Source organism: Lagenorhynchus albirostris, chromosome 11 (genome assembly GCF_949774975.1).
Source record: "Lagenorhynchus albirostris chromosome 11, mLagAlb1.1, whole genome shotgun sequence".
Lineage (NCBI taxonomy): Eukaryota > Metazoa > Chordata > Mammalia > Artiodactyla > Delphinidae > Lagenorhynchus > Lagenorhynchus albirostris.
Window position 1 is genome coordinate 96,194,219 of NC_083105.1, and position 71,576 is coordinate 96,265,794.

General features: G+C 40.5%; 4 protein-coding genes across 7 annotated transcripts in view; 2 read left to right on the forward strand and 2 right to left on the reverse strand.

Moving 5' to 3' along the window:
- Positions 1 to 7,734: 7,734 nt before the first annotated feature.
- Positions 7,735 to 16,324, reverse strand: GABARAPL1 (GABA type A receptor associated protein like 1). Its single transcript, XM_060166923.1, has 4 exons — positions 15,949 to 16,324; positions 11,305 to 11,383; positions 9,992 to 10,110; positions 7,735 to 9,089 (listed from the first exon to the last, which is right to left on the reverse strand). The coding sequence occupies exons 1-4, from the start codon at positions 16,036 to 16,038 to the stop codon at positions 9,024 to 9,026; spliced, it is 354 nt and encodes a 117-aa protein (XP_060022906.1). The 5' UTR covers positions 16,039 to 16,324; the 3' UTR covers positions 7,735 to 9,023.
- A 15,970-nt stretch (positions 16,325 to 32,294) lies between these two features.
- Positions 32,295 to 38,415, reverse strand: TMEM52B (transmembrane protein 52B). The gene is made up of 5 exons (XM_060166570.1): positions 38,362 to 38,415; positions 36,196 to 36,239; positions 34,266 to 34,304; positions 33,560 to 33,726; positions 32,295 to 32,539 (listed from the first exon to the last, which is right to left on the reverse strand). The coding sequence occupies exons 1-5, from the start codon at positions 38,413 to 38,415 to the stop codon at positions 32,295 to 32,297; spliced, it is 549 nt and encodes a 182-aa protein (XP_060022553.1).
- Positions 38,416 to 46,357: 7,942 nt separating this feature from the next.
- OLR1 (oxidized low density lipoprotein receptor 1) lies at positions 46,358 to 55,728 on the forward strand. Its single transcript, XM_060165474.1, has 6 exons — positions 46,358 to 46,471; positions 48,640 to 48,741; positions 50,284 to 50,526; positions 53,963 to 54,102; positions 54,398 to 54,513; positions 54,779 to 55,728. Exons 1-6 carry the CDS (start codon positions 46,396 to 46,398, stop codon positions 54,921 to 54,923), a joined length of 822 nt encoding a protein of 273 aa, XP_060021457.1. The 5' UTR covers positions 46,358 to 46,395; the 3' UTR covers positions 54,924 to 55,728.
- A 13,375-nt stretch (positions 55,729 to 69,103) lies between these two features.
- Positions 69,104 to 71,576, forward strand: part of CLEC7A (C-type lectin domain containing 7A) — an 11,386-nt gene continuing 8,913 nt past the window's right edge. For all 4 annotated transcript variants that reach the window (XM_060165475.1, XM_060165477.1, XM_060165476.1 and 1 more), the window contains exons 1-2: positions 69,104 to 69,207; positions 70,975 to 71,073. In XM_060165475.1, the coding sequence (XP_060021458.1) occupies positions 69,108 to 69,207; positions 70,975 to 71,073 (199 nt within the window). In that variant the 5' untranslated portion in view covers positions 69,104 to 69,107. The remainder of the gene's footprint in view (positions 69,208 to 70,974; positions 71,074 to 71,576) is intronic.

Here is a 71,576-nt window from a genome sequence, read left to right on the forward strand (position 1 = left end):
GCCCTGGACACAAACCTTTTGACAGTGTTTTCTCATCTGCAAAACGTGGATAATGACTCCAAGAGTTTGTTGTAAGGATTAAATAAGACAATGGAGTTGGGAAGGATTTGGAAAAGGTAAACACATGTTTTATGTATTATCTTGGCAGTTTGGTGGGTTGCATGGAATCAGCATGCCCAAATCTTCAGCTAAGGGAAACCAACAGCTAAAAAATGTAAAGGAGAAACCAGAGGTTCCTTCCAGGTGGCTCTGTGATTTGATAACTTAAGAGTTCTCCTCGTCTCAGGCTTCCTAGGTAATCTGGGGTGGAGCCAGGTGCAGCTCTGCTGGTCAAAGGGTGAGAGCAGAGGCCTTGCCCATCAAGGAACACAGAGAGACATCTTTTCCTTTTCTTTCTTTCTTTCTTTCTTTTTTTTTTTTAGTTTTTATTGGAGTATAGTTGATTTACGATGTTGTGTTACTTTCATGTGTACAGCAAAGTGAATCAGTTATACGTATACATATATCCACTCTTTAGAGAGATAACCTTTTCTGTTTTTTGCCCTGAAGGATGGGCTTAAGCCATCAATACTTACAAAGACCAGTTTTCAATTTTCAGAAGAGCCTTGCTAATGAGAACCCTGTAACTATTTTCAGGAGCTTAAAAAAAAAAAAGCCATCTCTGCCTGCTGCCCTCTCAGCTGAATATCCTGCCACAGTCTGAAGCAGATGGCTTGGGCCACCAGCCCTGCCTGCAGGAACCACGTCAGCTCTGCCCATCAGGACTGCAGCAGGAGGGACCACTTCCCAGCAAGAAATGCCTGCAGGTATGTCTCACTAGAAAAAGCCAAGCGTCTTCTTCAGTGTTCTCGGAGGAACCACAGCTCAACACAGACCCCTGCCGACAGGGAATGCTACATTTTTTTTTTCTTTTTTCTCCTATTGAATGTTCCCTGATATACTTCTCTTGCCAAATAAGTGGATTTCTAATTGTATGTTTCAAGTAGAAGACAAATGAGTAAAACCTGAAGATAGAACCGTGGTTAGTCGTTTGACTGTTCGTGTTTGTTTGAGGAACAACTTATGAAGGATAAGCGAGAATGAGGTAGGTACTTATATCTTGTAAAAACATATCTCTCTATAATTCTATTGGTTCTGTTTCTCTGGAGAACCTTAACTAATATAGTGAGACAAGTATTCCAGATAAATCTTTGGAAAGTCTTGAGGTTATAAAAATCTTGGTGAGTTTGCGGATCTGAGAGCGCCACTAAAGCTACCGCATGAACAGCAAAGGGCAGAGTGACCCTAGTTGAAGCTGGTTACAGAAGCAAGTAGCAAACAGTGAGGAAGTAACTTACCAATGTATGTTCTCTTCTCGTTGACTTTGAAGGTTTAATTTTGCTCCCAAGGATGCCTCTTCTATCTACATAAATTTGAGATTTGTATTTAATATGCATGATATGGAAAATGCCCCATCTGCTTTAGTCTTTCTTGCTGTATTGTACTGTATGGTAGGTTTTGTTTTGTTTTGTTTTGTTTTGTTTTGCGGTACGCGGGCCTCTCACTGTCGTGGCCTCTCCCGTTGTGGAGCGCAGGCTCAGCAGCCATGGTCACAGGCCCAGCCGCTCTGCGGCATGTGGGATCTTCCCAGACCGGGGCACGAACCCGCGTCCCCTGCATCGGCAGGCGGACCCTCAACCACTGCGCCACAAGGGAAGCCCCAAAGTAATAAAGTTTTGAGCCAGGAGGATGGCCACCTAAGACACAGACTAGATTTCCCCAGCTCCATTTGCAGTAGAAGTGGCCAGGTTACTCAGTTCTGGCCAGTAGAAATCAGTGGCGCTGTCCTTAGCACCTTCAGGGAGCGTTCCTTCAGAGAGAGCGGGGCTGTGTGCTGTCCTCTTCCGGCTCTCTTCCTCCATCGGATTACAGGGAACAGATGGTGCCTCTGACTTTCAGGCTGAAGATTACACCCAATTGATACGGAACAGAGAGGGCAAGAGTAGCCTCAGGAGGCAGAGCCATCATGCCAGACCTGGACATTTTTACACAAGAGCAGAGTAAATGTCCTGTGTAAGCCACTGTTATTTTAGTTTCATGATACTTGTCCTTGTATAATCCGCGCACTGGGGCTACTTCTGGAGAGAGTTCAGTAAACAGGCAGGACAAGAAAGGGGATTCCAGATACAGAGTGACATAAGGAGAGGACCTGGAGTGTAAAAGTATTTGGTATATTTGTAATCAGCGAGCACAAGCAAATCAGGACAGGGCACCATCACAGAGAGAAACTGAAACACTATAGCTTCAGCCTTTAATCTGATCCAAGCTGCACGTGGAATCCCTGAAAGGCCCCAACCTGCTGTGACCGTGGGGAAGACCCGCACGTGAGGTTTGTGATCAGTCAGTCCTGGGTTTGAATCTCGCTCAGAGTTAGCTATTTGATCTTGGAAAAGTTCCCTTCCTTTCTCCTATTTAGCAAATTGAATTAAAACATTCACCTCAGAGTTTATTTTCCAAGATTAAGTGAGAAAACCTTGAGCATCTTGCACAGTGATTTATACTTAATAACTGGGCCGATAAAGGTTTGTTCTCTCCCACCCTTTCTCCTTGAATTTGCCTCCTGGCTCACTTGTGGGTACTTAAGAAGTGTGGGTCCTCAAGGGATCTGTCATTTAGGGGTCATAAAATTGACAAAGAAGGCAAACAAAAAAAGACACCTGATTTGCCATTGCAGGACCAGCCTGCTGGGACCACAGGCAGGAGAAAGTGCTTCTGGGCGCTGCAGTCACATGGAGCTACGGGACACCCCAGCCGAGGGCATCCTCTCCAGAACGCAGTGTTTCATACAGTTCCTTGGGCTTGGGTGGTATAAAAACTAATGGGCCGGGGGCTTCCCTGGTGGCGGCCCAGTGGTTGAGAGTCCGCCTGCCGATGCAGGGGACACGGGTTCGTGCGCCGGTCCGGGAAGATCCCACATGCTGTGGAGTGGCTGGACCCGTGAGCCATGGCCGCTGAGCCTGCGCGTCCGGAGCCTGTGCTCCGCAACGGGAGAGGCCACAGCAGTGAGAGGCCCGCATACCACAAAAAAACAAAACAAAACAACAACAACAAAAAACTAATGGGCAGGAGTTATATTTGTTAATGTGTGTACAGCATGATGAATATTTGGACATTTTATAGTAGTTTAGCAAAAAATAAGCTTAAAAAAAAGATTCATGTTGCTTCTAACCTGATAAGGCTGAAAAATGTTCCAGCTACTCTGTCCCACATCTAGGTGTTTTTTTTTTACCTGCTGCTGTGGAAAAGGGGAACGGCAAGACCATCTTTGATAATAAACAGCAGCTACTGCCAGCCAGAAATCAATCCTCCAGGAGAGTTTATTAACCAAGAGGAAAAGCGCCCTCTTGGCTGTATTTCCCATCAGTCTGAAAACGGCTTTTGGAGACACCCTGCTCAACACACGCCGCTTCATTTTCCCTGACTCACGGGCCACGTGATGCGTTTGCCGATGAACGTCCTGTGGTATTGCCGGAGGATAAAAACATGAAAACCTAGATTATTCCTGCCAGCTAGCCTAAGTCACTGGCATTTTAGTTTTAAATAAGACGTACTAATATGCAATAGTGCTATTTAATGATTTGCAAAGGATTTAGTATTCACAATCTATGATGTAATTATTATATCTGACAGGAAGGAAATTCAGAATTTCCTGTAATACAAAAAATAAATTGGCCCATGTCACCGAGCTGGATAAGTGGCAGAGCTGGGGTTCAAGCCCTATGCCCTGCCTCCAAATCTTCTTTCTAGAAAGCTCCAAGGTGTTCCCAAAGTTCCTTGAATGGCCCTTTTGTAACTTGTGCTTTTATGGATAATTGAGTTCTTAATTACCTTAGTCCCTGAGCTGAAACCTTCAATCCTACCAGAAGCTACTATGCTTTCACTATTTTTTGAGCATCCACTCTAGGCCAGGCACTGTTCTGACCAGTTTGTGTAAACCACTGAACAAAATAAAGCATCCACTCTAGGCCAGGCACTGTTCTGACCAGTTTGTGTAAACCACTGAACAAAATAAAGCTTCTGCCTTTGTGGAGCTTAGTCTAGTGAGAGCAGGCCATGAACTCGAGGAAAAGTCAGAAGGTGATAAGTGCTCAGCTAATAGTAGATCAAGGAGGGAACGAGTGGGAGGGGCGAGTGGGTGGAGTTTGCCGCGAGTGGGTGGAGTCTGTTGAAATATTAGAAGAGGTGCTCTGGGTAGCCTGAGACGGCAGCTAAGCCAAGACTCGAAGGCGGTAGGGAGCCAGTCAGCCAATGTTAGCACCTAAAACGTGGCTTATTTTTCCTTTTCTTTGAATATCAAGCAATCACCAAGCTTTGATTGAGTGATGTTGAGGCAACGCTGAGCCCTCTGAGATGTGTAAAAACAGATGTCTTACTCCCCAAACCCAAGCGCTCAGGATCACTTCATGCAAGTTTTAGGTGCTCAATACCTCTGAACAGAAGTCACGAGGCTCTTAAATCAATCCACTGCTATGTTGAAAGTAGAACTGTCAAAACTGATTGGTCCGCACTGTGGAATACGCACCAGGAGTGACTAGGGTCGTCCGTTACTCACTGTTGAAACATGTATGCAGGGCACAGTGCATGTGGGGACGTCATCTGACTCCTTCTAGGGGTGATCCCTTCCTGTTGCTTCAAACTTTGAAAATAACCTGGTCATCTGTATTTACAAAGTACTAAAGTGCCCTTAACAGTAAGAATGAAATATAGATAGATAGATAGATAGATAGATAGATAGATAGATAGATATGGTCCTATAACACAACAGGGGAAACAGGCTGACATCTTCACAACATCTTACAGCTTTGGGGATGAGGACTCAAATGTTTTTTGTTTAGGCCGTTTGAAGCATGAGAAAAACAAGCTCTGTAGCCCTGAATCGTCCACGGGAGGGTACGCCACAGGCTGGAGCTGACCAAACTGCAGGCCCCACACTGTAACATCCAGGTAAACAAAGGGGCAGGTGAAGAGTAGGGGGGCTAGGAAGGAACTAGTTACTCGGGCGGCAGTAAAGTGACCAACTGGACTCAGAGCCATTCAAGGACAAAGTGGACCAGTTTCTGAAAATAACTGGTGGTTTCGTGCAGCAAAAACAAAACGAGGATGAATGCTTGGAACTTGGTCAAATTTGTCAGAGTAAAAAATATATCCCGAAGAAAACACAGCTAGAAACAGTTGATTCCAAGTTTTGTATCGAGTAAAAGAGAAGTGGATGGAATCAGTTTATCAACTAGTTTATTTTTCAGAAATGACTTGTTATCGCAGTTGACTTGGGGCTGTATCCACGGGCAAGTGTACACGGGCCGTCCCAGCCCACATACAGAATCTCAAAATCACACCACACCCATCACACTGGGTGGTTACCGACATGCGACGTATTGATAGAACTGCGTGCTTAATACACGCAACGGGGTCACAGCAACTTGCAATAACTGACAATAGTGTGTCCAAAGGGTGAACGCACCAGGGCAGAGCCTGGGCACCAGCCAGCTCCGGAGAGTGCTGTTCACACCACCACGGCAGGGCACCCCCTGGAGCTGTGCAAGGCAGTGCCCCTGTCTGCCTAATCACCGCTATTCACGATTTAACCATTTGTTTTGCTCTTCTGCAATCTTAACTTCTGATTTCACAATATGGTCCGTGAACTTTTTTTTTTTAAAGGGACACAGTGCTTTAAAGGAAGAAAACAACTCTGCATTGGGGAAGAAAATAGAATGAAGCAGAGCAATCTACCATTCAGGAATGGCCTTCTTCTTCCGGTCTCTACGCACACTGCGCTGGGGCAGGCTGCACTGGGATGGATGGTGGGACTAAGCTTCCCTTTTTACACTCAGTATAAAGAGTGTGACCATACAACATTGTGTCCACTGGGGGACTTGTGACAGTGCAATAGGGAACCATTAATAAACCAGTCAGGACAGGAAGCACCAATCTAGACTGTCCTTGGCAAACCCAGATGTATACTTATCCTAGAGCTATATCTGAGAGCTTGCTACCAAAATATATAGTAAAAGTTAAGGACTCACTCAACTCTGCCGTTGACGTCATACTGGCCTCCAAGGGAAGAATGGACTTATGTGACACACCATTCAAGACTGGTCCCCAGGAACATGCATCAGGGTGTCAGTCAATCTTACGTGAGACCCAGTTAACGAAAGGACATTTCCTAACCTGCTTTTAGTTCAAGATGACTCACAATGGACTGAGGGTGCTAAGAAGCTTTAAAGCTTGGCCAGCAGGGAACAGGGAAATGATGCTGAGATACTGATGTGCAGGAAAGAGCATCATATCCAACTGAGAACAATGAAATATCCAGCCTGCCTTTGTCTCCGAACTTAGCTGTTTAAACTTTATGCAGGTACCTAGGTCAGAGGGCTGGTCTAATATGGTATGTAATGTCCCATCCAAGGATAAACTTTTTCTACCAGGAAAATATAGAGATAAGTAGGACCAAAATAAGCAAAGGCCTGCTGGGGGAGGCACGGCCTCTAAATTCAAGGCCCTTCTCTGGTTTAGCAACGGCCTACAGTCTCCCGCGCCACTGCTTCCAATGCGTATGGAGGACGGGGGAGCTGCCATGTGTTTTTCTTTTAAACATTTATCCAATCTCATCCCTAGGTAGTGTGGGCAAGTCTTTAGTGTCAAGTTCATTATCTTAATTCCAGTAATAGCTTCCATTTGGCTTTATCAGAAACACCCCAATACCTGCCAGTAGTGACAGGTGTCCATTTCCAATGCCTTGACGTCAACGTGAAAATTCCTTAGAACTTTCTGTACTTCCTGCATGTGGTCTTTGCTGGGCTTGGGCTTCTCCTACCCTTCCTCTCAGTCCTAACTTAACTCTCAGCCAGCACACTGGGCATGATTTGGGCTTGGTGGTGGGTGGAGTCCTGCCATGGATCCCTTATGACCATCTGCTTCTTTTCTGCTGACTCTTATATTTCCATAAAACTCTACAGAGGTAGACAGCACGTGGGGATATAGCCCTGCAAGAGATTAAAGATTAGCAATGGATAGAAGTTCTTTCAGAAAGGAATTTGTGCTAATCTGTTTTTCATTGTCTCTGAACAGGCACCCCACCGCCTACCTACACATCGCTTCCTGAATGAAGACTCCCTAAGGTCGGACGGCATCAAGCTTGTTCTGACCCCAGGAGCCTTAAGGAGGCGCCATTTGTCGCCTTGGGAGATGGTGGCCTCTTGTTGACCAAGACGTGAAAAGCACAGGTTGGGTTAGGACTTACAGCAAAACCAGGTACCAGAGCAACGCCTCTGCAACCTCAGCGTGCAGCAGTCATGAGGAGCCGGTTAAAAATGCAGCTGCCTACGCTGAGGGGCTGAGTCAGCCGAATCTGCGCAAGGCCTAGACATCTGCATCTTAGCAAGCACCCCCCCATCCGCCCCCAATCTTCTAACGCAGGCAGTCTTCCACCTTCAGCTCTGAGGAACACGTAAAGCGGTGACAAGGCATTCATCTGCGGAGGAGAAAATCACCCACGTTGCACCGACACCCTGGGCACGCTGCCCCGCCTCCATTCACCTTTGGACGGTGACTCCTGGGCAGTGACGGGCAGGGTACACGTCTGGCCGCGCGTGGGCACCCAGCCGACAGCCACCCCAACTCTAAGTTTTCTGCTTGGAGTCCACACGCCGTCTACTCTAAGACGTACTAAATAGAAGCGACATTTCTGAACTCACGGCAGGTTTTTACGCAATTCTTTTATTTCCTCGGCCTGACAGCAGAAACTTCATGATACAAGAGCCTGCAGCTGACAGAACTGACACACGGATTTCCACCACGGGACGGACCCTTTTCATTAGCGGAGATGAACTGAAGTGTCCCATCTGAGTGCAATTCCCGCTTCCCACTCCCACCCACATCATAACCCCTAAAGTGAAAACGATCCGAATCAGATAGAATCCCCAGGAACTACTAAAAGTCACCCTCTCAAATGTTTCTAGCAGCTGTGGTACGTGAAAACCCAAGGAGGGAAGCAGCTGGCCCTCACTGGGCATTTCCGTGCGTGTGAGAGTGAAGGGCAGCAGCCCGGGAGCAAGAATTCTGCATGAGCGGGGGCTGTGGACAATCCATCTTACCTCACACCCGCCCCTTCCATATGTAACTCATCTTTGTCCCCATCCATGGAGTGAAGTTTGGGAAATGCCAGACGAGGGGTTTTAGCCTATCACTGGAAATGGCGGAGGCTCATTCAAGTCCAAGGTAGGTGTGGGGAAAAGGGGCACCAAAGAGCAAAGCAGGTTAGACAGAGATGCTCAATACTTTGTCAGTTCCAGTTTAATGCTATCAAGACTCTCTTGGCAATCCTGACATCCCTCACACCTGGCCTCTATTTTCCAGCAGAAGGAGAGCTCCACCTAAATGTCTGGGTCTGACGTCTACTGCCACCACTGGGGTGGGTACTGTGATGCTTGTGAGATGACAATGGGATGCGGGAGGAGATGTGGAGATAGGAGAGGTCAGGGGTCACAATGCTTCAATTACAATGGGTCTCTTTTGGTCCCCAGGAATGGTCCACTACCAGTGATCCTAGAACATTCCCATCCCCTTTCCCTACATGTCTTGTGCAAATGTCAAACATAGAATCTCTGCCCAAAGAGAAGGAGAGCGGAAAGTTACGGGTGGTCCACGATCTCTGGCCCCAACTTGCCCACCCCCCGATTCTTCTATGGAAATCCCACGAAAGTTAATTCGCAGCAGTGTTGTGAGACTAGAGCATCCTCATTTTCCTATGAAGCCAAAAAACAGCTCTGTCCTGACATGCTTTCTCCCTGGGCCGAGAAAGCAGCAAAAAATATCAATTGAGCATGTGAAAATATGGTGATGGTGTGTGCAGTGTAGTGTTTCCAGATGTCTTCACCTTCTGTCTCCTCCACGGGGGGAGCCCTCCCCCCCTCTCTCCCCAAGCCCCACACACGCCCCTCCCCCTGCCCCCAGTCCGGGTGCTCCCATCGGCCGGCTTCCGCCACTCACTTCCCGTAGACACTCTCGTCACTGTAGGCCACGTACAGAAAATAGTCTTCCTCGTGGTTGTCCTAGGGGAAGAGGTAAGACGACGGTTTAGAAAACATCATCACATTCATCATCCCTAGGATTCAGAGCCTCACACAACTCTGTAAGGCAGGCAGAGGAGGTACCATCAGTCCCCATTGAAAAGAGCATTGAAGCAGCAGCAGAAGTGGCTGGGATTCAACTCTGAACTCTGAGTTCACAAAAACCTTCGTGGAGAACACCATACACACCAGGGATACAAACATGACCCCTAAAAGGCTCACGCTGGCAAGGGGAACATAGATCCAATGTAACTATAGATACTGGAATAAAAACTAATAGAGAATGTATGCTGTGGAATAAAAATGAGAGGTTATTAGGAAAGTTTGCACAAGTCACTAATGGGACACAAAAAGAAGGCAGTATTGTGTGAAACCCTTTAAGGAATAATAATGCAGTAACAATCTTAGGTGATATAGCATGATAAAGTCCTTTATTATAGTTTTCTCATCAGATTCTGACAGTTTACCAATTAAACCAAATAAAAACACTCAAGTTATTCCCTCCAACTGAGTTTATCTGTGAAGACAAATGAATCCATTTACAGACTGCCGTAATTTTAAATTTCATTTTATCCGGAATTTTTGCAGTCAGAAACCACTTCCTGCTGTTTCAATAAAGACGATCCAATGTTAAAACACTATAGCAAGGCAAAACTAAAAAGAGAATTCAAAGGGACTGAATCTAGTGGGCTGCTCACTCCGTAAGGGACAAGTGGCATCTGATCTCCCAGAGCCTGACACGGCCTCGTGAAAGGAACCTGATAAACAACACCTCCTGCCCCACTTCCCAGGTATGTTGGTAACACACCTGGGACGTTGATAACACACCTGGGACAAAAGCTAGAGAAGGCCAGACTGCACAGTATTGTCACCAGGACCATTACCTCATACAGCTGGCCCATGGTCGCGCTAGTGGGAGGGATGGTGTTGTTGACAAAGAAGAATAAGGCGTCTTCGGGTCTCAGGTGGATCCTCTTCCGGATTAAGAAGTAGAACTGGCCAACTAGATGAAGGAAGGTTTTAGAAAAGGAAGAAGAAAATGAGAGGTTAGCAGAACGGTAAGATCCAGAAAAAAAATCCTACTGCACCTGTTTCCAAAAGTACCAGACTTACGTATCACCTGAGCAGAGCCCAATACCGTCCTACAGCGTTAGGAATAAAAAGTGACACTCAGAGAAGCCTGCATATTTCTTGACATGCCATCGAGGAGTTTAATTCCTCACTCCTTCCCCACTTTACTCAATTTCAGACCTAATGTTAGCCTATCCACTCAAGGCCTGAGGACGCCTCTGAGGGAATACAACGTGTCTCCAGACTGAAACACTCCCACCATTGTCTAAATCGGACTTGAAACACACTTCCAGGGAATTCCCCGGCGGTCCAGTGGTTAGGACTCTGGCCCTTTCACTGCCAGGGCCCGGGTTTGATCCCTGGTCGGGGAAATAAGATCCTGCAAGCCACGTGGTGCAGCCAAAAAGAAGAAGAAAAAAAGAAAGAAAGAAACACACTTCCCACTCCCACCTAAGACAAACTTGTGCGGGAAGCGGTCTAATAGACTGCAGTAATCTCAGCACAATTAGTCACCCCGATGTTGGGGCAATGAGTGGGGTTCGATGCGTTACCCTTCACTGAGCACACTGAAAGAGTTCTAGAAGGCTGATATGCAAATCGAATAACTCTGGAGCAAACACATCTACAAAATCTTTCCAAGTGTCTCCTGGATGCACTGGTTACTCCATTAAGAATCAACGTGAAGAATGAATGTATCCTATCCAAACAGTATCTACAAGATGTATTAACAAAAAACTGTAGCTTGAGACAAGGTATTCAGCTGAGAATCTCTAAAATGTGATTCTCCCAATAAACTAGTCTGGTTTTCCTTTGGGAGTAAATTGGTATCACAATAACAAAGCTGAATTTTAAGGGGTTTAAATAATGGACGTCGGATCTTTTCTTTCATGCTTTTGTACTTTGCTGCATCTAAATCAAACAAAGCACTATCATGGGAAATGCTTAAGGAAATTGGTGATGGGAAAGAACTATGACATCACCGTTTTTGAATCACCTAACTCTCAGGAGAATCCCACTCACTCTCTTCAATTCTACTTCCTCTCAATCCCACAGTCGCACGCACACAGGAAGGACTGGGAATGCTTTCCCATGGGAGGAAGTTGTCAGGGGAGGGAAGGAGCATTACCAGTGAGGTCAGAGGGCACTAGGTACTTCCTCTTGTCCAGATCAGGCACCCTGGCCTTGGGAGCCTTCTCCACGATCACCTGGGAGGAGAAGTAGAAAGTGGGGATAAAAACTGCAGAATCCAACCTAGTATTTTCCCCTCTACATCCTACAGTTGCCCTATCTGAAGTGAGTTTGTCTAGGGCCGATACAGCTTTTCCGTTTCTTATTCCCCCTTCCCCCTTACAAAATGTATGGGGAAATGGACTTTCGTAATAAGGTTATGGTTTTATTACTGCAATAACAAAAGGATGAGGAGGGCATGTTATGAAAAGTAAAGATTTTAAAACCTTGATTTTAATTACGAATTACCTGTAAGGTATACTATAGGATATATACTTTCTGGTATTTAGTTAAAGCACCAAGAAGATTGTCTGAATTTTCTCAGATGGTCCTGAGTACCTATTAGTTTTATTCTTTCATATAAATGCTATTTATTAAAGGTACAGATAATGTGGTTCAAATTTTATACTTTATCAAAATTTTTGAGAACTGAAAAAAATATATTCAAGACACTATTAACTGAAAAAAAAGTAAGTATTAAAACAGTTCTTATATTCTTTAATATGATGTCAGTACAATAACTAACCCATTAGTCAATACTGATTATCTGTTAGGATTTTAAGAGATTTTTCAATGTCTGCATTAAATATTTCTATAATATTTCAAGTTTTAGAAAGATCATATATGGCTGTAACGAAAAGAAAAGAAGATATGTAAAATTTAAAGACTCTTTATACATGAAGATTTATAAAATAGAAAATATCTTATAAATAAATTTTTAATATTAATTTAAATATACTTAAATGTAAATATTATATAAATATATTTACTATTTATATATTATATAATATTTAATTTCATTTAAAAATATTTAAAATCTATTGTAAAACCATCAGCTTTAGAGTTTTAGTTTAGAAAATATAATCACTCTAGGCAGAAGATATGGGAAGTACAGAAAATTTAAAGAAATAGAACTATACACTGGACAAGTATCCCTAGTAGCTTGTGACCTTCAACAGGTCACTTAACCTCTCTGAGCTTCAGCATTCCAACAAGTAAATGGAAGACGATAACTTTCAAACACATCTTTTACAGAGGCATGGAACTGATACAATGAACTTGAATAATCCATAACATTTTAAGTGAAAAGGCTTTGTAAATTACAAAGATCTAAACATAAGGATTGATTTGGAGAAATCTGAAGCTTTTAAATTTAAGGGGAGAGAATACCAAGTGAAAAACCTACTTATTTTTGCACAGAAAAAGAATCCTGCACCTGGAAGACCAGAAGGACGTGATCACACTTAACAATAAAAATAAATCCAGTTGCAAAATAAATGAGTCACAGGTACAAAATGTCTAGTGTGAGGAATATAATAATAACTAAGTAATATGCTGACATACCATAACTAGACTTATCACGGTGATCATTTTGAAATGTATAGAAAAAAATCACTACGTTGTGTAACAGGAATTAACACAGTGTTGTAGGTCAATTACACTTTGAGAGTAAATCCTAAGAGTTCTCATCACAAAAAACAAGATTTTTTTTCTACTTCTTTAATTTTTTATCTGTGTATGAGATTATGGATATTCACTCAGCTTACTGTGATCATCACTCCATGAGGTATGTAAGTCAAATCATTATGCTGTACACTTTAGACTTATACAGTGCCCTATGTCAATTATATCTCCATAAAACCGGAAGAAAAAATAAATAAATAAAAATCAAAACTGCAGCAGTGATATGTGAGTCAGAAATTAAAAGAAAAAGTAGGAAGAGCACAGGAGGAGACCAGTGATGGCGCAACAATGAGGATGGACAGGAGGCCGCAGGCACATAAAATCAAAGGGAAGGAGGCTGCCCTGTGTCACGCAGGAGCTCTGAGATGACGTGGCAGCTCCAGCCTGGATTAATAAGACACGGAAACCATGTGAAGGGAGCAGAAAAAGAGAGCGACAAAGCCAAGTGCAACTGTGACATCGGGAAGAGAGGGTTGGATGTGGAGGAAAAGGAGGGGAGAAGGAATCATTAAGGCCTTCGCTTACCAGAAAATATTCAAGTTCCCAGGAACCCTTCAGTTACAGTGGGCCCTGGGCCTAGATGCTTTGCCTGTTTGGGTCTCAGTTTTCCTCCTCTGTGAAATGTGACTAATACTCCATAGGGCTGCTCTTGAATTTCAAAAAACAGGCAATCTCTTCCTAACAGTTTCCTGCTATGTTGCAGGTTTCCAATACACTGTAGCTAGAAAGGTAACTTCAAAATCTCATGAAACTCTGTCTCAAGGCCCAAGCACGCCTATTCTTTTGGGTGGCAGCTACAGATGTGCTCAGGCTACACTCAAGTCACGTAAGCAGTCAGGGTACGTGACTGCTTTAATGACACCAATGGTCTAGGGGGAAAGGGCTTTAGAAATCATTTAGTCTAACCCTCTTCTCCATAAACACAACACTTGAGCACAGCAAGATTCAGGGTTCTGCCCAGAACTTGCACCAAATCTCAGGATTCAGAGGGTAGAGATCCTTTTGCATCACAACTAGAAAGAAGGCCACAGGCTGAGCACCTAAGGAGCAGCTAGAGGCTGACCACTGGTTAAAACCTAACTGGAGGAATCATGAGATCTAAGTGAGAGTCATAATGGCTTACAAACTATCACAGAAGTAAAACATTTAACACCAAACAATGAGCAGAACAAAAATAGGGGGGGATTAGCTGAAATATTCTGGGTGAATGCATGTAAATGACTGAAATGGAAAAGACTGTTTTGAGGAAATGTATGAGAATTTTAACTAGATTTAGGAACAGTACAATTCTGAGTTTGTGACTTATACGGAGCTTCCTGGAACAGAGCCTCATACTTAGCGTTCTGAATAAACGGTAGTCATTTTGCCGACTGGGATGCCGTTCTGGCATCCTACTACCATCTGTGAACTCTCGAAGGCAGCAACAGTTGACTTCTCTATTTCCAATACCTAACACTGCGAGGCACACACGGCACACTTAAATAATTCTGTTGAACAGAACTGCATTAGAGATTGAGAAACAATATGACATGGAGGGCCCAACAGCCAGGGTCAGAATCCCAGCTCTGCCACACAGCAGCCAGGTGAAACCTTTCAGGAAGTTACTTCGGTTCTCTGTGCCTCAGATCCTGCCTCTGTAGAATGGGATTATAACGGTGTGAGGACTAAGTGAATGAATATAGACAGGGAACTGAGAATACTCCCAGGTACATGGTAAGTTATCAATCAAAGTTAGTTGTCACTTTCAAATATTACTATAAGAGAGTAGGAAGGGGTATCACCAAGATTTGGGGGAAACTTTTAAAGCAGTCATGCAAGGTCCACAGACCAAGCAAGCAATCTGTCACGAATCCGTCAGTGGGTAATAGGGCTAGCTCTCCTTTTTAGCTGAAAACCCTTTTGTATGTAATTCCTGGGTAATGGAACAGCCCTGATATCTCCTCTACCCTTATAGGAAAAGGACTGCAAGGGGTTTATACGGCCCAGGTCGCTTTTGGCAGCTGTAAGAACATCAAAGTTAGATGAGGTTTGGAAAGGAATTCAAGAGTACCTCTCACCATCAGATAATGGCAATTCCTTTACCTGCAAATTATCTGTAATATTTATCCGAATGCCCCTGCCCGAAAATAAAGGGTCTTCGGGTCCTTAGGGTCTCTAGTCTCCCATCGCCAAAGCTCACTGACTGTTCCCTCCACCACACTTTAAAGCCTTCTGCCTTCCCATCCGGCTGCGTAGCCCACAGTAGAGAAAAACCAGGCAGGAGGCGGGGGAGGGGGAGAGGGGGAAAGCGCCCGGATGCAGCAAGATACCTTACTATTTCTTCCCTCTTCACTGCCTGCACTAGTTTTACATTACATACGCCAGAGTCCAAAAACCCGAGAGAAAAAAGGTCTCAGTCCTTCCTTATTGTGTCCAGGTACAATGTGTTCAGAATAAATACCGGAGGAAGGCTGGCTACAGCCCCACACGCCCCGGAGCCAAGAATGATGAGGCAACTGCGCGGAGAACGTGACCTTGTTTTCTGGGCCAGGCCTGTCTTGGGGCGCCCCCCCATCCCCCCACGCCCGCTCCCTAACGCTCAGAGACAAAAATAAAGGATCCACTGGCTTCCGAACATTTCCCTCCCAAACCCAAGGCTATAAGGGCCAAAGTCAACTTGATTAACAGAGACCCACCTAAGGAGAAAACTGATGGGAGCAAATCCACCGCATCTGTTATTCCCAGAACAATTTCCATGCAGTCTTAAGGGCAGCAAATGGGTAGTCCCAACCTAATCATTCTCGCGCAAAAAGGCCCACATTTGGAGTACATCCCAGCTCACACATCCTCTGAATACTGCTGAGTCACTCAAACGTAGGCTCCGCTCTAAAACTGCGGTCAGCTCTAAAGATGGGGACGGGCCCTGGGGATACGGGTTTTAAAGGGTCCGCAGTGCAAACGTTCCTTCCACTGGCTCTCTCCGTAGTGAAGGGCGTCCAGGTTAAGTACTTTTAGGGACCACCTTTCTGTGCCTCTGGCAGCCATCACGACTCCGCCGCCCCCCACTCATTCCCTCCTCCCCCTCCCCCTCCACACTCACAGGGACCCGGTCCGGATATTTCTTCCGGATCTTTTCTCCTTCCTTTTTCCGATACTCAAAGGGATGGTCCTCCTTATACTGGAACTTCATGATGGACCGCAGGGTTTCTAAGATCCCCGGACGGGGCCTGCCTCCCTCGCGGACGAAGGCGTCTCTCCCCTCTTGATTCCCTCGGAACAAATTGCAATGTGTCTCAGACCCGCTTCAGAAAGGCCAGTCCCCGTCGCACTGCGGCTCCGCAGAGCTTTCAGATGGGGTCTCGGGGGCCCCCGGTCCAGAGGCACGGGAGGCCCAGGTAAAGAATTCCCGGAGGCTTTTCCCGAGACTCGGGAGCACAAAAACAACACGGCGGCGCGTTGGTCCTGTGACGTCACGAAGCCCCGCCCCAGGCCCGCCCCCCGCGACCCGTGGTCCGCGGGATGGGGGTGCGCAGGAGCTCTGTCCATTTCGGTGTTTTCTCCTTCCATCTAAACTTTCCCTGCATAGAGTTCACTGGGACCACGAGCAATTTTCACCTCTTATTTTATGGTGACTGTGACATTAAAGGTGTTTTTCAAACAAAAAAAATGTTCTAATAATGTCTTCTTCCCTCTCCTTCGCAGTTTCTTGGTTGGGCCCCAAAACAAATACAGATGGCGAAAATCCAGCTTTTTTCAGCCTGTTGGGATCTGGAGTCTGGGAACAGATGGGATGGGGGTCCTGGCATTCCTTTGGCCCGTGCAGAGGTGCCCCGTGCTTGCCTTTCGCCCTTCGCTCGTTGGATTGCACTCGCCCGGCGCCTTCGGTGCTAGGCCGGCTGCCTCCGACCGTGACCCCTCCTTCACCACGTTGGCGTCATGTTGTTTAGGTCCTGGCCGCAGGCTGCTCCTAGAGCAGCAGCACAAACAGAGCATGACTAAGGGGTTTGAAGAGACGTATAAGGTGAAGGGCAAGAGGTGTAATCAAGGTCCAGAGAAGTGATGTCAGTCCCGACTACTAAGGGCTTCACACACATTCAGATATAGAAATGATTTACTTTCTCTTCTCTTAACCCAGAAGTAGGATCTGTCTTCGGAAAAGAAAATATCAAGAGATTCAGGTGATTAACTCAGTAGTCCTCAAACATTTTTTTTCCCCCTAAGGCAAAAATTCCCCGGAGAAGAGTACTCCTCTCCTCACCTGGATACAAAGTGCCACCGGAAGGGCTGGTGACGGACTGGAGGGTGGACCTGGTGCCAGTGTCGCCTCCCTCCGGCCCTCCCCTTTCCCTGCTAAGAATCCGAGGACAAAAGGCCTTTCCAACCACTACTAAAGACAGTGATTCCTGGGACCTGTAGGGGAGGAGCAGCAGAAATTGTAAGATAAAAAAGAGTGAAGAAAAGATGAAGAACGAGGGGCTGCTTAAACAAGGCCCGGAAGTTCTGAAAAATGTGTCAGACAACAGCGGCCCCAGTCACCTGTCTACTTTCAGCAAGGTCTCCTTATCTCTGATTTGAAAAACAAACCCACAAAAGAAAAGAAACTAAGTTTCATTATTGAAACAAGGAAAATGAATTGCATAGCCTTTGATGCTCATTATTTTTCTCTGTGGCATTTTTCAATCCTTCTCATGTATGAAAATCCAGGAATTCTTTTATCACATTGTATGTTTATAATGTTTAGTCCTTATTCTCAAACTGAACATTTTAGCGCATTTGAGCTTTGACCCAAATGTAGCTAAATCTCTCAAAGGAGTACTTTAAAACCAATTGAGAAAAGTAATTACGATGGAGATTAATATTTTTTAAGAGTGTTGTTTTCCCATCAAATCTACTGGAAACGATCATAGCTAGTTTAAAGCTGATTTTAACTTTTATTTTAAAAATACCTAACCACAGTGGCAATTTACATATGAAAACTAATTTGGAGATGAAATATCAGTTACTCTTTCTGCCTTACGGCTTCTCTAAATGCTAATACTTTATCTTAGACTACCCAATCCTTCAACTCCCACAGCTTGCTCTCTACCTTTATTTGTAGCAGAACACTTATTATATAGGAGGTAATTTTATAAATTAAAAATTCATTCAGATAAAAATATTTCCAAATCCCCCTTTTAACCAAAGGCGATATTGAAAATTTCACATTTCAGGGACTTTCATTCATTGCTGATGAGAGTGAAAAATGTTACAGTCACTTTGGAAGATGGTTGGTCGTTTCGTAGAAAACTAAACATACGCTTACAATAAAATATAGCAATCAACCTCTTGGTGTAGGGAGAGCAGAATTTGCCACTCTAAAAATATCTCTGGTATATTAATTATTTTAAGCTGGTTGTTTTCTAAGAAACAGCACACATGGGGAAAACTGAAAACCAAGGAGTTACCCTTTTGTAAGTGACATTTGTGTTTGTAAGGAAAATCTCCTTTATAAGGGTGTCTCCCTTGTTGCACCTGGAAGAGGACTGTGGCCAAATCTCTAGAAACTCTTATCAACAGAGAAGCCAAGGACTTAAATCTGCAAAATAATACCCTTGTTTACTGTGTTTTTCCTGGTAACTTCCCATAACTGACTCTCCCCACCTTCAAACATCCATCCTCTTTTGTCCTTAGCTGAGGAAGGTATTTAAGGTAAGGGCTTCGGACATTTTGGTGAGTTAGTTACTCTGGTCTCCTGGGTCTCTCCTGTGTATATGTGTTATTAAACTTTCATTTGGTTTTCTCCTGTTAATGTGTCTCATGTCGATTTAATTCTTAGACCAGCCAGAAGAACCAAGAAGGGCAGAGGGAAATTTCTTCCTCCCCGACATTAGCATTTACCCAAAGAAGTAGAAAACTTCTGTCTACATAAAAACCTGCACACAGGTGTTTATAGCAGCTTTATTCATAATTGCCAAAACTTGGAAGCAATCAAGATGTCCAGAACCTCCTTGAAAAACTAAATCTAGAACTACCATATGATCCAGCAATCCCACTCTTGGGCATATATCTGGAAAAAAACATAATTTGAAAAGATACATGTACCCCAATGTTCACTGCAACACTTTTTACAAGAGCTAAGACATGGAAGCAACCTAAATGTCCTAAATGTGGTACATATACACAATGGAATATTACACAGCCATAAAAAAGAATGAAATAATGTCATTTGCAGCAATGGATGGACCTAGAGATTGTCATACTGAGTGAAGTAAGTCAGACAGAGAAAGACAAATATCATATGATATCACTTATTGGAATCTTAAAAAAACGGTATGAATGAACTTATTTACAAAATAGAAATAGAGTCACAGATGTAGAAAACAAACTTATGGTTACCAGGGAGTATGGGGGTGGGGGGATAAATTGGGAGATTGGGATTGACATATACCCACTACTTTATATAAAATAGATAACTAATAAGGACTTACAGTATAGCACAGGGAACTTTACTCAGTACTCTGTAATGACCTATACGGGACTTACTGTATAGCACGGGGAACTTTACTCAGTACTCTGTAATGACCTATATGGGAAAAGAATTTTAAAAAGAGTGGATATATGTACATGTATAACTGATTCACTTTGCTGTATACCTGAAACTAACACGTTATAAATCAACTATTCTGCAATACAAATTTTTTTTTTAAAAAAAAAAGGAAAGAAAAAGATGTCCTGAACCAAGTAGGAATTACCCTTGGTTGGAAGGGTAATTCCAACCCAGATGGAAGGAATGTTAAAGAATTTGTGGACATGTTTTAAAATCACCATTATTACTCAAATCCATTCTTAGTCTTTAATTTTTATCTTTATCGTTTCTAGGAGATAGAGAAAGAAAAAGCTCACTGATACCAGGATAACTATAATAAAACCATATTTCATTGTATCATTTCTCTTCTTAATATCTTTCAGTGGTCAGAGATTCTCCGTAGTCTTTGGAAAAAGTTCAAATTCCTTAGTAGAGAAGTGGAGTACTTAGGATCCGGCTGACGTTTTTCTCACGACCCTCATCTATGGCCATCTCCTATTTTGCTCTCTCTGTTCCAGGCATACTAAGTCACTTAAATTACCTCTTTCTCTAATATTGCCCTCGTTTCTGGCCATTGGATATTCTCAAAGCCTCTTCCTGTGAAAACATTTTCTCCTATTTTTTATTTCTGTCTGATTCCTATCAATCATTTAGGATTTAGTACAGCATCGCTTTCTCCAGGAAACCTTTTTGATTTCACTTGCCTGGATCCTTTCGTATCCCTTCCACCGGCTTCCAAAGCACTGTGTGCTTGTCATTGTCACAACGCATTTTGTAATGATGTACATTAGATAATATTATGCCTATTACTTCTCATTGGGTTTTTTTGGGGGGGGTGGGGCGGGGGATATGCATGGTTTTAGAGGGAATTTCTCGTCCCACTGATACCACATAATTCTTCTAGTAGAATCCACCAATCATAGACCCTCACTGCCTTGACCATTTATAAGGCCAAGTAACTTTACACAAGACTCATCAGAATCTATCCTTAGAACTTCTCATTTGTGACGTTAAGAGAAGTGAGCCTCTACTATGGAGATGAACTTTGATGATGTAAGATCACAGGTTTACAGGAGCCATGGTTTTAGACTCCTGCAGTCCAAATGCATCAGTTCAACATAAAAGAATATCTGGGAGGGGTAAATTTCCCCCTCTACCCTTCATGAGTTCTTGCGGCTGGACTAATAAAAAATTGACACAAGGTTGAAGAACAGGAGAAAAAGAAACAAATTTTAGTTAGTGCACACAAAAATCTCAGAAATGAGATCTGAGAAATGGGCAAAGCCGTCATCTTTTATACTTTTTAGACAAGGAAACAGCACATTTGTGAGAAACTGACAGGGCAAAGAAACAGGTTTGGGGTACTCAATTAACGAAGAATCTAAACAGAGTTTGGGCTTGCAGTGGTAAATTAAAGAAGTAACAAGCTTTGCTTACACAAGTTTCTTGTCCCTGAATTTCCCATATCTGGCAATAAAAGCGTCCTTCTACCTTAGATGCAGGGAGGGCACCTTTCACATGGGAGATTTATTTCCTGCTTTCAGGTTGACAGAGAGGAGGGTCAGTGTCCCTCTTCAGGTAGACAGAGAGGAGGGTCAGTGTCCCTCTTGCATCAGCTGCTTCTGAAGTAACTTTAATTCAAAATAATCAATATGCCATCGAGGCATATTTTGGGACGGCCTGTTCTGGGTTCCAACAAGAGATAGAGAAGATGATATTCGGAGAGGCAAGATATATAGGTAGGGATAGAGACACATAAAGAGTTAGAGGCAATTCTAATGGCATTTAAGTCCTTAGTTTCAGGTAGTCTCTCGCAGTTGCTTCTGTGCCACTTAATGGCATGTTATGTGTATTTATATTCTCAGTACTTTGACATTCTTTTTTTTTTTTTTTGCGGTACGCGGGCCTCTCACTGTTGTGGCCTCTCCCGTTGCGGAGCACAGGCTCCGGACGCGCAGGCTCAGCGGCCATGGCTCATGGGCCCAGCCGCTCCACAGCATGGGGGATCTTCCCGGACCGGGGCACGAACCCGTGTCCCCTGCATCGGCAGGCGGACTCTCAACCACTGCGCCACCAGGGAAGCCCTCTCAGTACTTTGGATACAAAGTAAAGACTCAAAAAATGTGCAGTATGTGATAGTGAAAAGAGTAAAGGGTAGACTTATGATTTAAGATGGTAGATTGAAAAGGATATATTTATCTTTGCTGTCTCTTGAAATTCCACTAAAACAGGGGTCCCCATACCTCGGGCCACGGACCAGTACCGGTCCACGGCCTGTTAAGAACCAGGACCACACAGCAAGAGGTGAGCGGCAGAGGACGGGTGAAGCTCCATGTGCCGCTCCCCACTGCTTGAATTACCGCCTGAACCATCCCCCCTCACCCCCCATCCATGGAAAAATTGTCTTCCACAAAACCAGTCTCTGGAGCCAGAAAGGTTGCGGACCGCTGCTGTAAGCAACTGTGTCATGGGTTGAAATACATCCCCCCCAAAAATGTTAAAGTCCTAACCCCGGTATCTGTGAATGTGACTTTGGAAATAGGGTCTTTGCAGATGATCAAGTTAAGATGAGGCCATTAGGGTAGATGTTAATCCAATAGGACTGGTGTCCTCCTAAAAAGGAGGAAATTGGGACACAGAGACAGACACGCATAAAGAAAAGAGGATGCGAAGACATTGGAAGAATGCAATCTGCCAGTCAAAGAATGCTGAAGGTTACCAGAAGCTAGGAGAGAGCCAGGAAACAGTCTCCCTCACCACGTTCAAAAGGAACCAACCCTGCTCATACCTTGATTTCAGACTTCAAGGCTCCAGAACTGAGAGAATAAATTTCTGTTGTTTAAACCATCCAATTTGTAGTCCTTATGGCAGCCTGTGATACTGTGATTTATAAAAAGAAATATATATTTGGTCTTCACCCCGTCCCTGGCACAGAGCTCTGAAAACTCTTGGAATTTCCTAAGTGTCGAGAGCAATAAACGTGTCTTTTGTTACATTAATGAGTGACTTCTGGAATGCCCCTAGGTAACCTAAGGATAGGGGCTGGTCACCAGAGGAACCAACCATGTGATTGGAGAGTTGGAACATTCAGTCCCACCCCACCCCCACCTCCAGGGGGGAGAAAAGGGCTGGAAATTGAGTTCAATCACCAATAGTCAATGACATAATCCAGCTTGCCAGAGTGATGGGGCCTCCATAAATATCCAAAAAGACAGGGTTCTGAGACCTTCAGGTGGATGAATTCATGGAGGTGGCAGATGAGTGGCTCACTGGAGAGGAGCACAGAAGCTCATGCCCCTTCCCACATACCCTGCCCTGTGCACCGCATCCATAAGTAAACTGTTTTGTCTACTTATGGAAGAGTCCTGTGAGTCGCTGGAGAAAATCAATCAAACGAGAAGAGGAGGTCGTTGGAACCTCTGAACTATAGTCTATCAGTCAGAATCCCACGTGACAACCTGGACTTGTGATTGGCGTCTGAAATGATGTGTGTGTGTTGGTGGGGGAAGGTAGTCCTGTAAAACTGAGTCCTTAACTGTGGGATCTGGGGAGATAGTGTCAGACTTCAGTTGAATTGTAGGACATCCAGCTGGTGTACGAGAATTGCTTGGTGTGGGCAAAAAACCCACACATGGGAACTGGCATCAGAATCCTTCAGCTCTGCACATGCAGATGGCCAAAAAGCACATGAAAAGATGCTCAACATCACTAATTATTAGAGAAATGCAAATCAAAACTACAGTGAAGTATCACCTTTTACCAGTCAGAATGGCCATCATCAAAAAGTCTACAAACAATAAATGCTGGAGAGGGTGTGGAGAAAGGGGAACCCTCCTACACTGTTGGTGGGAATGTAAGTTAGTACAGCTTCTATGGAGAACAGTATGGAGGTTCCTTAAAAAACTAAAAGTAGAACTACCGTATGACACAGCAATCCCACTCCTGGGTATATACCCGGAGAAAAACATAATTCAAAAAGACACATGCACCCCAATGTTCATTGCAGCACTACTTACAATAGCCAGGACATGGAAGCAACCTAAATGTCTGTCAACAGAGGAACAGATAAAGAAAATGTGGTACATATATACACAATGGAATATTACTCAGCAATAAAAAAGAACAAAATAATGCCATTTGCAGCAACATGGATGGACCTAGAGATTGTCACACTGCGTGAAGTAAGTCAGACACAGAAAGACAAATATCATGATATCGCTTATATGTGGAATCTAAAAAAAAAAGGGTACAAATGAACTTATTTACAAAACAGAAGTAGAGTCATGGATGTAGAAAACAAACTTATGGTTACCAGGGGATGGGGGGAGGGATAAATTGGGAGATTGGGATTGACACATACACACTACTGTATACAAAATAGATAAATGATAATAACCTGCTGTATAGCACAGGGAACTCTACTCAACACTCTGTAATGGCCTACATGAGAAAAGAATCTTAAAAACAAAAAATAAAGAATGGATCTATGTATATGTATAACTGATTCACTTTGCTGTACACCTGAAACTAACACATCACTGTAAATTAACTATACTCCAACAAAAATTTTAAAAAAAATCCTTCAGCTCTAGAGAACAAGTACAGACTGTAAAGGAGAAAAAGGGAATCAAAAACTCACAAAGTCAAAAAGAAGAAAATAGAAAACAATATTGGTGTCTAAAAAGAAGACTGACAAATAATAAACGACAGAGGAGATCTGAAAAAGGCCGTCCAAACCTGGTGCCAGGGAAAAGCTAAAGTAGTCCATTATTCTTTACAGAACTTAAAAAGACTCAGCCATCTTTACCCCCAGATTGTCTCCCCAGCCCTGTAGAGACTGGAGATTTATTTTTGCATGATTAACAAGGTCTATGGACTGGGAAAGCTAGGGGGGAAAGTGGGCTTAGTAGAAGATGGCTACTGAAAACAGGAAGGTTAGGTGAGAACTTACATACTGACCCTTGAACCCTCAACCTTCTTCCTCCTTCTGTTCCCAGAATTCTAGCAGCCCAGCTGGGTTTTTGCACACATACAGAAATTTCAAATGAGCTTTATAGTGCCTTGTTCTTAAATATGATCAGACGGCAAGGACTCAAGGGTTTCAAAAAAAGATCTAATATGAAGTAAACAATTAGTGAAAAATAACTTGGAGAAAATAAGAAAGACTATTTGAGGAGATAAAAATACCAAAAGAATTATCATTAATATCTTCAGAGAAACAAAAGAAGATATGGCATCCATGAAACAAAAATAGCTACAACCCAAGGGTATTCATATAAAAAAATCTTAAAAATTAAAAGTAAGAGAAGGAAAACATTCAATAGAAGTATTAGAAGAAAGTTAATGAAATTTCCTAGAAAGTAAAGCCATAAAACAGAAAGACGGAAAAGGAGGCCAGGGGAATTAGAAGTCCAACGTTCAAATACTAGGAATCTCGAGAGGGAGATTTCAGAAAATGAGGGAGGGAGGTCAGATTTTATTTAAAGCTAGTTATCCCTACACAATCCTGAGGGGATTTATTTTCTTCCTAGAATTTTATGCAAAGCTAAGCTATTACTTAAGTATGAGGGGAGCACGAGACATTTCATAGACATTGAAGCTCTTCAAAAATTCACTTCTTATGTACATTTTTCCAGGAGCAGCCCCCAAATGAGGAAGTAAACCAAGAAAGGAAAAGACATGGGACATAGAAGACAGGATTTAACACGAGAGAGATGAAGATAATCTTCAAGATAGTAAAAGTAATTGACAGTTATTAATGTATACACGCTTTATATGGAGTATGAATATATGTATTAACCTCCATCATCCTCACACAATAATGTAATGTATGTGTACTCATTTGAAGATCATTTTACAGCTGAAGAAATGGAAGTGGAAAACAGTTAAGTCACTACACAAAGATTGGACCAAAAGGAAGGGAAAGCACCAGATTTTTAACCCAGAAAGACTGGTTTCAGGAACTTAATCCTTAATAGTCCTTTTTCCTGCTTCCCATTATACTCATCTAATCAAAATGATGACATAACTATATTTAGAAAATAGGGGGGCACAAGAAATGTTCAGATGTGTCGTGGTCGTGACGGTAGGGATGGTGGTGAAAAAGGGCCATATTTTCATCTACCATAATGGCAAGTCAATAGATAATGGTCCACACTGAAAATAAAAATCGAGAATAGACACATATGACAAGGACCTACTATATAGCACAGAGAACTGTATTCAAGATCTTGTAATAACGTATAATGGAAAAGAACGTGAAAAAAAGATATATATATATATATATATATACACATATATATACACACACATATATATATAACTGAATCACTTTGCCTTACACCTGAAACTAACACAACATTGTACATCAATTATACTTCCAAAAAAAAAAGGAAAGGAATAGAAACGTATGCATAGTATTTGAAGAAATGTAGATTTTAAAAAGTCAGCTAAAAAGTAGGGATTACATGTGCATGTATGCGTGTGGTGGGAAGGCACTCCTTTTCTTCCCAAGCCTTGTAGAGCTATTTGACTTTGTAATCTGTATGAAGGTATGCATTTGATTAAAAGGAATAAAAATTAAATGAAAAAAATCAGAGCAAAAGGCTTTTCAGTTTGGTGTTTGAAGAATGAGGAAGTTGAGTGTGAAGCCAGCTCAGGCACTCAGCTCTCCACCAGTTACATCACTTGTCTGCAACTCAGCCTCCAAAGCTGACTAAGGGAGCACACAGTTTGGAGAATGAGATAGGGCACTGAAGGCATTCAAATGGTTATGATTACCTACCAATTGTTTGACTCCTGGTGAACTTTTGTCCCCTTTGAATTGGATGTACATTTATCTACTTTGATATTTCCTGAGTTTGGATTTACACTCTTTTTGGGGAGAGGGAGAAGAGGGTACTCAATCCTACCACCCATAGTAATTAGAATTAACATGGGAAGAAAGAGCAGGTGTTAAGTCTAGTGCAAGAGGATTGTACAAGATAGATCCTATGTAGGCAAGTTTGATATACAAAATGGGACCCAAGAAAGTCCAGACACTAAGAACACTGATATCATTTGTGAAACAAGGACAGTAATTACCAAAGGGCCACATCAACACTTGGATGAGTCCCACCAGGAAGCTGAAACACAGTGAAGAGGCTTTACATTTGGTCTGCCTTATTCTATAACTTTGCCTATAACTAAGCTCTTACGGAAGAAATTGGAGTGTTGTCTGTGGGGTAGCTGAAGAGCCATAATGGTGTCCCTGTCCTCTACATCTCACTTCTCTCATTCATCCTCTAGTGACAACTGAAGCATCTTACAAGTTACATGATCTCTTTTCCCTCTTCAGAAACGTTCAATAGCTTTCATACAAGGCAGGATAAAGACCGAACTGCTTAAGCTCGTATGGTAAGCAGCTCCTCTGCCTCCTTTCTTTTGTCCATCCCTGTTTACTTTAGACCTTATTCATAAAGATGAGGTCATTAGGCAACATTTAACTTAGCTCCTGAGTTCTGCTTTACTAAACATACACAACACCTTCCCTAACCTGTTGATTCCTTTCCCGGATTAGAAGGAATAAAATGAAGAATTAAGTAGTTAAAGAATGACTGACCTTCTACCCCTAGCTTTCCCCTAGTAAATTGGCAGGTGGACCTCGCAGGTAGAGGCAGAGCACGTGGGCAAGAGAACATCCAATTGCAGGTGGACCACATGAGCAAGACGGCGTCCCAAGATAGATCAGAAGAAGTCAGCAGGTTTGCACACAGTGGAAAGATGACGAAGAATGTGACCTTCTGCCTTAATGATTAACTGAGATTGTTTTCCCTTTAAAAATCGTCATGGCTGAGCAGAATCTTCAGAGTTGTTCTCTGGACATAAGTCCACCATCTCCTCAGATTGCCGGTTTTTCTGAGTAAGGTAACCTTTCTTCTCTACTGAAGTTTGCCCCTCAATTCGTTATTGGCTGTGGAGCAGCGAGTGGCCAAACCTGCACTTGGTTACAATATTTAATGCCTTCCATAAACAGATGTCAACCTATCTTTTCAGATCCATTCCTTTTCTATCACTCTTGGAATTTTTAACCTTCTCTATGATTCACGTTCTCATCTTTCTCATCTTTGCTCATAGACAGAAAATGCACTTATAATGTCTATTTGACATTTAAAGTTCTATGATCCTTCAGGTTTCAACTCAAACACGACCACTTTCATGACACCCTTTCCAAACTCTACAGCTACGAGGAATTCTGAGGTGGGAAATAGTGCAATTCTGGCTTAGCTGAGGTGGAGGTGTCAACAGAAGGACACTGGCCAACATTATTCAGACACAGCTTGTAAAATATTTTCCACAGTTTAATGCTCAATATATCTTGGACAATCCATAAATCACAGAATTTTTTTCCCCAGTCAGCTTGTTCAAGGGCAGACTTCCTATCCTGGCTTTTTTATTGCCCTCCAGCCAATCTGCTTAACAAATGGAAAGAAAACAAAACTCACTGTTCCCAGACTTTGCAGTTTTTCTCCCCTGCTTCTTATATTTGTTACATAAATTCCATTTCTGCTTTATGTCCATGCTCTCATATACAAGTACACTCCTAATGCATTAACTAATCAGACCGTCTAATAAAGGTCTCATCGGCCAGGCCCATAAGGCCAACTCAACCAGATTCTATGCTCTAGCTCTTGACCTAGACCTGGATCAGAAACAAGCCACTAAGAGGTATCTTGTACTGTTCTATTTGCCTCCAAACCTCAGACAAAACCGGTCATCACAGCCCAATCAATCTTCTCTCAGACCCATCTTCCTGCAGAAAGGAGTGCCTTTATTATCCTTGTGTAAACTAATCCAGGCCCATCTTCCAGGTCTCTCACAGATTAGGGACTTCATGCTTTCAGTCTTTTCCTCTTGCTATGTAGATATTAACACTTCCTTTCAGATACTGGACATAGCCCTGACTGTAAGAATTTCAGTTTTGGCAAGTAAAAAATGATTTTTTAAAATGTGGGTTTTTTTTTTCACTAGTGTAATCACCCCCAGAAAACCCAAATTAAGCTGTAGAGAATGAATAGTGCAGCTTCACAGCCAGGCTGCAGGAGGTTTATATCAATCCACATTTGTGGCATTCAGACTGAGAAAGAGGTAGCAGAGATTCTCCACTGCTTAAAATTAGAGGAAAGACCTAGAGAACAATGGTGTAAAGGTTATAGTTCCTAACCATTTTGTTATTCGTTTTTGCAATTTGAGCACAGCTCAGAGCTCTGCTGAAAAGAAGAAATGATTATCATTCATTTCATCACCACCACTTCCCGCCCAGCCTCCCATTCATTTTCAGGCTCTCATCAGTTTTGACTAGGATTTTTAATACATGCTCCTGGCTGGAAGCAAGACCTGCCTTCTTCACACTTCAGCTAAGACCTCAGACATTTTCATCAGTGTCTTTCTAAAACACTGACCACATGGATCTCTCCTGCTAAAAAACTTTCACGGCTGTCTTCAAGCACAGTGTCTGAATTATTTAGTACCAGGCGTAACAACGTGATACTTTTCTCCTTCAGATTATGCTCTCCTTTCTTTTTAGAATATATAATGCATACTAAACTAATGTATACTAAAGGGAAGAAACGAATAGAAAGTGAACAATTAAAAAATAAGCAGGGCTTCCCTGGTGGCGCAGTGGTTGAGAGTCCGCCTGCCGATGCAGGGGACACGGGTTCGTGCCCCGGTCCGGGAGGATCCCACATGCCGCGGAGCGGCTGTGTCCGTGAGCCATGGCCGCTGAGCCTGCGCGTCCGGAGCCTGCGCGTCCGGAGCCTGTGCTCCGCAACAGGAGAAGCCACAATGGTGAGAGGCCCGCGTACCGCAAAAAAAAAAAAAAAAAAATGAGGAGGGAGAGTTATCTCATTTATACCCATATCTATAAATATACATTTTAACTTGGTGGCTTCCAAACTCATATCCTCCTGTCCAGACCCCAGAGTCCCAAACTGGCAAATCCCAATCATCTCTGGGCCATTCCCAGTGGCTTATTTTACAGACACTGCAAAGTATCAAGATCCGATATGGAATTACTTTTCCTTTTTTGCAAATTGAGGCTTTCCTCATTCCATCTCGAGGAAAATGATTTTTCTCATTGGCGCACCTGAACCTTCCTTGCTGCTTTCGTGTATTAGACATCATTTCAGATTAACTTGGTTTATATTTTGCCACAAAATGCCTTTCCCCCCATTGTAGAAATCCCTGAATTTAATTTCCCCCTAAATCAGGTCTCTGCTAGTCTTCGCCATCCTCGTAAACAGCTACACCTTCCGCACATGGCCTCGGGTCATTGATCTAGGAATCATTTTCCCTAGCTACAGTTCCCTACCCAATCTGTTAGCAAGTCCTGATGACACTGTTCCCAATGTCTCTTTCAGACTGCAGCACTACTCAGGGATGTAGGCTTTGGGGAGAAATCAGTTAGCATCACTGAACCAACGGTTAAAGATTGAAGGATGGATATGAGGAAAGTTAAAAGGAGTTAAAACTGAGAACAATGGTGAAAAGGACTGAGCTGATGAACAGACGTCTTCGTCTGAGTAGATAAAGATCAGCTCGGTGCTCTGTGACCACCTAGAGGGGAGGGATAGGGAGGGTGGGAGGGAGGGAGACGCAAGAGGGAAGAGAGATGGGAACATATGTATATGTATAACTGATTCACTTTGTTATAAAGCAGAAACTAACACACCATTGTAAAGCAACTATACTCCAATAAAGATGTTAAAAAAAAAAAAAGAAGTGAAACCAAGTGGCTGCTGATTGCTTGTGATGTAATGCTAAGCTGACTGTGTGAGGAGAGGGCAAGGGGGAGGGGAAAGTGAGGCGGAGAGATCTCTTTAGAATAAGATCCTTACAGGCAGGATTTCTTTCAAGATCTTGTTATACCCAAGGACATTTTAACTTCTTTAAGACTGTAGTATTTTGAAAAATGAAAGGGCCTAGAATATTTCATGGAATATGTAATAATGAAGAGATTCATTTGGCAGTGGCAAAACAAGGCCCCCTCGTGTGTTATTAACAAATTCATGCATTAACGATTTCCAGAGGCAATGTCTTAAGTGACTCAGAATAAATTCAGATCACCAGCAGGTTATACTCGCTTAGAACATTTTCCCTCCTGGATGAGTGAGCATCCCAAGAAAGTATTTAATGAGGTGGTGCGTTAATCAGCCATCCCTGGGTCTGTATTGCTCCCTGAGAAATGGACCTAATTGCCTAATAAATTTTTCTCAAATATTTCTTACCTCTACACAGGATATATCAAGAGGAATCACATGTCTTCAGCTGTTTACCTCAATCAACAAATATTTATTGATGAAATAAAGCTACATCAGGTGTGACTTGGCAATAACATAGCAGGCTGGCTGGCAAAAGGACAAATCAGAACATAATTTTCAGTAGAGTCATAGCAGGCCAATGAAAATTAGTTGTCAAGAGTAAGAGTAGGGTTTTCCTGGTGGCGCAGTGGTTGAGAGTCCGCCTGCCGATGCAGGGGCCATGGGTTCGTGCCCAGGTCCGGGAAGATCCCACATGCCGCGGAGCGGCTGAGCCCGTGAGCCATGGCCGCTGAGCCTGCGCGTCCGGAGCCTGTGCTCCGCAATGGGAGAGGCCACAACAGTGAGAGGCCCGCGTACCGCAAAAAAAAAAAAAAAAAAAAAAAAGAGTAAGAGTAATTAATGCACGTGTATAACAATTTACAAATCTTGTCATCTACATATAGCTTATTTGATCTTCACAACAATCCTTGGAAGTGTTATATCTCCTAATTTATGGATGAGAAAACTGTGCCTGAGAGTTCAATGACTTTTCTAAGGTCACTGGCAAGCAGTATTTCCCCAAATACACTTCACTTCCTAAATTTTCCAATAACAGTACATTTTGGAGGTAGTATGTTATGTGGACAGCTTAGCACTACACAGTATGATCGTGCCCTGGGAAGTTTCCCACCCAGTTAGTGCTCCAAAAACCAGAGAGGTGCGCAGACGGGCTCCCACAGGAGAATGCATTTCTACCATGGCTCCACTAGGTGGCAGTGAAGACCACCACTAGAAGCAAGTGTTTGTCACTACTGTAGAGACATCTGGTCAAAGCAGGAAAGAGGAAAGAAGCAGAGCGGCACTATTCTTTCAGAGTTAGAAAAGCGTGCGTGTGTATATGCTTGCGTGCCTCCGTGTGTGCGCGTATGTTTGCAGGGCAGAGGAACTAAAAAATGAATAGAACTGTTACTGCATTCTATGCGGTTTCCCCTACTGCTGGGGTAGAACCAGAGTGAAAGAAAGACCTTGATATTTGGCCCTTCAACACTCGGCTGTGTCCTCTAAACCCAGGCCTGCAATCCCACCCCTGGATTCTGGATGTCCAGTGAGGCATTACGTGACGTACAAAATTATCATTGTCATTTAGCGTAAAAGTGAGTGCTTTCTTGAGAGGAAGCATGTGTGAATTCAGTGCATGAATGTCTCTGGACATTCAGTGCCTGCGGGCTGGTCTTTCTCCACAAGTGTACGTAATCTGTTCGCTGGTAGAGAAACCAGCAACTTGCAGCGTCCTATGGGGAAAGGAACTCAATAGCTGAAGGAATGCAAGATACCTTTGATGCTTTCCTGTTCAGTAGTAATCCGCATTGCTACAGCTTAATTGCAAATTGTGGCCACTGGATAAAGAAAAGTTCTCGACTAGAGCATGCCAAAGCAGAAGATCTACGTGTCTGGGTTGGAATCCATCTTTGCCACTGAATGTTGTTTAGATGGCCATCCTAAGCCTTCTGAAAGTTAGGGGGTAAAAAATGTTCCATTTGTCTGTGAATCGCTACCAGCTCTGGGGAAACCCCCAACCCGTTGATCAAACCAGAGTTTCCATCAATTAGAACAGTTTTCTATTGGAGGCGACTCCTTTGCCGTTGGGGACAGCTGCTTTTCTTCTGGCACTGGGGGTAGATCAGGTGCTTTCTGGCCACACCTGGAAACAGTGAAGCGAGTCATGTGAAGAGCTTCTTCATACCCTGGGAGGGTGTCCAGGGAGGACGGCAGCTGGCTCAGGGAGCTGGGGGAGTGAGCCACAGCCAGGATTCTTCGAGCCGCAGGGCCAAACACTGACTGCAGGGCTGGAGAGGAAAGAAGGACTAGAGCTCAAGTAAACGCGGCGTCCACAGAAATCAGAGACTTACGGCACACGCAATCCCCTTTCATTTTAAACAAGTGTCCAAATTCATCATCACTCTTGGCCACAGATATTAGGAAAATCCTGTGAAGCTTGTTCAGAAACCAGCTTCACTCTTTGCTAGGAGATCCCATCTTCTCTGGATTCCTCCAATTCTAAAGTGGGCTCCCATATCTCACAACCCTGTCCTTTTCCCTTTACGGATTTGGACCCCTTTATACCAACACACTTAAGTTGCAGACTCCTTAGAAATAGTTGTTTCTGCCTACTTATCTTTTCCCCAAAATGACAGTGAGAAAAGAAAAGCAGGATAGGTGAACAACGTGCTATAGTGTTCTCTCTTTTCAAAATAAATATCACAGGGTATAATCACAGGATATAATTTATCACAGGGTATAAATATCACAAGGCCTGCTGTTCTGCCTTGTATTCACTCTCCAATTTTAGCAAAGAATGTAATGCAAAGAAGAGAACAGAGGGAAATAAAGGAAGGTGTTTCATGATCACCCAGTGTTGGGTTTAATATCTAATGGTTTAAGACCTGGTGAATAAAGAAAGTACACACAACTCATTTCTCTAAAGATAAAAAAAAAATTAGTATAGATAATAGAAAGCGTATGTTTTCACAAAAATCTAAGACATTTTCGAAAAAGGGATATGTTCAGAGCTTCAAATGGTTTTATCAAAATAATTATTTATAAACTTGGGAATTCTTCCTGTAAGACATTTCCAATATTGTCTCCAACATTCCATTTCTTTCTTCACTCCATTATCTGACCAAAAACTGAAAATACAGCATCCATGGGAGACCAGGTCACTGCACCATCAGGCTTTGGGAAATTAAAGCTGCCCTAAGTTTTAGAATCTTTAACGCTATTTGATGAATGTTTTTACACCGTTGCACTGTCCTAAGCGATCGTTTAAACCTGGGTTCACCTCCCACGTCCTACGTCCGTGTACTCACAAGTGATCGTGCTCTGGAGCGTGTTGTCCTGGTCAAAAGCGATGACCGTCACTTCATAGGGTGGCCGGCCCTCGTCTTCCCCATTTTGCTGGTGACCCAGACAACAGCGGAAGCACATAGAAGTGAGGCCACACAGGAGAAGCAGCGCCCCAATGACCACCAGCAACCTGTAAGGACCCCACCAAGCAGTGAGAGCTCTGTGGTCTGGCGTTTTTCCCAACTTTGGCGTAATCAGTCTTCAGTGTCTCCATTTTGATTTTTGTTTGAGTATTTTATAGAACGACTATCAGATTTTAATTCCCAGGTTTTCTCTTCACGTATATGCTTCCTTATTTTGCCAGCAAGACTAAGTCAGTTCACTAGAGCAATTCATGACAGATTTAAATGTGGTTTGGAGGGGCTAATTTTTACTGAAGTAATCTCCTCTCTGTGGCTTTCTCTAGAGCTGACCCTGAGAAAGTACACAATAATCTGTCGATGTTGGCCCAGGAGATGGTATTGAAATAGGAAATCCTGGTATATTGTCACACAGGTTAGTGACGGGGTAAAGAAGCTTTACTCCACGAGATGCTAGGAAATAGGCTGGATGTCTCAGTTTCTCTTCTGCTGTCAATATATTTAAAAACTAAAATAAATAAATAAAAGTAATACCCCTGAGAAAAACTCCATTTTAAACATCTTTCTGGGTAATATAGCTGAAACTTACCATATATACCAGAGATGTACCCAATCTGTGGTCAGGCAACTATGGAGGAAGAATAAAGGTTTGTTTGCAATAAAAATATAGTCAATGCCTGTTATCATTCCAGAATCAGAAATACAAGTTACAACGTATGATACCTTGTTATAATAAAAGCATCACAGGTTATATTAACTTCGATGTAACCAGCTGAATCTATTATGAAATGGGATGCCTTCAGTAGTGATTTATACTATAGATGGCATTGTGTAAGTCATTATGAGACAGACGAAACTAGTGATCATGAAAATAATGTTAATAGACCTGTAACCATGACCATTGTAAACAGTTTTGATGACAATTACCAAGAAAGAACTTTCAATGCAAGTTTACAAAGAGTGGAAATAAATGTGAAAGTTAAGGTTTGTATATATTTGAGGTCAATAAAATTTAAACATAAAGAAAATTTCAGTTATAAGCGTGATAGTTTGCAATTTATGTTTTGCAAGTTGTTGCAAAAAGGGCCACCATATAAACAACAAGGTCCTACTATATAGCTCAGGGAACTATACACAATATCCTGTAATTATCCATAATGGAAAAGAATATGAAAAAGAATATATATATATATATATATATATATTTGAATCACTTTGCTATACATCAGAAACTAGCACAACATCACAACCCTGTAAATCAACTATACTTCAAGAAAAAAATAAAAAGCAGAAAAAACAAAAAAGGGCCACCATAAAACCATAAAAACTCCCACCGTAAAAAGGGCTTTAAATTTTCACATCCAGGATCAAAACAGATAAGCATAGCCATTGAGGCCAAAGAAGGAGGGGGCAGAAAATGTAGAAACCAACTTCCTCATGACAAAAGCTAATTAAATATTCTGAATGAACTAGGGCAATTATCAAGTTTCTGTATAGAATGAAGAAAATATGGATTGCAAGGGAGAAGGAGTGTGGGATAAGCTGGGGAGTGTGAAGGGGAGGGGAAGGAAAATATCTGTTTGTCACTGAAGATGAATACATTTACTACTTTATGATCTAGTGATCTGTTGAAATCCACTTCTATATCCTCTCTGTTTGCACAGTTGTAGATCATACAGTTTTCTTTTTCACTGAACAGTGTCTCTAGGTGTTCTCACATTCCCCGTTTGTTCAAAGCCCCTTCCAGTTCTACAATGTTACAATTCTGATTCTATTAAAAATAACCCTCCTATGGTGGTAGGTGTCTAAAACCGCAGAGAGCTCGTGGCAAGTAACCAAGGCCATCACCATTTCCTTTGGGTTTAACAGACTTGGCTGTGGGGAAACTCTTCCTGTGGCTAAATGTGTGTTTTCCTTCAGCCTAAGTAAGTCTTTTCATTCAAATTGTCCCTGCTTTCTTAAATAGTTTACCTCCAAGAGGAAGGAATCTCTTCCCTTTTTATCTTTGTGTCCTCTGTGTCTACATAGGACCTAATTGTGACAGGTTTAGATTGAGGGATAACTACCTCAAAGTGATAGCTAAATGAAGTCTGCAATAAATATTAACATGCCCTGAAAAATAGGAAACGCTTTGCAGATTTGAAACGGCGGTGCTGCGTTGGCAATCACCCAAGTATATCTTCGTGTCAGTAGTGAATCCCGTCTGTCTTGGTGACTCTCTGAGGGGTTTGGGAAAGAAAATCTTTTGCAAGTCACCGTGACTGTATAAACTGAGATTAAGTCTGCTGTTTTGACAGGAAGATTGGCTTTGGAAAAACACCATCAGCAGTGTTATCTTGAGTACTTAGGATGACACAACACCTGTTTTTGGATAATCTGTCTTTGAGATCAGTGGGTTGATGCCATTTAAGTAGAAATAAGGGAAGTCAGAGATATCTAATGACATTTTGACCCTGTTTTGGGTGTTGATGTTTTTGTCTGTCTCGCTTTCCTCCCAGTGTGGACTCTCAGATACTTACTGTTCAGGATTGACACAGTTCTCCTCACATCTTGCCCAAGGAAGCTGTAGGAAGGGAAACAATCTCAGACAGGGAAATGGTCTCATCTGCTGTGCTCAGCAGTCTATGAGTCATCCCTCATGACTGCGCTGTCAGGTCAGTCGGTGACAGCAGGGCAAATACAAGGACAAGGTCATGGGGTCAGTCATGTTTAGCACTGTTTTCATCTCTCCTCTACCTGATCTTTATTAAGTTCACAGTGGGAAAACCTGGAAGAGCAAATACCTGATCTGTTTCGGTTTTGGTTTTGTGGTGGTGGGTGAGCATCACCGCCTCTGTGAACGAGAGGCAGCATTTATACCAATTTGTTTGTCCTAGAAACTTCCTGATCTGTCTCTCAGGATACAGTTCTTGTTCTCCTAATTCTCTATCAGTTAGAAATTGAATTCAACCCCACCGCTCTTCTTTATTCCCTCCGTACATCAATAACTCACCGTACAAGAGAAGAAGAGGGGAAAGGGAGGGGAAAATCTTATTGATTGAATAGCTACTCTATGCCAGCCAGATTGCTAAGAATTTTTAAGATTTCATAACATTTCATCACAATAACCATGCTGGTGGGTACATTATTTTGAAACGTTAAGAGACTAAGGCATAGAGGTTTGGGTAACATGACCAACTGTATACACCTATTGAATTGGCCAGAATTCAGATCAGACTCTCTCATGTACACGTGTGGAATGAATCACTAGAACCAGGGACAAGTCTGCTCTAACAGCTGTTGACATTGCTGTCAGGTCCCTTCTACTCCCAAAAAAGGAATGTCCCACTCCTTCTTTTACCTTATATTTCAGTTGACTTTCTCCTTCAAAAACGTCTCTAGGTAAACTTCTGTTCTAGAAACTGTCTCTCTCTTCCAATAACTTGGATGACTTGATATTTCAGGAAATCAACAACAAAGGCCACAAAGTTACTCTAAAAAGAGGCAAGAATTTGTACTTCTTGGGAGTTTGTGGGGAGGGTGGAGGCAGGCAGGGGACACACCTGCATATGACATAGGGTGAAAAGGATTTGTAAAAGAACAAACAGCTGGTCTCTACAGAAGACATTTGAGAAACTCCTGGTTTTGTTTTAGTTTAAAATAATTGGCCACTAAGGATGACAAAGTATGTGTTTCCTCAACCCACCCCTGGTACTTCGCTTTGTTTTCTTGACTAAAGTTTAAAAAAAGCCTAAAGTGCTCAGCCGATAAAATGCCTCTTTTCAGGCCTGTTGCAAAAAGAGAAGAAACGAGAAAAGAAAGGAAGGGAACGACAAGGAGGAGAAGAAGCAGTAAAAAGAAAATACAAGAAAAAGCAAGAAAAGGCTATGGTTTCAGACATTCCGTTAACTGGTATATAGGAAGTAAAGAAAGTAGCACCCTCTCTGTTAGGAGCTGTTCAGGAATCTGAAACCAGCCCATTTCTTCATTTGCTTTTCTTCTTAATAGATTTCATATCTGTGTAAACGTCCCCTTGAAAGTGATCCAGAATTCCTCAGTCCAATGACTCTTTCTCAGCTAATGAGTTACTCAGAATCTTCTGCTTCTTAGTGGGGAGAAATAAAAAGTGCAAAGTATTTTAAAAGAGTTTTCTTTCTCAACTTATCTCTTATCCAGAGGCACCTAAACTGCTAGAGTAGTATTAGGGCTGATATGGGAAACACTAGGGGAATTATGTACTTGGTTTTAATAATTTACTTGGATTTTTTTTTTTTTTTTTTGGCCATGCCACGCAGCTTGTGGGACCTTAGTTCTCTGCCCAGGGATCGAACCCGTGCCCCCTGCAGTGGAAGTGTGGAGTCCTAACCACTGGACCACCAGGGAATTCCCAGTAACTTACTTGGGGTTTTGAGGGATAGGTGAAGAGATGTTAAAAGAGAGAAATATACATGAGACACTTCTAAATTGTCATTGCTCTCCTACTAGTATATATGTCCTTCTTTTCACTGATGTCATTAGTCACACATGCACTATATGTAACCCTATAATACTAAGGGAACATTCTAGTTATTCTTTTCCCTACCATCCCTTTGGTTCTATAAATGTCTCCCCCCTCATTCATTTCCCTCCAGGTTCTTCTGAGAGTTGATTTATCTGAGAAACAAAGAAACAAACAGAGGTCTTATGTCTGTGTTTTCACAACTCACCTGGATGAAATACACCAGGGCAGAAGCCATCAGGGCTCGGGATTGCACCCTCATCGGGCTGCACTCCTACCTCTCCAGGTCACGCACTGGGCGTTCGTTGCCTCCTTTCCATGCTCTGTGCCATGTCTGACTTCTTGACCTGAAGGACCTAAGGAGAGAAACTCTTCTCAGCAATAAATCGGTTTTTCCTCCTCTCTCTTTCTCTTCTCTTACTCCCTCGGGCTGTTATTTTCTGTGGTTTTTCTCTCCCCTTTCATCCTAGCTTCTTTCTCTATTTCTATTCCTGGTTTTAAGGTCTCCACGTTTGCTTCCCTGTGTCTTCTCTTCTTCCATTCTACTCTTAGCCCTTTCTAGATGTCTTTAAATTTCTCACACTGCCTCCAAAAAGAAGACGTTCAGGAAGGACACATCAGTCCTGTGAATTAGATATTTTTCTAGGCAGTGCTGGGAAACTGGACTTGAAGGAGGATCAAAGGCACGTTGAGGGTGACCACATAAGTTCTCTTCTCCATCAGAAAAGGAGTAATATTCTTGGTCCTTCACCCAAGCACTCCAGGGTGACTGTTGCCAGTTGAAAGTCACCCTGCCAATCTCCATTCACTCCCCTCTCCGTGTGACTAGCTCGCCTGTCTTGCTCTCCCCTTCAGTATGCAGGCCTCCCCTTACTATGTTGATAATCAACTCTCCTGGTTCTGGGTCATTTATTCCTAGACACTGCAGTAGGGCTGAGAGGTTGCCAAATGAACTGGAAAGCTATAGCATCTTTGGAGAAAGCAGGTGGGGAGATTAGAATTTCTATGTGCTATCCATGAAATAACCCTCCACCCTGGCTTCAATTCCCATTGAAATAGTTAAAGAGACATTTTTAAACAAGATTCAAGATCTATATATCTCTCTCTCTCTCTCTGTCTCTCTCATATAATGTAAAGTCAGAGCAGGAATAAGCACACATGGAAAGGACATAGAAACTTTGTAAAGACGCATCTCTATAGAAACAAATGAATGCTGTATAAATGATGTATGCTTAAGCCAGTAATCTTTTAATTAATACAAAGTATTAAAATTTTTTTAAATACAAAGTCTTTCATAAGAAAATTGGACATTTGCTTACAGTGATCTATCTTATAAACATTGGGAAAAAAACAACTTTCAGATACTAACTCTGAAAATCTGATTTTACTGAGTTGTTGAGGGGAGACCGTTGGGCGGGGTTGATTCTAAAAGCCCTCCCACCGCATAACAATGTGATATGAGAATGGAGAATGTAAACTTAATTTTATTTCTTTTTTTTTTTTAAATAAATTTATTTATTTATTTTTGGCTGTGTTGGGTCTTTGTTGCTGTGAGCGGGCTTTCTCTAGTTGTGGCAAGAGAGGGCTACTCTTCGTTGCAGTGCGCGGGCTTCTCAGTGCGGTGGCTTCTGTTGCACAGCGCGGACTTTAGGCGTGTGGGCTTCAGTAGTAGTGGCTCGCAGGCTCTAAAGCTCAGGCTCAGTAGTTGTGGCACACGGGCTTAGTTGCTCCGCGGCATGTGAGATCTTCCCGGACCAGGGCTCGAACCCGTGTCCCCTGCATTGGCAGGCGGATTCTTAACTACTGCGCCACCAGGGAAGTCCCCTTAATTTTATTTCTTAGCTAAGGAAATCAAATAGTGAGAGAAAAATCTGGTATGATACTGGTGATTCAAAATCATTCATTTCCAAAAATAAACGAACACTACATTATATTTGTAAATGTAAGAGTACTTTCCAAATTTTAGCAGAGAATTGGGCCAGGTAGGAGGTATTTTACAGGGTAAGAGAGCAGAATTCTAATCTAAACCCTCCACTAAATTATTATATAATTTCTTCAGTTCTCAGTGTTCCCATTCATTAAATAGGAGTGGAATGCCCACTGGACCTGCCCTAGATGTTGCTTTATGTTGCATCATGAAGGCATTTTGATTGGAATATTTCTAGTCAGAGTGTCATGTACATGTTCATATAGCATCATTAAGCTTGCCCTTCTCTTTCTCTTGTCAGACAGGCAGTAGGGCATCATGGCTAAGAATCCAGCTTGGTTGTCTGGGATTAAATACAATACTTACTTGGTCACTTATTAAGTGTGGAATCTTAGGCAAGTTATTACATCTCTCTGTTGGCTCAGTTCCATCCTATATAAAATGGATAAAATAATGTTACTTCATACACTTATAGAGATTAACTATGTTAATGTGTATGAAATACATATCCTAGTCCTGATATAACAAGTATTTTGTAAGTGTTAACTAAGATTGCCTTGATTTCCACTCAATTTTAACAGTAACTTTTCCCTTCAATATGCTGGTAAGTGATGTCCTCCTGCCTCTCGTGTGTATTGTCACCATGACCTTGTTTTAGCTGTCCTAGCATTCCCGTTCTGGAGTATTTCCCCTTGCTATCCTGGCCCTCTCTTCTCCCAGTCATGCCAGCCTTCACCTGCATGAACAGGTTTGCCCATTAACATGACTTTTTCCCCCCAATTGCACTTTTCTGCCATGTGTTTGCCCTCCAGCTTTCTAACAGGTTAGAACAAAATGGAATTCTGTTCATGACCTTCCTGTTACTTTTCTTTCTTAGAATTACTACTGCCCCTTGCCCTCCCCCAACCCCTCCCTCCACTGGATTATTCCCAGGAGAAAGAGAACTTCTTGTTTATCCTAATGGAAGTGATTATGCCTTGTGGCAGTTTGAGCTCTGAGCTCAGTCCCTATCAAAGCATCCCTGTAGGGAATGATGAGACAGGAGAGAGGCTTAGGGTGGGAAGACCGAAGAGGTCCACCCTGGAAGGGCAGGTGCCTGAGGTAGAGGGGCATGAACTCATTACAACCCTACACAGTCTCGTGGCTCCATTACGCTTGTCAATCATTAGCTTGTACCCAGGTTGTTAAGAACATGGAGTGGAACCAATGGAGGGCACTGTACCAAAGCCTTTTCACCTATGCTTCAGGGAATTGTTATACAACAGTGATAACAAGTGGGGCGAAAGAATTTCTTACTTCTGGTTCCTTTGATTATTCTCCTTTTGACCTTGCCTAGGTCAGGTGACTCACTGCAGGTTCCCTTCCTCTCTGTGCTTCAGTGAAATAGAGGCTAGGACTATTATTCCTCTGAGACACCGAGAGTGAGCTATGAAGAGCTGACAGTGGGTTGGACCACAGCCATGGCTTCAAAAATAGCTAATACGCCAGGAGAAACCAGTTTTATCTTGCATCTACTGGAAGCTCCACTAGGAAGACATAAAATAATAGTGTCTCGACTTTATGAATCATGATTGCAGCCTAAGTTTTTTTTTGGCCATACCACACGACATGTGGGATTTAGCTCCCAGACTATGGATAGAATCTGTACCCCTGCAGTGGGAGCTCAGAATCTTAACCGCTGGACTGCCAGGGAAGTCCTAGATTTTTTTTTTTCATTTTGTGTAAGCAGCTTAAGTATTGAGTGGGAACCTCAGAGGCACTGAAAGTCAGTGATAGGATTAGATTTAAGGAATTTTACAAAACAGGAGGATTAAGATTATCACAGAATTATTAGCTTTACATACCATGTAACACATTACCACAAATTATGTAAGCAGCAATGTAAAATGACACACATTTTTATCTCACAGTATCTGCGGGTCAGAAGTGTGGGCACAGCTAATTTGGGTCCCTTGCTTAAGGTCTCACAAGGCTACCATCCAGGTGTCTGCTGGGTTGTATTCTCATCTAAAGGCTTCACTGGGGAAGGATTCATTTCTGGGCTTCCCTAGGCAGAATTCATTTCTCTGTGGCTGTAAGATTCATGTAAGCTGTTTCTTTAAATACAACCAGGGAGAGAGAGAGAGGGAGAGGGAGCGCACAGGGAGAGATCCATACTTTAGTGAGATAGGCACTACACCTATGTAACCACATATATGTGATCACGTACATTACATCACCTCTGCTGCACTCCAAGCCACAGATCCCACCCACACGCAAGAGGAGGAGATTACACAAGCAGGGATAATGAGAACCACTTAAGGTCTGTCAAGTCTGTCCAGCTATCTGCCACGTAAAAATTGTAGAAATTATTCCCATGGATGTTCCAAAAACAGAAGAAACCCAAATGTCCCCCAGTGAATGAATGGATAAAGAAAATGTGGTATACCTATGCAGTGGTATATTATTCAGCCTTAAAAAGGAAGGAAATTCGGACACATACCACAACATGGATGAACCTTAAAGATATTATGCCAAGTGAAATAGGTCAGACACAAAAGGACAAATACCATATGCTTTCACTTGTATGAGGTCCCTGCTGTAGTCAAATTCACAGAGGCAGAAAGTAGGATGGTGGTTTCCAGGATCTGGGAGGACAAAGGAATGGGGAGTTGTATTAGTCAGGGTTTTCCAGGGAAATGAAAACAATAGAATTTGTATATATATAGAGAGAAAGGGATTTATCATTTAATTATGGAGGCCGGCAAGTCCAACTCTGTAGCGTGGGCTGGCAGACTCAAGACCTAGGAGAGCCAATGGTGCAGTTCCAGTCCAAAGGCTGTCTCCTGGAGAATTTTTTCCTTTTTTGGAGAAACGGTAGTTTTTTGTTCTGTTCAGGCTTTCAACCGATTGGATGAAACCCACTCACATGGGGAGAAATCTGCTTTATTCTACTGATTAAAATGGTAATCTCAGCCAAAAACGCCCCTGCAGAAACACTCAGAAGAATGTTTGACCAAATATCTGGGCACGCTGTGACCCAGTCAAGTTGACGCATAAAATCAACCGTCATAGGAGTTCTTGTTTAATGGATACAGAGTTTCCGTTGGAGAAGATGAAAAACGTTCTGGAGATGGATAGAGGTGATGGTTGCACAACAATGTGAATGTGTTTAATGCCACGAAACTGTACACCTAAAAATGGTAAAAATTTTATGTTATGTAAGTTTTACCACAATAAAAAAGGAGAGGAATAGCTTAAAACCTACAGGCTAGAATAGCAAATAGCAAATAGAATAGAATAGCAAATAGAATAGCAAATAGAATAGCAAAATATGGCCATGTTGAGGGGCTAGATCACCCAGAAGATGGTGACTGGTCTAGTTTTCACACTGTCCGTGTTGTGACACTTCTGCGTGAGCTTCTGGTTGGAGGGACATCAAGAAAAGATTTGAGGGTGCCCCTGATGTGGGTATCCTCTACTGCATACCACATTTAAAGTCTACTATGAAGTGGATATGCTCTGCCTTGGTGATCTGAAAAGTCTCTCACTGAATCCTTTGAGAGAGATTCACACTGCGTTTATAGTATCACTTAGAAGAATTCACCTATGTCTTTCATGATCTGGCATAATTGAAAGAACAGTGAACTGAGTTCTTGTCTAGCATCAGGTAGAAAAGAGATATTCAGTAACCCACTTAAATTTGGGGGACTTTAGTTCCACTTTCTCAAAATAAAAGAATTGAGATAGATTTTTCTTCGATTTCTTTGTAGTTTAAAAATCCAGTTTATGCGGGTGATGTCTTCACAATTAAGAATCTCGTGTTAACTGTCAACTGTCTGTAGACTATTGGCACAATTGGTATGGTATGCTAGGGTGGTAGAAAAGAATGAGATTTCCTTAATAGAAGGGGATCTATCCTTACTTTTAAAGGGCTTATAATTTAGTTGGAGAAATGGAATAACATTAATGAAGTTGAAAATCAATACAGTGCATGTTAGAGTACATAAAATGAGGGGAGAAAAAGAAACTGATGATGACATTCCGACCTGTAGGTGCTAAGGTGAGAGGATTTTTTAAAGAAAAAAAAAATTGTGTGTGAAGGAAGTATAGGACTTGTAGAGCTCACCACCAAGTCCTGGACTGTTAGGGAGATTCCTGTGAGTGTTGACCCAAAGGACAACGGATGATTATGCCCTCCTGGGTCTCATGGGTGAAGTGCGGAGGTGAATATCAGAGATCTGGGCGATCTAGCTCAATCTTAGGCCTTCTGTAAGGAGTGCATTTCTTTCTGGTCTTGTGTCTTTCTTTGGGTAATTTTTTTTTTTTTTTTGCGTTACGCGGGCCTCTCACTGTTGTGGCCTCTCCCATTGCGGAGCACAGGCTCCGGACGCGCAGGCTCAACGGCCATGGCTCACGGGCCCAGCCGCCCCGCGGCATGTGGGATCTTCCCGGACCAGGGCACGAACCCGTGTCCCCTGCATCGGCAGGCGGACTCTCAACCACTGCGCCACCAGGGAAGCCCCTTTCTTTGGGTATTTTAACTACATACTCACATGCATCCTTCTGAGATACTTCTTCCTATAAAAAGCTATGAGGATGTGATGGGCTCACAAGAAATATGTGTCATGTCCATTTCCTCAACAAGGGTACCTCTATGTCTCGTCTTAATCCACTAGAATATTGATGGCATCTGAAATAGCGTCGCTGTGGGAAATGATAAAGTGTCCACTTCACTGTGGTATCATTTCAGTATTTATTAATCATCATTAAAATAATTTCCTGAGATCCTGTTTATGTGAAAGTCCCCATGGCAAATGCAGTTATGTATCTAATCTTGCTTCCTGGCACTCACAATCAAGGGAGGTGGTGTGGGGCTTGAGGGATAAAGGTAAGTAACATTGATTTGTTACAAGCTGATTGGACTAGGATATATTTGCGAGTTGCTGAGCCTTCTTTGTGATCTGTCTCATAGAGTAGCACTTTAAATGATCAACTATTTTCAGTTTGGCCTTAGATACCCTGCACAGAAAAGGGGAATAAAAAAAATTTAGGGAGGAGGAGAGAAACAGAATCCTAATTAGGCTTTCATTTTGGTGAAAAATTATTACTGATGAAAACGATTCATTTTCCTAATAGTTTCCTAGATATTGTTTATTTACATATTTTTCTCCAATCTTTTATGTATTCCCTTCTTTTTATTTTTCTCCTAGTATAGTTTAAAGCAAATACTAGCTATCATATCATTTTTGCCCATAAATACTTCAGAAGATATCTCTAATAGGTAAGGATTTTTTTTTAAAAGCATGTATAACTGCAACAAGATTTTTTTTTCTGGTTATGAGGTTGTGAGGGAAAAATAGGTAAGAATTCTATCAGTGAATACATATAGTATCTTTACTGGGTTCCCATAGAAGTCTTTGTGACTCAAGGCAGACATATAAAATGTATTCTTTGATGAGCAATTCCACTGTGTTGAGTATTACTACTGCTAATATTAATAACTACCATTTATCGATTTCTTATTATGTTTGAAGTACAAAGCTTAGCATTTTCACACAATATCTCATTTGAACACCTATAGCAGCATTATCAACAGTATCAAGTGGACATTATAATGTCCTAATGTATAGCCAAAGACATTCCCCAAGATTAGAGACCAAGGGAATAGCAAAGGAAGGATATGAAACAATCTCCATCTGGCCCCAAAGTTCTCTCTGCTGCTATGTTATACGCCACTGTATGAAATAGCACTCCTAACTAAGTTCTAAAATTACCTAGGTTATCATGGCGAGAGAGATAAGAGTCCTAAGTGATTAATCCCCAAATTCCTAAGTCTATAGCTGATGAAAAAAAGTCAGAATTAAAAAGGAAAATGCGAGACGTATGAAAGACTCAGTATAGAGATAGTCTGCTACAGTGAAATAAACAAATATGGATATTGACATCAAGTAATCTGGTCTAATGCACACTCTTCCACAAATTTACTGTGAATTACCCTTTTAAATTTCAGTTTCCATATCTGCAGCGTGGGTGCAAATTCCTCTCCTCTAATGCTCATGGAAAATACAGTTTTCCCTTTCATAAATTACTTAGTGAAATATCCTGAAACACTATCAGAATCACCACTTTCCTCTCCTGCAATAGACATAACCCAAGAATTTGCGTCAGCCAAGTTCCCAGTATGAAGCAAAGCCTCTCCTTCCTCCTACCAATGACTGAGTCATTCTACTAGATATCAGTAGCTATTTAAACACTCCAGCAGGAGCTCACACATTTTTACTTTGTAGAAGTCCTTGGCTGCTTCACTCTCTCATTCTTGGAATAAATTTGGAAATGACTTTTGCTGACCTGAAGAGCCAGAGTATGAAGGGTCAACTGGATCAGAAGCCAAATGGAGAGAGAGACAAAGGTACTAGGGGTGGATAAATATGTACAGGGACAGAATTAGGTTAGAAATGTAAACTAACTGAATAGAGGATTAGAAGACTACAACATCCGAATGTGGGAAAATATTAAAGAGTTAATAGCACTTACTTAAAGGAAAAACAAGTCAGATGTAATGGTGATAACGAAGATGATGTTGACGAATAAACTAACTTGGTATGAATGATGCTGTAGTAGAGGGTGATAACTAACTTTTATTGAACATTTGCTATAGGCTATTTTCTATGATATTCACTTTACATGCATTATTTCTCTAAATCTTCACACCTTGAGATTAGGACTAATCTTATCTCCCTTTTACAGAGGACTAACTAGGGACTGGGAGGATTAACTAAATTACCCAGTTTTATGTGGCTAGTAAGTGGTAGAGCTAGGATTGATCTATAAGACGGAATGAATATTGACCAGAGAGAAACGTTGATTGAAAGATTTACTCAGATATTTGCCTCCAAGGCTAGGATTGGGCAATTATTTGCAAGACACGTAACTGTCTTCAACTTCTTTTCTGCCAAGTTGCTATACACATTTCTGGGAGCTTAATAACTTTTGAATCAGAGAATAAACCACATTGCTTCCTGTCAAAATTTCTATTTTGTTTGGGTCATCTGTAGAGTCTATTAGGAGTGCTTCTGACACGTGAGAACTCTGTGAATATATTTGACCACTGATTGATTGGAATCATCATACCTTCATGCTGGAAGTTTTGTGATGTGACGTTCTAAGTCACATAGCTACTGACAATTGGATTAAAGACCTATGTTTGGATCTTAACATTTGTGTGATCTTAGGCAAGTCACTGAATGGTCAGTTTCCTTGTTTGCATATAGAGGATAACATTATCAGTGTCTTATTTGTTTATCTAACAAGGTGAGGAGTCCAAATCCATTACATGAAATGTTTTCCCACTGAACCAGTAATATCTGTGCTTTTTAAGTGGTGGACCTCATAATAAGATATTCGTACACCTGTGAGCTACATGATTGATTTATTTTTATAATAATGGTGAATTTTTCTCTTGTAACAAGAAGTCCACAGCTGGTGTGAGTATAGGACATGATGTTAATATGAATCAAGGGAATATTGAGATTTCATTCCTATTTTTCTTTGGTCAATAACCCCAGTTCCAAATAAAAATTGAGTGGCACAAAATTATGTATTAGTTCTTTGAGGTTTTCTGAGTTGGTTAACTGACTAAAGGCTTATTTGCTTGGTATCTGACATTCGTTTATGGTATGTTACTTATAACTGCGTGTGCATGTGCACATGCGTGTGTGCGTATGTGCATGTGTTTGCACGCGCATGTGTGTGAGCATGCGTGTGCGTGCACACGTGCGCGTACATACACATGGTCCATATTTTTTTTTCATTTTAACATCTTTATTGGAGTATAATTGCTTTACAATGGTATGTTAGTTTCAGCTTCACAACAAAATGAATCAGTTATATATATACATATGTTCCCATATCTCTTCCCGCTTGCGTATCCCTCCCTCCAACCCTCCCTATCCCACACCTCCAGGCGGTCACAAAGCACAGAGCTGATCTCCCCGTGCTATGCGGCTGCTTCCCACTAGCTATCTACCTTACGTTTGGTAGTGTATATAGGTCCATGCCTCTCTCTCGCTTTGTCACAGTTTACCCTTCCCCCTCCCCATAGCCTCAAGTCCATTCTCTAGTAAGTCTGTGTCTTTATTCCTGTTTCACCCCTAGGTTTTTCATGACATTTTTTTTCTTAAATTCCATATATATACACATGGTCCCTATTAAAAACATCAGGCTCTCTACCCTGTGGAGGAAGTTAATCTAACCAAGCTGGGCTGAGAGTTTCTTGAAGACTCACTGTGGGGACAGCAGACAAAGCATAAACTTTAGATTCTAGATTTGGAGTCAAATATCTGGTACGGAATCCTGGCTCCTAGAGTTGCTAGCTGCATGACCATAGGTAAATTACTTAAATTCTTTAACTGTACATAGTTCGCATCTGTACTTGTGAATAATGGATTATTTGCAAAGCCATTGGGAATACTAGAGGTCAGTAATGCAAAGCACCAGGTACAGACAGTACTCAAAGAATTGTTTGATCCCTTGCCTCCATCACTTCTGTCTTTCTGAATCTATCTTCTGTCACTTTAGGTCTTCGTTTTCTTTCCTCTCGGAGGTGGTACCCTGCTGTTATGGCTCTAGGGATCCTTTGTCTGGGATTACTGGTGACCGTTATATTGCTGATAATCCAATGTAAGTGCTGAAGCCGGGAAAAGATGGAGAACAAAAAATGAGAACTTATAAACATGGTTTATTTGTTGGTTTCATAACAGCTATAAACAGCCTTGATTTAGATACATTTTAGGCAAATTGTTTTAAGAGTGAGTGGGAAGAGGAATGGGTATATTGTGCTCTTCCCTCAAATAGATTGAGGCATGGGATGAAGATTATGAATGGTAGGTTTTTGTTTGGTTCTGTTTTCATAACTTCATGGATAAAGCCTATTTAAACCTCAGAATAATGAGGAAGAAAATAATTTGAAGTTACTAATCCACAAGGTCACCCGAGGGACCCAAAAGTAAAAGAAACTTCATTTAGTTCATGCTGAGTTTTAATAGAGATGATTAAATACCAATTTAAAGTTAAGAACCCAGAAATACAGTCTTCATAAAAAAAACATTCAAAACAAAACATTCTTCAAATTTATAATATGGCCATTTAGGAAAGAGGGGATGTTGAGAGGAAAAGAAATGAAAGGAACCATGAAAATGGCTAAGAAAGAAGGAAAATGGTGTTGATTGTCCATCTAATACACCTGTGTATTTAGGTCACAGATCTGAGTTATTTATCTCTAGAATCCTAGGCTCTCTAGAGCCCTAGAATCCAGGTTACTAAGGCCTTTGAAGTGCTAATTTGTTTCTCTGTTGTTTAAGGTCTCACACAACTTATGTTTTCAATCTATGAACACTTTCAATCTATAAAACTTTTCCTACTGATCTGGGAGAAGAGCCCTTGACTCAGAGATAGTCATTGGAAGAGTCTTCCTCTGAGGCTTGGACCACTCTGCAACAGGGTCAAATCTGGCTTTCAACCCAAGAGGTCTACTTTGTACTGAACCGTCAACCTTCTAGAACTGAGATATTGGACCCTTAACATTTGCTGCCTGCTTGATTTCACAACTTTCCTTTCATCTCCACCCTTCCTAAAAAAGCAAAACAAAAAAACCAAAACCAAACAAAAAAAATAACAAACTAAAACTGAAAAATATGTTTTCAGACTCTTGTGTTAGCAGCTTAAAAAAATTCCGTGGGAGGGTTTCTCAAAAACGGGGTGAGTGTCACAGTTTTTAACTAAAATCAGGAAATGTGGAAGGGTAGAGAAAGGGCAGAGGAATTAAGACACAACTAGAGTAAGTCATTAATGACAAGTGCTACTAATAGTCACTGAATCCGGTTTGTGTCTGACTATCTTAGATCGTCTATATTTTATTTATGCCACTCGTATAAGACTTATCCTGTGATTCCTTTTAACTTGTGTGTAACTCTCAACAACGAGTAAAATCCTGTCTTATTTTTTTAAATCACAAGTATCTGTGACAGTCCCTCACATTTAAAAAATATTGCATGAATATCAAGTAATTTCCAAATCTGTAATTCCTGAATAAATTTGGGTCATTTTGAAGCAGTTTGTTGTCCAAAAAAAAATGGTTTGATTTAGTTCTTTGATTTCCTCAAAATCTTGTGGAGGAATTTTTACTGGGGTTGGAAATGGAGTCTTAATTCAGTTCTGATTTAGTATCCCAGGTGTCTGATCTAAAGCAACAGCAAGCAAACCTTACTCACCAGGAAGATATCCTGGAGGGACAGATTTCAGCCCAGCCCCAGACAGAAAAATCTTCCCAGGAGTCACAAGGGGAACTCAAAGAAATGATAGAAACCCTTGCCCACAAGCTGGATGAAAAATCCAAGAAACTAATGGAACTTCATCACCAGAACCTGAATCTCCAAGAAGCTCTGAAAAAAGCAGCAAACTATTCAGGTATGAGGGAGGGAGGGGTGAAGAGAGACTTCTCTGTAAATCTTAACATTTTTTGGAAATATCTCTAGGCACAAAATTGGCATATTGATATATGTATCCTTTTTTGCTCTCATCATGTTCTACACCAGAAGTCCTCTCTTTTTGTCATCCTCACCCTATCCCGTGCCAAATTCTTGAGTTAATCTGATTCAATCAACCATACTTTTTGGTGGATTTAAGTTTTCCTGCCTCACAAGAGCTTCTCTTTCTTTATAACTTTCTGGTTTTGAGATTTTTCTGGAAGAAATCCCTCACCTTTACCCTTTGCACAGATTCTTCTCTCTTTCCATTCCAAGGTATCTTAATCATTGATTTCTTTTCCTAAGGGTCTCCTTGGTCCTGGGGACCCCTTCCTCTTCATTAGCATTATTCTATGGGACTGTTTCTCATAAAGTGTACTGCATCCATGTAAACTGAATCAATAGAGGTGAGCTGGCTTGTGTTAAGTAGATACTTCAAATTAGACAAAGTTATGAGACCCAGGAAGTCAATGTATATGAGAAGAACTGAGTTGATCTCAGCTGATTAGGTACACTCAGAATCTAGGAGGCAGATAGAAACATTTATAACATGGAGATAATAATGTGAACTCAATATTACAGAAGTGACCTGTACAGTTAGTATAGTTTTTCTACAACGTATAATTAAATCAGGTATGTGCTTTTAATCATGGGGAGAATTTGAAAGTGGGAAATAGAGTCCCTTTCAGTGGTACATTGCTTTCTTGGCATTAGTAACTAGCTGTCACTAATAAACAGAGATTTCTGCAGCTTCTTGCTTGTACAGCTCACCTTAATCTCAACCACGTAGTTTTGTTGAATAAAGATGATAAAGGAACAGTTTATAGGTACCCATCCATTTATTTTATAGAGGAAACCCAGGGAAGTTAAATGATAATAACGATAAGTAGTTTTGTATAAAGTTTTGCAGTTTATAAATCCCTTCAGTATGTACAGGGTTATTTAAATTTCCAAAATTAGCAGACGTTTATAGACAAGCTGATTTTTTAGCAAGTGTCAAACATATATTGAATCTCTTTAAGGAAAGAGCTGTTTAGGACATAAAACCATCTCAAAGAAGGCTTAAAGGAAGGAGGCTAATATATCAAGGACAGGAATGTTTATATAAGCAGACATAGCTACATACCAAAAATGGTTTATTTCACAGGTGGGGCTGTGAAATTAGGCTTGTTTTTATCAGTTGTATGGGAGTAAAATTATGTCAGGATTGTTCAGGCTCGTATCCCAGAGATGCCAAGTGTGGACAACTAATCAAAAATAAAAGGTGATATGTCTCTTGTAGCAGATACACCAAGTAACGTGTTTTCATTCCTTGGCAGTGTCAGATAAAAGCCAATTAGTAGAGATGTCAAATAAAGCACGGCTGTCCATCAAGCAGCTTTGAGAAGATTCTGAAAAACATTAATAATAAAATACTACGCAAAAAAAATTATGCCAGTTTTCTCAAGTTTGAGACAAGTTTTATCTTTCTTACTAACCAGTCTGTGGTCCTCGGTATATGTATGAAGAGGGCAAGACGCTGAGAAATTGGCATACGTGACTTGCTTGAGGTCAGCCAGCTAGAAAGATACAGAGTCTTCAAAGTAACAGACTACATTTTAGCACCTGAATTAGTGGTGGTTCTCAACCCTTCGTGTACAAAATTATCACCTAAGTAGCTTGTTAAAAGTGGCAAGTTCCAGATTTACCCCAAAACCCTGTATCAAAATATCTTGAGGGGGCATCAAGAAATATTTCCTCAGTTAATTCAAACTCAGGAGTTTGAGAGGTAGTGTAATATAGTGATGAAACACACAGATGCTAGCGTTAGACTGCTCGTGTTCAAAGTCCCATTTTCTCTATCTTTCAAATGAAGAAAATTAACCTAACTCTCACATACTGTGGTTATGAGGATTAAATGAGCCAATACATAAAAATGACTGCCAACCATTTTTGGCACGTTGGTTAACACAGTGGTTATTGTGTTTGTTAAATAAAAAAATAATAATAATTAAAGGACATACAGGTGGTTTGAATGCCACATTTTAACATTCATCTTTTTCACTTTTTCGTGGCTTGGAAAACCTACCTAGACCTTTCTTTTAGTTCAGGAAAACCAATATACTCTTTACTTTGACATAGTAAGACAGGACTAGGCAAATTAATAAGTTAGGAAGCTTGCACTCTTTGCTTTCAATCCGGGCTTATATATAGCCTTCCTCATTCACTTTCTCCTTTCATAGTTCAGTCCCTCTACTTTGTCCTCTCTGATAAAGCCTATTCTTACAAAATTATCTGATGGTTTTATGCCACCATGAAAATTGAAATTAAAATGTTGCCTTGCTCAAGGATTTGAGGTTTGTTTTTTTTTTTTTTTTTGGTCACAGCATAGAACAAAAGGCTTTGTTCCCCAGTAAAGAGATTCCAAGTGTTAGTAACACACGGAAGGGATGATGATGATGAAGGGGAGAAGAAGGGGGAGGAGAAAGAGGATTTGGGGATCGTTTAAAATATCTGTAAAACACATATCTTGCCTATTGTCTAAGTCCTGAGTTGAGTTTTTTGGACTCTCTGGGAACTTTCTGCTGAAAACTTTCCCCTACTTTCTGAAATCTTATTTAAATTGAGATGGTCTCTTTGCACCAATATACTGTTCTCCCTAGAACAGTTCTGTCCAAAAGAAATACAGTGTGTGCCACATATGCAACATTAAATTTCCTAGTAATCACAGTAAACATGAAAAATAAACAGATGAAATTAATTTTAATGACATATTTAACCCAATATACTTGAAATATTATTTTGACACTAATCAGTATAAATATTATTAATGGGATATTTTATATTCTTTTTTTCATAGTACGTTTTCAAAATCAGGGGAATATTTTACACTTACAGAACATCATCTCAATGCAGACCAGCCATAACTCAAGTACTCAAGAGCCACATAGGGCTACATGTCCAGAATCAGGAGGCACAGTATCTAAACCCAAATCCATCATTCAAAGACCTGAAGTTTTAAAATATATAAGCATATCTTTTTTAGTAGCAGAATACCTATTACATATTCATCCCCCCAACTCTCACTTCCATGATTCCAAACATAATTTTTAAAAAATAGATCAGATTCTAAAATTACATCCCAGCTCAAGCCTTGCTTTTTAACAGTCTTGCTTTTTAATTGAGTTTTCTAAAATCAGAATGCTTCATTTCTTTTTTCTCCAGAAAAGGGAGCAATAAAGACTCTAGGCTATTTAGGTATTTGCAGAGTCTGGGTGTAATTCTAATTAAGAAGAGGTGGTAGCATGTGAGAGTCCTGAGAGGTGAATTGATTTAAGAATTGTAGAAATATTTTTACTCAGGCCTAACTCACTAATTAAGTTTATTACATTTCCTAGGTCCTTGTCCCCAAGACTGGCTCTGGCATGAAGAAAACTGTTACCAATTTTCCTCTGGCCCATTTAATTGGGAAAAAAGCCGGGAGAATTGCTTGTCTTTGGACGCCCACATGCTGAAGATTAATAGCTCAGATGATCTGGTGAGTTTTTAATGGATGTGTGTTGGCCTGGAATATTGGTTTACAGGGAAATAGGTCAGGTTAAGGCCCTCCTTGAGAATCAGAATATGTACCTGTTTTCTAGCCTAGGCTGGCCACTGGTTACGTGCATGACCTTGGATGGACAGGTTATGAAGTATCTCTAGGCTCCAGTAGACATTTCTGTAAAGCCATCAGGAGGATGTCTAAGAGCTCTTTGGGTTCTTTCGTTTTGTGAATCTAATTTAAAAAGTCCACATCGACTCTTTCATCAACTCAGAAACATGACTTCCCACAGGAATTCATCCAGCAAGCAATCGCCCATTCCAGTTTCCCATTCTGGATGGGGTTGTCTCTGAAGAAACCCAACTACTCATGGCTCTGGGAGGATGGTTCTCCTTTGATGCCCCACTTGTAAGTTTCCTATTCTTTGCTGAACCTACTAGTGAAGTTACTGCCACATTCCACGCAATGTCCTCTTCTTGCTGGAAAGAAGCTTGGGGAATTTCTGAATCTCTCTCCCCAGCTCTCTCACACAGGGACTTGCCCGTTTACCTATTCAAATCTTCTCTTACATTTTCCTTCTCACGTTTATTGCGGACTTGAAGCTTTAAGACAAGGCTAAGTGCCTGACACAAGGTGGCAGTAAATCTAAATTTGTTTTTCTCCCTGCCTGCAGGTTTAGACTCCAGGGAGCTGCTTTCCAGATATATTCTTCAGGCACCTGTGCATATATACAAAGGGGAGCTGTTTTTGCTGAAAACTGCATTTTAACTGCATTCAGTATATGTCAGAAGAAGGCAAATCTATTGACAGTACAGTGAATGTGAAGGCTCTGGAAGAAAAGGAGAAGACCTTTGAATTTTCTTCTGAAAATTAAGCTATACTTCGTCACTTAGGTGCAAACCATAAAAGCCCTGAGGACTTCCTGTTACTAGCTAAAGTGCAGAACTCCTTAGCAGAGACTGGGGCCCAGCTGCTTGACACCTTGATAGCAAAAGTTTTAATTCTCTATGTATATCTTTTTTCACCTAGCTTCTTCCAAGCCCCCCGCCAGTCTTCAGTGAAGTCCATTTTCCTGTTTCTAAGAACTTGTTGCCTAACTCAAGGTCACAAAAATTTTTCTGCTATGTTTTCTTCTAGACATTTTATAGTTTCAGATTTTACGTGGAAATCTTTAACTTTTGGGGGGATAATTTGTAAGTCACGTATGGATGTATGGAAGTTCTTTTTCTTTTCCTTTTTGCATGTGGATATTCAATTGCTTCTGCAACATTTGCTGAAAAGACTATTCTTTCTTCACTACATTGCCTTTGCACTTTTGTCAACAATTATGCATACATGTCTGGGTCTATTTCTGGACTCTATTCTGTTCCATCGATCTATTTGTGTATTCTTTGTGCATAACACCATTACGATATTTTGGATTCGGTAGTTTTATAATATATCTTGAAATCACATGGAGGTAGTTCTTCAATGTTGTTTTGGTTAATCTATGTCTTTGCATTTCCGTCTTAATTTTTGAATTGGCTTGTCAATTTCTAAAAAAACTTTTTGAAATTTTGAATGTGATTTCACTGAATCTATAGATAATTGGGGGAAATTGAATTCTTTAAAATACTGATTTGTTCAACTCATGGATTTTCTTTATGCAATGTTTTGTAATTTTCTCTATAGATGTTTCACATATTTTATTAGATTATCATCATGTATTTCACATTTTTTATACTACTGTAGACGGTACTGTTATCATTGTAGTTTTTATTTCCAATGTCCTTTGCTATTGTATAGAATTATAATAGTTTTTTATATTAACCTTATATCCTGAAACCTTGATAAGCTCACTTATTTCTTTTAGTAAGTGTGTGTGTGTGTTTGCGTGTGTGGTGTGTGTATGTATTTCATTGGATTTTCCTCATACATAATCATGTCATCTGCAAATAAAAATATTTTTATTTTTTCCTTTCTGGATGATTTTTATTTCTTTTCCTTGCCTGATTTCATAGACTAGAACCTCCAGTAGAATATTGAATAAAAATGGTGAGAGTGCAAATCCTTATTTTGTTCTTGATCTTGGGAATAAGTCAATGTTATACCATTAACTAAGGTGTTAAGTGTATATTTTTCATAGATGAATATTATCAGTTTGAGAAATTTTCCTTTTGTTCTTAGAATACTGAGAGGTTTTATCAGAAATGGGTATTGATTCGTCTAATACTTTTCCTATATCTGTTGAGATGATCATATCGTTTTTCTTTTCTCTTTTTAGTTTAACATGATGAATTAACTTAAGTAGTTATAGAAGTTTAAGCCAGCTTTCGATTCTCGAGCTGTATTATCATTTTAATATATCACTGGATTAGATCTGCTAAAATTTGGCTTAGAATTTTTGCAACTACGTTTATGAATGACATTTCTATGTAATTTTCTTTTCATGTAACAGCTTTGTCTGGTTTAGGTTTCAGAGTAGTACTCCTTTATGCCAATTTTCTGGAAGATTTTGTGTAGAATTGGTATGATTTGTCCATTCAATATTTGAAGCAATTTGCCATTGAAGTCATCTGGGCATGGAGTTTTCTGTGTTTCACAAGATTTTTAATTATTTACTGTTAAATTTGCCCAAGTAGTGACCATTTTGGGTGCTCTTCATCTCTGTTTTAGATCCACATTACATCACGTGATATTTTAAGTTTTCTTAAAGGACTTTCTTTATCATTCCCTATAGTGAAGGTCTGCTTGTGAGGAAATCTTTCTTCTTTTCCATCAAGTTTGAAAAAATTTAAGCTGCTAGGCTATTACCTCTTCAAATGTTTTTTTCTGCCCCACCTCCCGGTACCCCCTCACTCCACCTCTTTTCCCTCCCCCCCCCCGCCCCTATGCACACACACACTGTTTAGGGACTCCAGTTATGTGAATACTGGGCTGCCACAGTGCCCTAATGCTTCTTTCTTTCTTGCTCTCTTCCCTCCCTCCCTCCTTGTCCTTGTTCTTTCCTTTCCCTTTAAAATTATTATCTCTCAGTGTTTCATTTTTGTTAGTTTCTATTGTTATAAAATCAAGTCCATGAATCTTTTCTACTGAGTGTCTATCATTAATATCACACAGCGTATTTTTCATCCCACACTTTGTAGTTCTCATCTCTAGAAGTGTGCTTTAAAAACAAATCCTCCATGTCTCTATGTAGCTTTTTAAATCTACGAACATACGAAGAACATATTAACTATTTTAATGTCTGTGCCTTCTAATTCTGACCTCTAAGTTGTTTTTTTGTGATTTTATTTTTTAACTGGAGTACAGTTAACCCTTGAATGATGCGGGGGCTAGGGGCACCAGCCCCTTCATGAGGCGGAAAATCTATGTATAACTTTGTAGTCAGCCCTCTGTACCTCCTTTCCAAATGTGGGTTGTGTAGTGCTGTAGTATGGATTTAGTGATAAAAATCCACATATTCGTGGATCCATGCATTTCAAACCCACCTCATTCAATGATCTACTGTATAATTGACTTACAATATTATATTAGGTCAATGCTAGATATTTTTCGTTCCTCTAAATATTCCTGAGTTTTATTGTGAGAACAATTTAAGTTACATAGAAACAGTGAGATGCTCCTGAGTATTGCTTTTATGATGATCAGGCAGTACCAAAGAAGTTCTCAGTCTGGGGTTAACGATTCTCCATTATGAAGGGTATATTTTCTGAGTATCCCACCCAATACTCAATGGGCTATGATCTGGTCCAGTCTTGCTGTTGGGAAAGGGCACTGTTTCCTGCCCCACGTGAACTTGGGCATTATTTCCTTCGTTTATTTTATTTTATTTTTTTAATGATATATCTTTCCATTTATTTAGATATTATTAAAAATTCTCTGCACAGTAATTTGGAGCTTTTAATATAACACTCTTGCACATTTTTATTACATTTATTATTGTATTTATTATTAGGATATTAATAGTTTTCTTGCTATTGTAAATGACAAAAAATTGTCTATTTTTGCTGGTATATATGAATACAACATATATTTGAATATGGAGTTTTGTATCCAGTAAAGTTGCTATAGGCCATGAAATAAGATAAGACAAAGAATTAAAAGATATTAAGATTGGAAATGAAGAAATAAGACTGTCATCACTTGCAGATGATATCATTAAGTGCTTGGAAAATCCCCCCAGATCTACAAATTATTAGAATTAATAAGTAAAAATAGCAACTTTACTGGAAACAAAACCCCGTTGTTTATTTTTGACGGTTCTTTCTCCAAACCCTCTGGTTACTCCCTTACACTCATGCTCTGAGCTGTAGGAGATTCTCTGCAGCTCTCTGGGGTTCTCTCTCTGTGCAGCTCTCCCCTCTCGTACTCTCGCCGGAACACTTCCTGCCTTTGTCTGTCTCAATTCTGGGGTTTCCCAGTAATCTCCTCAGTTCCCCTTCCCTGTGTGTGGCCTGCAAACTCCACAAGTGTGGTAAACTGGGGCAATCCCGGCACTCACCTTGTTTGTTTCCATCTCTCATAGATCATTGTCTTGCTTTGTTGCTTGATATCCAGTGTTTTGAAAACTGCTGATTCATGCATTTTGTCTGTTTTTGTTTGTTTGTAACTGTCAGGTTGGAAGGTAAATCCAGCTGTTGACTGAAAAAAAAATTGCACAATGTGAGTGTTGTGAGTTAAGTTTTATTTGGGGCAAAATGAATATGTCGTCCCAGGGGACGACATTTCAGATAGCTCTGAGAAAGTGCCCCTAAAAAGTAGGGGGGAAAGTCAGTGTTATATACAATTTTAGTGAAGGGGGGACATGCAGGCAAGCACACATTTTGGCAGAGGGTGGCTGCTTGTCACGAGGAGCAGACAACACCATCGATGATTTTAGTGCTTTTCTAGGTAGGAGGAGATGCAAGAATTGGGCTCATAAAATTTCCTCCTGAAAATATCTAACTATCTAAAAACCTGTTCTGCCCATTTTTGCCAGAGCACAGAGGGCCTCATTCCTGATCTCCATCCTGAACTCCTTTCAGGGGTGTTGAAGGTCAGCAGCTGCTGTGGCTCATGATTTAAACCTTGTAGAGGTAGATGGCAAGTGTCAATTTGTAGGTGGTACGGTCCTTATTACCCCATTTGGCTTTGAGCAAACGTCCAAGAGAAGGATTTTGTAATTAGGGACTTTAGTTTCTCTTTCTGTTGGAACTACTGATATCTCTAAACAAAAACATCTTAGGCTGAAAAAAGAAATCTAGTCCAGATTGGAAGATGAATTTCTTGCCTCTGTGTCTGGTATAGAAATTTCAAAGTTGGTAACAGAGCTATCTTATTATTATTATTATTATTTTTGCGGTATGCTGGCCTCTCACTGCTGTGGCCTCTCCCATTGCAGAGCACAGGCTCCGGACGTGCAGGCTCAGCGGCCATGGCTCACGGGCCCAGCCGCTCCGCGGCATGTGGGATCTTCCCGGACCGGGGCACGAACCCGTGTCCCCTGCATCGGTAGGCGGACTCTCAAGCACTGCTCCACCAGGGAAGCCCCAGAGCTATCTTCTTTAGCCAAGCTGACAGTGCCAATGAGTCATCGTTCAGTCACTTCTACTATTTCTGTCTCCAGTTTTTCCGGACGTTGGCAACATGTCTTCCTAAACCTTAGGTTTGGAGGAAACTGCCTTAATCTGATCTATCTTGGGGATATATCTCTCAGTTTATAGACTGCTGCTTGATCCCAAAGACATAAATATTCTTATCCTTGCTTGTTACTATTTAAACGAGGGCTACAACTACAGCCTTGGGCTACAACTGCAGCCTTGGCCTGCAGTCTATTTATGTATGCCCTGAAAGCTAAGACTGGTTTCTACATTTTTAAAGCGTTATTAAAACAAATATGCAGAAGAGACTATAAGTGACCCACAGAGTCTGAAATATTTATTCTCTCATCCCTTGCTGAGTTTGCTGACCCCTGATGTAAATAGCTTACTGTTTAGGCCATGTTTATTTCTCATTAAGGGAATGAACTCTGAATTTGGACTATCTGAGTTCAAATGCCAGTTTTTTACATCTCTGTTACCTAAGGAAAGTTACTCAACATCTTTATTAACTTGATTACCTTAACTGAAAGATAGGAATAACACTAGTAGCTCATAGATCTTCATTTTATTTCTAGTAGGTCATAGATATATGAGGATTTAATGGGATAATGTTTATATAATAATTCATGTAGTGCCTAGGATTCGGTTAGAATTCAAGAAATGTTAACTATTCTATTAGTTCATTTTTTCCTTGTATTTATAGTGTCCTACGAGTGTTTCTGGTTTTGGTAGTAGGTTCTTAATCTCATACAGCAAATTGACCAAATAACTCCTTAACTTAGTTTAATGGTGTTTATAAACATTGTTTAGGATTCTTTTTTGCTGTTGTTGTTGTGGAAATAATGTCATGTGGAATACCTCCTGACTTGCCTCTTGTTTCGTGAACCATAAAGAGTATTGTCCAGCATTTCTTCAGTTTCTTCTTTGTGGAGATTTTCTGAGTTTATTAGGGCTTGCAGGGCATTTGGGTCAATGAGCATAGATGGTATTCTATTATAGAATAGATGGTATATAAGTGAATATTATTTCAAATACTGAATTATCTTAGAGTATTTCACAGAGTTAGGCTGTTCTGGTTTGGAAAGATGAGCAGAATAGGTATGCTTTCCTGCATCTATCGTTCAAGTTTTTAAATCTTAGCAAGTAAAATGAGCAAATTTAAAATATCTGATCTTTATACCTTAATGTCTCCAAATGTACCTTCTTCGCACCTATATTTACTTCCAAAATCCCCTCCATGATCAGTCATCCTCATCCCAGTGATGTGCAAGGTATTAACCCACGAAGGATGCCATGAACCAGAAAGTTAATGAACTACTCGTTTCCTGGGAGCAAATTTTAAAAATGAGAGAGAAGTACATGGTCCTGAGCATTTGCGCAGTTGCGAAAACATAGAATTTTAAGTAGGAGGATTAGGTATTTGACTTGTACCTGAACCATAAGGAAATCTCAGTGGCTTTGAAAATTATTAAATTGGCCGTTTGTAGAACCCATTAAACTTACTGGTCCACATTATACTCCAGTGAGACGCCACATGCCTCAGCTCTTCCCTAGTTCTTTACCCCATTAAGAGCACAGCTGACAGATGATTTATAATTCTACTCTTAGAGAATATACATAATTTAAGCTTAGTAAAGCATCCTATAGGACAGATAGCAGGAACCTGAATATATTCATAAACATATATGTGTTTGCTAAGCTCTTTTCAGGGATATGCTTCTACAGCACTAAGTCTTTTACTTATTTACAACAGACCCCAAACATTAAAAAAAATATATAAATAGACAACTTTTTCTCAATATTATGCCCATCTTATTAAGCATGTGGGTTGTATATTGGAAATGAAGTAGGATGCCTAATATAGAATTTTCAAATACCTGCTTATATACCTCAGTAACCTAAACATCAAAATAACAGTATCAGGCTATTTTACTTTCTCCGAGTTATTCTAATTTGCTGTGACAGAGATGTGGATTAGAAATTTTTCTCACTTTTTTGGGGTTACACATTCACTTATTTAACAACTCTCACTCAGATGCTTTCTTTCTTTAGTCCTAACAGAGTAGGCAGTAATTAACATACAGAGAGCCTATCTTTAGGGTCCTTACAGTCTCGTGTGTAGGAAGAAAACAAGCAAATTAAAAATAGCTACATATGTACAGTTTTATTCATTCATTTAATATGTGAAGCGCTACTCTAGATGCTGGGAATTTGTAGTGAGCAAGACAAGTTTCCTGCTTTCCAGGAACTTATGACACACTGAAAATTAAAAGTATAGTAAACATATGTGGTTATTATTGAAGGAATCCAACGGCTGCTCACAATAGAATAACTCCCAACAACTACAATTTCTTAGGAATAAAGTAATACAGATTCCTTTAAGCAGAGTGAAAGTCAAGTTTTTATTATGAGTCAGGTCCACCCTGCAGAAATGCTTCCGTTTTACTCACAAGTGGATAAAACAGAATAACTTCCTCTAATTTGCCTTGAAATTCATAATATAAAGCAGCAGATGGCGCCATCACCTCATTCACTTCTGCCTGATTTTGCTAAATCTTTTTAATGAATTCGTATTGACTCAGCTCAGATCACACCCCACAGGAACTCTGTTTTCTTTTTTTAGTTACCCTATATCTTTCTTATTTACCATCCAAGGATACTAGCTGGGCTTAAAGACCCATCATCGTTTTGCTGGTGAGGAAACAAGCAGAGAAAATGAAACAATACATCTAAAGTCACTCAGTTAATCCAGTGACAGAATCAGGAGGGACATGGTTCATTCATTAGCTAGAATGTGGACTTTGAATTTAGAAATTCTGCCAATAACTTGAGGATTTTTTCCCCCTCTGCAATTCAATTGCCTTATCTCAGGTTGTTTCCACTTTTAAAAATAAATGAATAGAATATACCAGGTGAATAGCTTCCAAATATTTTATGGGTTCAATAAAATTATGTACTAAATTCCCAGATATAAAACAAGTAAAATCAGGGATGCTCTGGTTGTATTGATACTGGGACAGTCTAGACACTTTCCTGTTTGGCTTGTACTGCACCACATTTTGCTATATTTTTCTTCCTATTAAAGATGATACAGAGTTTAAAGGTACAGGAAAAGAAGAAAATATAGTCAATGTATTTGACCAAAACATGACTGGCCAATACAGGAACAATGCCACAGGTAACCTAAAACAAACAAACATACATATGAGAAACACCTCCCACTTGAAAATAACACCCACCATTCTTTGTTTTCCCCTGCTCTCCACAGTCAATTTAAAGACAACTTGGGTGTGATTTGGGACTAGAAATTGGAATTACCAACAGTTTAGCTCTTAGTTCATAAGAAGTATAATTGTTAGTGTTCTTGCCTATTTCCCCCAATAGACAGGACCGTTAAGATACTGGTCTAGACATTGGGCATAGAATACCTATAGAGACAGAATGCTTGTCCTTTTGGAGTTTATAAGCTGAACCAGACAATAGCATTAGGTAATTTTGGCTCTAATATAGGTAGGCACTTATATATATTTTGTACATGTATTATTATTTTTAAAGTACTTTTGCTTACTTCTCCTAATCTTTTATACCTATATTTACTGATAACCTGCAATGAATCAGAAACTAGTCTAGGTTCTTGGGATATATGTGTGAATGAGCAAGGAATGAACAAGCAAGGTTCCTATCTCATGGGGCTTACAAACATGGAGACATGGCGAGTCTAACTACAAACAGATGAGATGTATTCCAATAGCGTGAAGTACTTCAAAGAAAAAAAGAAAAGCTGTCTGATATGATTCAGTGTGATGGAGAGGTGCTGTGGTCATATTCTACGTCAGACTGAATGATCAGGGAAGGCCTACCAGAAAGAGTGATATTTGAACTAAGAACTAATTATCAAGAAAAACCCCACCATGCAAAGTTCTCAAGGCAAAGCGTATTAGCCAAAGTATATGCGCAAAATTCCTGAGACAGGAACAACTTGGTGTGTTTGTGTGATCAAAAAGGATATTATATGATATAACTCATATGTGGAATCTAAAAAATAGTACAAATTAACTTATTTACAAAACAGAAATAGACTCACAGACATAGAAAATGTCTGTGAGTAGAAAAACTTATTGTTACCAAAGGGGCAGGGGTTGGGAGGGACAAATTGGTAGTATGAGATTAACAGATGCACACTACCATATATAAAATGGATAAACAATAGATAAACAGCAAGGATTTACTATATAGCACAGGAACTATATTCAATATCTTGTAATAAACTATAATGGAAAAGAATAAAAAGAAAACGAATATAGACACACACACGTGTATATACATATATCTATGTATCCAAATCATTTTGCTATATAAAACTTAGAGGAAAACATAGGCAGAACACACTGACATAAAGCGCAGCAATATCTTTTTCTATCCATCTCCCAGAGTAATGGAAATAACAAAAATAAACAAATGGGACCTGATTAAACTGAAAAGCTTCTGCACTGCAAAGGAAACCACAAACAAAATGAAAAGACACCCCACAGAAAATATTTGCAAATGATGCGACCAACAAGGGATTAATTTCCAAAATTATTATGAACAGCTCATGCAGCTCAATACACAAAAAACAAACAACCCAATCAAAAAAAGGGGCAGAAGACCTAAATATTTCTCCAAAGAAGACATACAGAAGGCCAAGAGGCACATGAAAAATGTTCAACATCACTAATTATTAGAGAAATGCAAATCAAAACTACAAGATATCACCTCACAGCAGTCAGAATGGCCATCATCAAAAGATCTACAAACAATAAATGCTACAGAGGGTGTGGAGAAAAGGGAACCCTCTTGCACTGTTGGTGGGAATGTAAATTGGTACAGACACTATAGAGAACTGGATGGAGGTTCCTTAAAAAAACTAAAAATAGAGCTATTATATGATCCAGAAATCCCACTCCTGGGCATTTATTCAGAGAAAAACATGTTTCGAAAGGATACATGTACCCCAATGTTCATTGCAGCACTCTTTACAATAGCCAAGACATGGAAACAACATAAATGTCCATCAACAGATGAATGGATAAAGAAGATGTGGTATATATATATATATATATATATATATATATATATATATAATGGAATATTATTCAGCCACTAAAAAAATGAAATAATGCCATTTGCAGCAACATGGATGGACCTGGAAATTATCATACTAAGTGAAATAAGTCAGACAGAAAAAGACAAATATCATATGACATCGCTTATATGTGGAATCTAAAAAAATGGTGTAAATGAACTTATTTACAAAACAGAAACAGAGAATGAACTTATGGTTACTAACAGGGAAGGGTAGTGGGGAGGGATAGATTAACTAGATTACTACCGTTAACAACAGTTTAACATATGTAGAAATGAGAGCATGACCAGGCTAATTCAGCAGTACTGAATGCAGTTCTTTAAGTAGTTTTATTGGTGCAATATTCAATCTAACTCTTGATTCAATTTATTGTATTTTTAGTTTATAAAACATGTTTTCACTTCTAAGAACTTTTCTCAGATTTCTCATTTTTCTTTGAAGAAAAAACTTGCTGTATAAATGCAATTTTCATTAAATCTCGCTGAGAATGTAAATTAGTTACTTGTTATTTGCTGGGTTTTGTTTGTTGTTTGGTTGGTTAGATTGGTTTGTTTTTCACCTGTTTCTTACATTACAGTTTAACCAGGGGTATTTTTCTCAGAATATGCAAGCTGTCTTTCCCCACTCCCTCCTGCCATCTTTTTTTTTTTTTTTTTTTTTTTACTTTGCTGCACCTCAAGTCTTGCTAGCTGGATCTTAGTTCTCTGACCAGGGATCGAACCCAGCTCCTGCAGTGAAAGTGTTGTTAAGTCCTAACCACTGGACCACCAGGGAATTCCCCCTCCTGCCCTTTAAAATGCTGAGGGATTATTTTTCCTAGTTTGTCATTGATTTGTGTAATCACTGTTTAATTGTTTTAGTCCTGGACAAAAGAGAAGGCTAAAGTTTACATTCACTGAAAATTTTCTTTGACAACTTAGAGAGTCAGTTGTTTTTGTAGGATTGTGATTAAACAGAGGACTGCAGTCAAAGAAAATAAAAGTTATTACATAAAGATTCTCCCATTGTGCGTGGGGGGTCTGAATCAATAGTAAAAAGCTTTTTATTACTGCCTAGAAGGTGCTGCCCTCATTCCTGTTCTCTAGTTCTACTTAGTTGACTGACCTTTCTTCCTTAAGCCAATTTATTCACTCTGAGAAAAAAATCCCTTTCTTTCCAGCTCTCCTGCTTTCCCAAGGGCTGCATTAGCGAACTGAATGTCTGATGGAGGTCGAGATTAGATCCACACCACTATTTTGTGTCTGTGAAAAGTTAGTAAAACTTTTGTGGCAGGCTAGGTAAGAGTGAATTTTATTTTTTTTCATTGACCTCTCTTCCATGTCGATATGTATTAATGAGAACTGTAGAACTCTTGGAACAGAACAACTCCATCCAAACCTTTGCACTAAGACATTTGACAAACTCTAACATGGCTTCTAGTAGTTTAAGGCTGTGTCCTGGAATGATCCCAGATCCCTTTAAAATGCCTGCCTGAGAAAGTTCATTGCTGCCAGGAGAATTTACTGTTTGTTCGTGAGAGAGTGGCATGGACATATATACACTACCAAATGTAAAACCGATAGCTAGTGGGAAGCAGCTGCATCGTACGGGGAGATCAGCTCAGTGCTTTGGGACCACCCAGAGGGGTGGGATAGGGAGGGTGGGAAGGAGGGAGACACAAGAGGGAGGGGATATGGGGATATATGTATATGTATAGCTAATTCACTTTGTTATAAAGCAGAAAGTAACACAACATTGTAAAGCAATTATACTCCAATAAAGATGTTAAAAAAAACACACACATACACAAAAAAGTAAAATTAAATTAAAAAAAATAAAATCCTCTCTCTGCCCTTTGAGGTGTAAAGCTACCACCTAAAACTTTCCTCAGGGTCCTGAGAGCCATCTCTGAAAGCAAACAGGGAATTAGTTAGGGAGATAACCTGCCCTCTCCCAGTCCCCATGGGAGGGTAGGGCCCTAGCTTCAGTGGGGCAAAACCTTGCTGCAATACGCAACACTGTCTCCTGTCCAAAGGATGAAGAAGCTGTTTTTCTTCCGGAGAAGCACCAATGAACAAATCCGCATGGTCTAGTCACATGGATTAACCCTCCTAAGACCACTCAGTGCCTTTCCCTTAGCACAGCCCAGCCTTTAAAAAGTCGCTAGTCTTTTGTTTTGGGGAAGTTGAGTTCAGTTTACGCTGGGCCCTCCTCTCTGTTATAATCGTATTACTGAAGGAAATCTGTCCTCACCAACTTTTTTTTTTTTAACATCTTTATTGGAGTATAGTTGCTTTACAATGCTGTGTTAGTTGCTACTGTATAACAAAGTAAATCAGCTATACATATACATATATCCCCATATCCCCTCCCTCTTGCATCTCCCTCCCACCCTCCCTATCCCACCCCTTTAGGTGGTCACAACGCACCGAGCTGATCTCCCTGTGCTATGCAGCTGCTTCCCACTAGCTAGCTATTTTACCTTTGGTACTGTATATATGTCCATGCCACTCTCTCACTTCGTCCCAGCTTACCCTTCCCCCTCCCCATGTCCTCAAGTCCATTCTCTACATCTGCGTCTTTATTCCTGTCCTGCCCCTAGGTTCTTCATGACCATTTTTTTTCTTAGATTCCATATATATGTGTTAGCATACAGTATTTTTTTTTCTCTTTCTGACTTATTTCACTCTGTAGGACAGACTCTAGGTCCATCCACCTCACTACAAATAACTCAATTTCATTTCTTTTTATGGCTGAGTAATATTCCATTGTATATGTGCCACATCTTCTTTATCCATTCATCTGTCAATGGACATTTAGGTTGCTTCCATGTCCTGGCCATTGTAAATAGTGCTGCAGTGAACATTGTGGTACATGACTCTTTTTGAATCATGTTTTTCTCAGGGTATATGCCCAGTAGTGGCATTGCTGGGTGATACGGTAGTTCTCTTTTCAGTTTTTTAAGGAACCTCCATACTGTTCTCCATAGAGACTGTATCAATTTACATTTAATGAGTGTCTGGTTTTATCTTTGACAACAGCCAGTAGTCTCTTCCATTCTGCTTGCTTTGAAGTCTTGTGAACAGATGGGTACCTCTCTAGTTTCTAGCAACGATAAATGTTTTTCCATATCTCATTAACTTGGGTATTACTGTGGAAATTGGCAAAGAGGAAACATTAAGCATTTAACATAGTATTTCAGTTCCAGAATTCTCCATAAGCTGTTACTTGCAATATAAGTATACAGAATGGTGAAGGGGGCAGGGTAGCATAACAGAAAAGATCATGAGTTTTGCAGTAAGAGTGGACTTCGGTTTGATTCCTTGCTTCATTATTTTTATTTGTTTCTTAAAACTGAGCAAGGGAGTAAAATTTCTGTCTCAGTTTTGTCATTTGAAAATAGGACTAAACAACAGGGTCCTACAGTCTAGCACAGGGAACTGTATTCAATATCTTGTAATAAACCATAAAGAAAAGAATATGAAAAATATATATCTGAATCACTTCGCTGTACACCAGAAACTAACACAACATTGTAAATCAACTATACTTAAGAAAGAAAATAGGACTAATAGTGCCTATCTCATAGACTTCTTGGAAAACTGAGATTGTATAAGAAAACACATGCCATAGGTAGTACTTAGCTCATAGTCATCGTTGAATAAATAATTTTCTACTTTGTATTATAAATCTCTGACAAGCCCCAAAGAGATTTGTTTCCTCTCTCTGTTGTTACAACAATGTACCTCCTTATGGTGTCCTTCATGAACCTATCTGTGGGTTTCCTCCTTTACTCCATAAGCTTCTTCACAGGTATCATTTATCCTTTTATCCCCACCTCCTGTCAATCGAAAAGATGGGCATTTGATACATGTTTACTGAAAGAGCAGTACATGAATGAATGAACAGTTGTAACAAAGTATTGGTGAACTCAAGGGACCAAAATTGTTTTAAGTTTACATAGGCCAAGTCAATTAACGATGTCCAGTTCGGTTGTGAGAATAATGAAAGCGGCATAAGACATTAATGGTTTCATTTTTCTTATGTTTGATCTGAAACAAAGATCTATCTATTGTGCTACCTTATAATTTTCTTAAGATTCATCAGTCTCAGAAACAGGATCTAAAGGTACCAATGGGAAATTACCACTGCACATATTTCATTTCCTGCTTTTGGGTATCTGGTTGGACTGCTTAAGCTCAACTTGTTAAAGCCTAGTAAATGCCTCCCCCACTTGACTTGACTCATAGGTCCTCTTTTGCCCACAGGCAGTTGTCTTCGGAGAAGAGAAGAAAGAGCTCTCGTATGCTGAGGCAACTCAGGAACTCAATAGAACAATGGAACACCATTCCATAGAAAATTTGGATGAAGACGGATATACTCAATTAGACTTCAGCTCTTGCAATATCATCAGGAAACCTGTGGTCTCAGAGAAAGGTATATATTTTTCTTTCTGACTTCAACATTTACATTCTCATCAACTAAAACTGGAAGTGGAAAAAATTGGAGAGACTTGCGATTTGTCGGGCTTTTATTAATATATTGTAAAAGGTTTTCAGAAGTCACTGAAGATAATTTGAACGGGCACTAAGACTTTTGGTAACCATTCAGGGACTAATCATCAGTACAGCTGACCCTTGAACAACACGGGTTTGAACGGCACAGGTCCACTTATACATGGTTGTTTTTCAAAAGTAAACACTACAGTACTACACGATCTGCTGTTGGTTGAATCCATGGATTCCAAACTGTGGATATGGAAGAACTGAGATACAGAGGGCCAACTCTAAGTTATATGGAGATTTTTGACTTTGGGGAGGGGCGGTGCCCCTAATCCCTGTGTCGTTCAAGGGTCAACTATGTTTAAGTTAATTATTATGATGATAGAAAATACTCACAATTTCTCTGTTCTATAGGGACAGACACTTCAAAAATAAGAAGTTGGTAATAAGTGTGATGAAATGCAAAGCTGAAAGAATTTCAATAGGAGTGACTTGTTTATTTGACAGAAAAGAGTAAATTGCAGAATGGAGGTCAAAGAAACACAGAAGTGTAAATGAACAACATCAGGATATTGGAGATAAGAATGAAAAGATGGAAAAAACAACTTGTGATTTTATGGAAAAGGCCAAAGGGAAGTCAGAAGTCATAGGGTTTAGAATCCTGAGCCTGTTTGTGTGTGTGTGTGTGTGTGTGTGTGTGTGTGTGTGTGGTAATGAGATTGATTTGGAATTTTTTTTTTAAATAAAAGGGAGTTCTTTTTATGCCCGTGAAGAAATATATATGTATTAGCCAAAAAGATCCCATTATCAGGACATGAGTCTTAGACATAACGTAAAAGAGGTGAAATCTGGGGAAGGGCATTAAAAGATTTCTCTCTTCACTGAATGAGCAATTTAATCTCCTCTATGGTTCCCCTATCTGACAATTCTCTGAAATGCTTTTATTGCTTATTCTCAGTTTTTAAGTGGTGATATTAATATAAAGCGAGTTTCCTGTTATCAAGAGATTATTCACAGGTTTTGACGGCAGAATTTACTCTCTTCTGCTTTCTGTTCATTCCCATTGCACAATCATTTTCCTCTTGTCACTTATGCAATTCTTTTCTTGGGCAACCTGATGGGGAAGAGTGGAAAAACTAGATGATGCAAGAGGTAGGGAGACATGTGTGTGTTTATAGATGTGCGTGGACAAATTGTGTTACCTATAATGTGTTAGTAGTCCCTAAACTAGGTACTTTTACATATGTTAACTTAATGCCCACAATAATCCTTTGAGGTATTATTAACCTAATTTTTCACAAAGAGAAATGGAAAAACAGAGGAAGTAATTTGCCCAAGGACGTGCAAGAAGTAAGTGAAAGGGGAAGATTACCCTTAGTAACCAGCATTATTTCTGCTACATTAAGCTATCTCTTCTAAGAATAGGTAGGATTTCTTGAATCCTGGTAGTGTCAAGAACTATAGACATCAAAAAAAAAAAAAAAAAAAGAACTATAGACATCAATGTGGAGCTGAAATTAGGAGTGCATAGATATCAAGTTTCAGAACCTGAAGAGGTATGCTAAAGGTGGAGAAAAATTCAGACTAATCCTAGATGACTAGCTTATCTGGATATCAGATTTTGATGAACTGTAGAAATAAAGTGCTCTGCGATCCATCATCCAATTTCTTTATTCAATTTCTTCTCCCTATGACGCCTCAGGATTTTGTGCTGCATCCCCTCGTTGGCGTCCCATTGCTGTGACTTTGGGAATTTTATGCTTGGTAATGCTGGTGATAACTGTGGTCCTGTGTACCATGGGTGAGTATTGGTGGGAGAGATTAACAACAGACATTTAATAAGCATTTATACTGTTCCAGGCACTCTTTTAAGAGCGTAACATAATCTAATTGAATCTGTATATTGACCCTATTGAATTGGCGCTATTAGTTCTCATTTTATTTCTAGGGTCATAAACTAGTTATTGGTAGGATCATGATTAGAAATTTGGGTGATCTGTCCTAAAAACTCATACTCTTAACTGCATGCTCTCCTTGAATAGCTGGTTTCAAAGCTATGGAATTCCTAGGATAAATTAATGAAAGCAAACCAGAGGAGGTAAAAAGGAAGTACAATTGGTGTTTATCTTCCTAACGAAATAAATCCTCTAAAGAGACTATAAGCTAATTTTTATGTCTCATGATTTAAGGAAATTATTTTATACCTGATCTTTACTCTAAACTCCTTTGGATAATATCAGGAAATACCTGAGGCACTTATCAAATACTAACTAGTTATTTTGTGACAGATGAATAAATTTCCAT

What these genes read in the sequence shown, in the direction of transcription:
- GABARAPL1 (XM_060166923.1), bottom strand. Translation starts at nt 16,038, where the DNA reads ATGAAGTTCCAGTATAAGGAGGACCATCCCTTTGAGTATCGGAAAAAG. An exon ending in AGTGCCCTCTGACCTCACTG is followed by an intron (nt 10,111 to 11,304) that starts GTAATGCTCCTT and finishes TCCTTCATCTAG; the next exon opens with TTGGCCAGTTCTACTTCTTA. An exon ending in CCATGGGCCAGCTGTATGAG is followed by an intron (nt 9,090 to 9,991) that starts GTAATGGTCCTG and finishes CTCTTCCCCTAG; the next exon opens with GACAACCACGAGGAAGACTA.
- TMEM52B (XM_060166570.1), bottom strand. Translation starts at nt 38,415, where the DNA reads ATGAGGGTGCAATCCCGAGCCCTGATGGCTTCTGCCCTGGTGTATTTC. An exon ending in CCCTGGTGTATTTCATCCAG is followed by an intron (nt 36,240 to 38,361) that starts GTGAGTTGTGAA and finishes CCCTTCCTACAG; the next exon opens with CTTCCTTGGGCAAGATGTGA. An exon ending in GTACATCTCTGGTATATATG is followed by an intron (nt 33,727 to 34,265) that starts GTAAGTTTCAGC and finishes GGGTCCTTACAG; the next exon opens with GTTGCTGGTGGTCATTGGGG.
- OLR1 (XM_060165474.1), top strand. Translation starts at nt 46,396, where the DNA reads ATGACTTTTGCTGACCTGAAGAGCCAGAGTATGAAGGGTCAACTGGAT. An exon ending in AAAAGCAGCAAACTATTCAG is followed by an intron (nt 50,527 to 53,962) that starts GTATGAGGGAGG and finishes TACATTTCCTAG; the next exon opens with GTCCTTGTCCCCAAGACTGG. An exon ending in TCTCCTTTGATGCCCCACTT is followed by an intron (nt 54,514 to 54,778) that starts GTAAGTTTCCTA and finishes CCCTGCCTGCAG; the next exon opens with GTTTAGACTCCAGGGAGCTG.